We start from the raw sequence: 72,089 nt of genomic DNA on the forward strand, positions 1-72,089 counted from the left end.
GTTGCCAAGCTGAAAATTAATATTTTAATTTTGAACATTATGGAACTGGATATAAATAAGAGATATCAGATTAGACTATGCCAAATTACAATCATAAACAACCCCAACTTTTCAGTTCCTGTGGTTATCACTGTCAATTTGATTAGACTGAGAAGTGCCTACCAGATTAGTAGAGTCTACCTACAAGAAAGTCTCTAAGAAAGAGTTCTGAAATCCTGGGATCATACTGGTAGGACCTAAAGAGTTGATGAACCCCTTGATGAAACCATTCTAAGAGACCTTGTTGGGAAATGGGTGAAGAAAGCATGTACCTGCCGTGTGCACTTTATTGTTACTCCTCACTGAATTCCCCTCCTCTCTGATTGCCGTCTGCCAAATACTAAGGAACAACCTCCATAACACAGGCTCAGGGGCACACCTCTGGTGGCCATGCACCATGTACTGCACCTTCTGAATGCAGAGCTAAAAGAGAGCCTTCCTTCCTCCCGTCTTCCCTCCCCCTTCTCTCTATCCCTCCCTTCCTTCTTTCCTTCTTTCCTCTCTTCCTCCCTTCTTCCCTTCCTTCCTCCCTTTCTCACTATGTTGTTCTGTTGAATATTTTGTCAGAAAACTAACCAATCTGGTCCCTCAATACAACAAAAGTTTATTTTTCATCAAAACCATATGTCTTTTGAAGTTTGATGGGAGTTGGTGAATTGTGGTATGAGGCAGAAATGGAGAAGCATGCAATCTTTGTTACCTAGGTTACTTGGGGACTCAGGTTGGTGGGGTTCCTAAATCTGTAGTGTCTGTCCTTCATTCTTGTGACAGGTAAAGGGGAAACTGCTAGGGTCTCCTAATAAGCTTTTCTCTTTGGTCTAGGGATGCACACTGCATTTTCAGCCACAACTGTATGATCAGCTTGTAAGCAGGGCTGTAAGTTTGTGAGATTTTGAGTGAACACCACTGTTTCTGTCATGGTACTTGGGGGAAATGTGAAGTGTGAGGAAAAGATAATGGTTTGGGAATCACAGTAGATATGATGCATTGAAGTATACTGTGCAGTTTTGAAGGAGAATGCCCCTCCCCCTCCCCCCCCCCCCGCCCCCTGCTCATATATTTGAGTACTTAGTACCTGGTTGTTGGAACTACTTGGGAAGATTAGGAATTGTGGTCTTGATGGATGTGTGTCACTGGAGGAATGGAGTGAGCTTTGAGGTTTCAAAAGACTTATGAGATTTCTAGTGTCCCCCTCCTCCCTGTCTCTGTCTCCTACTCTCAGATCAAGATAAGGAACTTTCATCCTCCTGCCTCCACCCCTTTGCTCCTGCATCGTGAACTTTCACCCTCTAAAACTGTAAACCAAATTAAATGTGTTCATTTATAACCTGGCTTAGTCTTGGTGTTTTATACAGAATAGAAAAGTAACACAGTAAGACAGATACCCTTGGTTTTTTTTGTGCATCTGTGTGGTTTGCATCAATATTTTGTTTTGAGTTAGTAGGAAATTCAGACTGGTGAATATTTCTCAAATCTCCCTGTAGTAGAGTAGCACTCAACCTCCACCGGCTCACAAAACCACTGATGATAGTGTTTAAGTTATCTAAGGCCAGGGGTGTGGTACCTAGAAAAGCAGCTTAAAAGCTGCCTGCTCCTCAGTACAGAGGGTTTGGATTCCCCAAAGTTCAGAAGAGATCCTTGAAACTGCCCGAGAATACAGGATACAGAGGAAAAGCCACTGTGTTCTGATTTCACAAGCACCACTGGGTGTCACTAGTAGACTAAAGTTAGAAACACTGGTGAGTAACAACCACAAAAGAAAAATTATCCCACAAAGATGGGAAAAAATGTAAATCGTGCCCAAGAAGTAGAAAGTGCCTCAAGATGGCCATAGGCAGCACTTGGAGGGGGCAGTAGGAGCTGCGAGTTCGACTCAGCTGGAAAGACTTTTACCCAGACTGAAGGGTGTGCTACTACCTACTGGATATGGTGGTGCACACATGACTTTGTGTGCCCAGACTTAAGGGTGTGCTACTACCTACTGGATATGGTGGTGCACACATGACTTTGTGTGCTCACAGGGACAGTAGAGAGAGGTGATTTATTCTACTACCCATTACAGCTTTCCCAGCATTTAATATTAATACTTTCATAAAGATAAAGTTTCTCTTTATATAGGTGTGTTTACTGGAGTGTGGAGTTGCAAACAGACTGAAGGACAATGGATCTAAAATATATATCCTTTAAAAATGTCGGATTGTGGACTGATGAGATGGCTCGGTGGTTAAGGACACTCACGGATCCTCTAGGGAATCTGGGTTCAATTCCTAACATCCGCATGGAAGCTCCCAACATCTCTAACTATAGCCCCAAGGAATTAAATGTCCTCCTTTGACCTCCTTAGGAATCAGGAACACATATAGTGCACTGACATGCATGTAAACAAAAGACTCATACAGATAAAATGAATTAAAAAATTAAAGATGTCAGATTAGGCTAAGCAAAAAAAAACAAAAACAAAAACAAAACAAAACCATTTCGTTTCTAACTGAAATTCTTGTTTAATCATTTGGTGACACAAGCTATATCCGTGCTGTGCTCCATGTGTCACAAACAGAATTGGAGACAGGGCCTGGAGAGAGGGTGCATCTTCTAGGAGTTTGTGCAGAGGGCTCAGGTTCAATCCTCAGCACACATATGGCAGCTTACAAACACTTTTAATTCTAGTTTCAGAGGCTCTAATGCCCTCTTCTTACCTCTGACGGTGCCTACATGCATATGGGTCACACACACACACACACACACACACACACACACACACACATATATATATGTATATATATATATATATATATATATATATATATATATATATATACCCAGGTACACAAACAGACCTATAAAATAAATATTTTTAGAAATCAAGACTGCTGATAGATACAGCAAATATTATTTCAGTTTTTTATATACTTTTTAAAGTGATACTTACCCTGTGTTTGATCAAAGACGAAAAGGAACATTGTGGTCGTTTGAATATGATTGGCCCAGGGAGTGTCACTATTAGGAGGTGTGGCCTTGTTGGAGGAAGTGTGTTTTTGTAGGTGTGGTCTTTAAGACCCTTGTCATAGCTGGTTGGAAGCCAGTCTTCTCCTGTCTACCTTTAGAAGAACATGTAAAACACTCAGCTCCTCCAGACCCTTGCCTGCCTAGACACTGCCATGTTCCTGCCTTGATGATAATGGACTGAACCTCTGAACCTGTAAGCCAGATGCAGTTAAGTGCTCTTTAAAAGAGTTGTCTTGGTCATAGTGTCTGTTCACAACAGTAAACCCCTAACCAAGACAAACATTGTTCTATAAAATATCACTGGTTATCCTAAAACTATATAGTGAACAGAATAGTATGAAGGAAACTAACACTGCGCTTATTATTCTGGACTTCTCTGTGTTTTACTTGTTGGGGCTCATTTTGTAAATATTTTGATAAGCCAGATATGATGGCACACACCTGTAAGTGCTGTGACTTGAGAAAACTTGGAGGGTGATTTGAGAGAATCATTTGAGCTCACAAGTCTGCGACCAACCTGGATAACACAGCAAAACTTTGTCTTGAAAGAAAAAATATGTATGCAACACACCAGGATAAGTGTACAAGACCCCTGAGTCTCAGGACCCCAGTCCTTTGGGGCACTGAAATCACTGTGTTAGTATGTTAAATACAGATTTCAATGTCCAATTTTGGATTCACAGTGGAGTGATTTTGGAAGTTAGCGATCCTGTGAACGTGATGAACATGCCTAAGACCCACCGGATATTCTGTAAGAAATATGGGAAGGGCCAACCCCACAAGGTGACACAGTACAAGAAGGACAAGGATTTTTTTGTAAGCAGTGTTATGACAGGAAACAAAGTGACTATGGTGGACAGACTAAGCCTATTTTCCGCAAAAAGGCTAAAACTACAAAGAAGATTGTGCTGAGACTGGAGTGTGTTGAGCCCAACACACACAAGATCCTCTTGATCTAAGAGGATGCTGGTTATTAAGAGATGTGAGCATTTTGAATTGGGAGGTGACAAGAAGAGAAAGGGCCAAGTGATCCAGTTCTAAGCTGATTTTGTTATGAATAAAATCTTGACCTTTCACCCCCTTTGATTGCAGTTGGTCTTTATGGGAGGGAAAAATTAAAAGCTTTCAGAAATTAAAAAACAAAAATATATATTGAATCCCTTCTAAGATTTTTGCTTCATTGATCTGGTATACTGGGCAAAGTTGTTTTGTTATTGTTATTGTTTTTTGGGTTTGTTTGTTTTTAATTCCTAGGCAAATCTAAACCCTAGCCAACGTTATGAGCTATTGAATCAAAGGATCATTAATTTTAAAAAATCCTTATTATTCTGTGTGAGCAGGGACATACATGCTACAGCATAGTTTGTTAAGACAGTTCCTTCATCATTACATGAGTTCTGGGCTACAACTCAGGCTGTCAGGTTCACAAGCACCCTTACTCCATGAATCATCTTGCTGGCCTCTTTTTTCGTTTTTTAAAGCAGGGTGTCTGTGCTGCCCAACACTTGGGTTCAAGTGATCAACCTCAGCCCGGGTTGTGGGCTCTACAAGAGCTTGCCACGTGCCAGTTTACAGAGAATGCTTGCAAACCTATAAGACTCATTTAGCTTGCACCTCTGAGCATAAGTATGGGGAATTCTTACTGTGTTGCTCTTAATATAACACCGAAAGAGAAATTGAAAGTGAAAACACACCATCTCCCCTTAAATCTAGTAATTTTTAAAAGCTTTGGTGTACACATATACTTAACCTATTTGTATCTCAAGCAATGAGTTATTTGTGTTAAAGAGAGCATATTACACGTGGGAGCCTGTATGGTGTAGTGTATGGAATTGGACCTTTGGGTATACAGTATATGGCTGTAAAGTTTTCCTATGTTCTAGGTATTATTTCGCTTAGGGATGAGACTGCTGAGTGCATTTAAATTTTGGATAAATTTAGAGTGAGTCCGATTATCGTTCTTTAAAACAAGAAAAGAGAAAGAAAATGATGCACCAACTCATACCCCACCAGAGCTAGAAAAATCCCAGAAACAGGACAGCACCCTGATGTGGGGCGGGAGGGAGCCAGTACTTCCTAGCACGTGACCCTTGCCCCGCCTCCTCACAAACTCGCGTCGCGCAGGCGCAGGACGCAGGGGCTGCGGGAGCTGGGTGTAGAGGGCGGGGCGAGGACCCCAGCACAGTAAGTTAGGTTCTCGCGGGGCGGGAACTGGGTGAGGGGAGCGGGGCGGAGATTTCTGGCACGCTGCTGCTTCCGGTCGGACACCGCCCCGGCCTGCACTTCCTGCGTCGGCTGGCAGCGGTTCCGAGTCCTCGGGTGTCTGAGCGGGGAGCGTTTGGACCGTCGTGGACTGGCATTGGCAAGAGCCTCAGTGAACTCTTCGCCTTGACAGTTGGGCCACAGCCGGGACCTGCAGCCATTTAAATAGGCTTTCCCGCACTTGTGCCATAAGCTATGAAAGCTAATCCTTCTGACGTCCCACGCACCCCAAATATTCTCCTGGGATGGGACGACTGCTGGTTGCCGTGCTGTCCCTAGCGCCGCTCAATCTAGCAGCTGCGGCCTGTCTTCTTAGCAAATAAAACTGGTTTGAGAACTGCTAAAGCCATGGGGGTGGCTACCAGTCTTGCTGCGTTTCCTGCGGCTGCACCCAGCTGTATATAGTAGAGGTGCATTAACGTGGTTGTCCTCTGCACACCCTATGATACAGGCCTCTTAGGAAGCAGTCCGGAATTCAGACCCAGGTGAAACTCCTTGTCATCTTTAATACCAGACATTGGCAGTAATTCGCTCAGCTGCCTGGCTTCATTAAATTGGGCAAGTGTTTTACTTTAGATATTTGTGAATACAATCTTGTACATTAGCATTCCTACATAAAAATTAAGAACCATCTTTTCTGATACATGTATGCACTGCGAATATAAAACTCTATACATTTTTGCGGAACGGTTTTTGTGGCTTTCAAGATCTTTCAGGCCACATTTTTTTTTTTCTTTATAAATCGCTGACTGCTAGTTACACGAAAATTACACCAAGCAACATATGAGTTTACAAATATTTAATTTTGTGAGGAGTAATGAATATTTACATGCAAAGTGTCCAAGCAGTAGTGAAATGTAGCTAGTCAAATGTATTTATTATCATCAAACTGCTACTGACTTAAAGCATTTCCCTTCCCTGAGCCTAAAAGCCAGGGTGTTACCCTGGAGATAAGCACTGTGATAATTTGTGGGCCAGGTCCCCACTCTAAGAGTCCCTGAGTCATTGCTCAAGAGGAGTGACACATGAGTGTGAGTACCTTTAATTTCATGCCTTTTGTCTCCAGTGACTTTATACTTGAATGAATTATCTGCATTAGAAAGGTGTTTAAAACTGTGGGGGGCATCCACTTATCTAAAACAAATAGTTTTATGTGGAATTCTCACTTTAAGAAACCTAATTTTAGGGATCTTTGAACAACAAAACAGTTTTTATTTTTAAAGACAATGGTAGAACAGAACATTTTTTATTTTTATTTTTTTTGTCAAAAACTGTCTTTATTAAAAAATTATGTTCTCCAGCACTATAGCGCTTTAAAAACAGTGATTTTGGAGGGAGAGCCAAGGCATTATTTTTTTTCCTAGTAGGAAGACTACAGCAGCAGGATTCATAACTCAATGTGACAGTAGCTTCCCTGGAAAGTATCAGTGCTGCTGCTGCTTCTCCTTCTCCTTCCTGTTCTTCAAGAGATTTTTTTTATTAGATATTTTCTTTATTTAAATTTCAAATGTTATCCCCTTTTGTGGTTTCCCTTCCGAAAACCCCCTCCCACTGTTCACCAACCCACCTACTCTTGCTTCCCAGCCCCGGCATTCCCCTACACTGGGGCATCGAGCCTGCACAGGACCAAGGGCCTCTCTTCCCATTGATGTCCAACAAGGCCGTCCTCTGCTACATATGCAGCTGGAGCCATGGGTTCCTCCATGTGTACTCTTTGGTTGGTGGTTTAGTCCCTGAGAGCTCTGGGTGTACTGGTTGGTTCATATTGTTGTTCCTCCTATGGGGCTGCAGATCCCTTCAGCTCCTTGGGTCCTTTCTTTAGCTCCTCTATTGAGGACCCTGTGCTCAGTCCAATGGTTGGTTGAGAGCATCCACCTCTGTATTTGTCAGGCACTGGCAGAGCCTCTCAGGAGACAGCTATATCAGGCTCCTGTCAACAAGCTGTTGTTGGCATCCACAATAGTGTCTGGGTTTGGTAACTGTATATGGATGGGATGGATCCCCAGGTGGAGCAGTCTCTGGATGGCCTTTCCTTCAGTCTCTGCTCCACACTTTGTCTCTGTATCTTGTCTCATGGGTATTTTGTTCCCCTTTCTAAGACAGACAGAAGTATCCACATACTGGTTTTCCTTCTCTTTGAACTTAATGTAGTCTGTGAATTGTATCTTGGGTATTCCAAGCTTCTGGGGTAATATCCACTTATCAGTGAGTGCATACCATGTGTGTTCTTTTGTGATTGGGTTACCTCACTCAGGATATTTTCTAATTCCATCCATTTGCCTAAGAATTTCATGAAGTCCTTGTTTTTAATAGCTGAGCAGTACTCCATTGTATAAATGTACCACATTTTCTGTATCCATTCCTATGTTGAGGGACATCTGGGTTCTATCCAGCTTCTGGCTATTAAAAATAGCTATGAATATGGCTGCTATGAACATAGTGGAGTATGTGTCCTTATTAAATGTTGGAGCATCTTCTGGATATATGGCCAAGAGTGGTATAGCTAGGTTCTCAGGTAGTACTTTGTCCAATTTTCTAAGGAACCGCCAGACTGATTTCCAGAGTGGTTGTACCAGCTTGCAATACCACCAGCAATGGAGGAGTGTTCCTCTTTCTCCACATCCTTGTCAGCATCTGCTGTCACCTGAGTTTCTGATCTTAGCCATTCTGACTACTGTGAGATGGAATCTCAGGGTTGTTTTGATTTGCATTTCCCTGATGACTAAGGATGTTGAACATTTCTTTAGGTGCTTCTCAGCCATTCAGTATTGCTCAGTTGAGAATTCTTTGTTTAGCTCTGTACTCCATTTTTAATAGGGTTATTTGGTTCTCTGGAGTCTTAATTTCTTGAATTCTTTGTATATATTGGATAGAAGCCCTCTATCAAATGTAGATTTTATAAAGATCTTTTCTCAATCTGTTGGTTGCTGTTTTGTCTCATTGACAGTGTCCCTTGCCTTACAAAAGCTTTGCAATGTTATGAGGTCCCATTTGTCAATTCTTGATCTTAGAGCATAAGCCATTGGTGTTCTGTTCAGGAAACTTTCCCCTGTGCCCATGTGCTCAAGGCTCTTCCCCACTTTCTTTTCTATTAGTTTCAATGTATCTGGTTCTATGTGGAGGTCCTTGATCCTCTTGGACTTGTGGTTTGTACAAAGACATAAGAATGGATCGATTTGCATTCTTGTACATGTTGATTGCCAGTTAAACTAGCACCATTTGTTGAAAAATGCTGTCTTTTTTCCACTGGATTGTTTTTAAAGAAGGAAATCATCTATTCCTCAAATTGTGTAGTTGTCTAGTTTTACGATTTCTTTTATTTAATTAAATGAATCTGTTTATCTTAGCTTTGTTGTATACATGGTGGTTATGGTTAGCACTAGTTTGTATTCTCTAAAAACTTATGTGCATATAAAATGTTCTTATCATAGTTTATTAATTGTGTACTGCAACTCACTTTCCAATTAGCTAAATTTAGTTATTCCACGGTGTATGTGTATGTCAGGTTGTATGCTATAAATACCTACAAATTTTATGTCAGTGTAAAAAAGCTACACGTTTTAAAAAAGATTTTACTTCTTTAAAAAATAGATGAACTATATGTAGGCATATTAGGCATGTCTGAACAGTTTATCACTGTAACAAAGTTTAAATTTTTAAAGATGAACACATGAACTCACTGTCTGAATGGATTGTAATATTCACAGTATTTAATTAAGAACAATATGGGTGTTAATTTTTAAATAATTATCAATACCATAAATGGTACTATTTATGATACAAAAAGAAAACTATTATTTGACAAGTAATACTTTCCTAAGCATGTACAAGGCTCTAATCATATTTCTCTGAAACTGTTATCAGTAGACAGAGCCCTCTCTGTTCCTTCCTTATCAGCCCCTTCGAAGTTCTCTATAGTTTTCTTGGTTGGAGGCAAACCTTTTAAACGTCCTATGTTCAAACACTACAATTTTGAGGGAAGTTTGTATTTGTTTTTATTTGTTTGCTTGTTGGGAGTGGTTAACTTTGAGAGTTAGTCTATATTTATTGGATTTTTGTTAGTTTTTGGTGTGTGCTGGGGGTGGCTAAGTTCTTATTTAGAACTAAGTTTTGATATAAGATATACAAAATTCTGAAAGAATTGTTTCTTGATTTATGTGCAAGTAAATGCTCTAATACAAGCTCTTATTTTTCTTGAGTTTGCAACCAAGACATAAAGTAGTATTCAACTTAAATACTACAAAGAATAACTTTAAATATAAGAATTAACAGTGCTTTTGAGGCCCTCAAGAATAGTTTTATTATTCTTGCTTTTCTCTTTAGTTGATACTATAAATATGTATTCATAGGGACTGGATAGATGGCTCAGCAGGTAAGAGCACTTGCTGCTCTTCCAGAGGACATGGACTCATTCCCAGCACCCACATAGTGACATAAAACTGTAACTGCAGTTCTGGGGGATCTGATGCCCTCTTCCAGACTAATATAGCACCTGACATGCATACGGTATGCAGACATAAATGCAGGCAAAATATCAAGATTAATAAAATAATAATGAAAATATTTTAAGATCATGTATTCATGAATAACATTATTTGGTTTTATATCTTTTGCACATGATTGAAAAATGAAAGCTTATGTTCACACTTTAAAAATGGGTCGATTTCTACTGCTATACAGCATTCCATTGAATGGATATGCAAATTATTCATCCCACTACTAATGGTCTGTGTTGTTTCCTGTCCTTTGTTGGCATAGTCATTCTTCCAGCATTCCTCAAGTGGGATATTGGGTCAAGACTGTTCAGCTTTCCTGGGTGATGCCATCTTGTATTGGCATTAGGTTATGTCAAGTGGTTATACCATATTCTTGCCAATATTCTTCTAATTTTTTTTTTGCTAGTCAGCTGGATGGAAATATTCTAGCTTGGGATTTACTTGTATCGTCTTTCATTTTTTGATGAGGTTAAACATACTCACATGTGACTATTGGTCAGGAGGAATCCTTCATCTGTGAACTGTTTGGTCATGTCTTCTGTCCATTTTTTTCTTTGCTTATTTGTTATTTCTTACTGTCCATAGGACTTTTTCATATATTCTGCATCTCATTTTGTAAGGTGTATGTGTAGCAAATTAAATATAATTTCTTTCCTTTTATTTCAGCCTATTTCCCTTTTCTCTACTTGTTTATTTCTTCATTTTCTTATCATTTCGTTTTGTGTTCTTTCTATGAAATCCGATAAGGCTGTAGATCCACCTTTGAAGGTGAATGTTCCTATTAGAAATTTGTATACTTGATCAAATCAAGCAAAACCAGATGACCTGAGAAAGTAAGTTCCAGTTTCCTGTCAGCCACAAATACCCTCCCTCCAAATGATGGTAATGTCCCCTTTACCCTTTTCTTTTAACAAAGTCTTACCATATATCCCTGGCTGGTCTGGAACTTACTATGTGGGCCAATAAGTCTAGCCTTTAACTCAGAGATCTGCCTGTCTCAGCCTCTGAGTGCTGGGATTAAAGATGTATGCCACCACAACTGGCCCCTTGGTTTTTTTTGTTAACATTATTTTTGCTGTTCTATTGTGGAATAATTTTTAAAATAGCATATATCTTAGTTTTTCATGTAACAATTGTCTTAGTTTGGGTTTTATTGCTGTGCAGAAATACCATGACCTTAGCAACTATGAAAGAAAATATTTAATTTGGGCTGGTTTACATGTAGTCCAGAAGTTAGTCCATTATCATAGTGGGAAACATGGCAGCATGCAGTCAGACATGGTGCCGGAAAAGGAGCTGAGAGTTCTCCATCTTCATCCACAAGCAACAAGGGAGTCCCACAGTAGGCCTAGCTTAAGCATATATGAGACCTCAAAGCCTACCTCCACAGTGACACACTTACTCTAACAAGGCCACACCTATGCCAACAAGGACACATCTCCTAATTGTACCATTCCCTATGGACCAAGCATTCAAACACATCAGTCTATGGGGCCATTCCTATTCAAACCATCACAACAGTTAAATGCTAAGTTAAGCCCGGCACCCCCAACCCATCTTGTAGGGATAGAACTTGTGGCATGTGCTAGAATTCCCATTCTTTACCACTGAGCTGCATCCCAGCCCAGCTAGGTTAATTAGAGCAAGGGTTGGTTCCACAGTAGTGGAATTCAGAGCCAACAAGTTCTAAAACTTGTGTTAAGTTTATACGTGGAATGAAAGCTCTTGCTTCTCAGACCCATATCAAGGCACATTTCTCCTTCCATTCATGCATGTTTTAGAACCCAAGCTTGTGATGCTATCAGATATCCTATCTTCCACCTGGTTTAGCTGCCCCCATTGTTACAATAACTGGTGAATTCCCTTTTATTAAAACTCCCTTCTAATAAACTCACTAAGGGTTTTATTCCTAAGTAAATATTTTCTGTTTTTATAAACTTGCTCTTAAATTGGTCATAGTTTTTCCTTCCTAACATTGTAAGGTTTATGGTTTGGAGCCATATAATCTAGGTCCAAGTTCTTCTTTAAACAAGTTGGATATTGGGTACATATACACAAAATGTTAACCTCAAGCTGAAATTATCCGATATTATAGCTTCCTGTTTGGTCAAGTAAAAGGTGTGCTAAGTGCTTATGGATGTAGCAGGGTCAGTGTAATTTAGAAGGTAGATTAGGAGTGTCATCTTCATATAATTGGAGTATTTGAAGTTAACATGTGCTTCATAATATTTTCAATTCTAGATAACTATATTTTTAATACTAGGAGCATTTCACAGTATACTTCTTAGTGTGTTTAATAGCAGTTTCTGCTGGTGATGTGGGACATCATTTTTACTTCATTTCCTTTCCATATGTAATGCTTTATCTTGCATAAGACAAAGTTGTAAACCTCATACTGTAATAACAAAGTCACACAATTATAAAATTGCTAAGATCAATTGAAAGGGCCTAAAGCAATGGATCACAGGTTTAAGAGCATTGGCTGTTCTTCCAGAGGACCCAGGTTTGATTTTGATTTTCAGTTCCAACATGGTTCATGCAGTCCTCTGTAACTCCAGCTCCAAGAATCTGATACTGTCCTCTAGCCTCCTTAAGCGGCAGCCAAGTATGAACATGTGGTGCACAAACATACATGCAAGCAAAATACCCATACATATAAAATAACTCTTTAAAAAAGTGAATAGAAAATGGAAATAAAACCTAGGATTGCTTCAAAATTCTAGAATTATTTCATTTTGATTTGGAAGATTTTGTCTGATATAAACATATATTGTGGCCTTTTAAGGTGATCAAAGAATTATTTGGGTATTGAAAGCACACACATAGCATTTGGTGCTAGAGAGAGAGATAGCTTAGTTGTTAGGGTTCTTACCATTGTATGCATAGAGCTCTGGATTTGATCTCAAACACTGCATAAACCTGGTGTGGTAACTAAGACCTGTAATATTAGCGCTAGAGAAATGGAAGCAGAGAGATAAGGAGCACAAGGCCATACAAGACAAATGAGACCTATGTAAAATACAAGCACACCTTGTAAACATCTTTGTAGCTTTGCATCTTGAAGAACATCTGCTGAGTGGACACAGTGGCTATTTTTGAGGGTGGGTCATAGCTATAGCCCTTGAGACTGTCTCTATGAATAATATTGAATAACTTCTTAGCCCTGATTTTTGTCTTTACATTTTAACTTCTACATTTGGCCCAAAAAGTGAAATGCCAGACAAAACTTAGAAATGTAGGCAAAAGAGAGCTAAAATGACTATGTTATGGATATAAACTTTAAGTTAGATTATAACCAATATTTGGTTTGGGGGAGGTATAAAAAATACATCAGTTTACAAAAAGGGGGCAGGATAGCTTGAGCTTTTTGCTAACAACCGGTTTTGGAACAGTGCAGCTTCATTTTTTTTTTTCATGTATCATTTAGAGATTTTTGCCTCATTGACTGCCTTTATTTCTCTTTGCTTATTACCTACCTGCATTTGAGGCAGGTGAAAGTGTAAAGAGTGAATTAGTTGCATGTAGTTATTAGGTGTGGCCTTCCCTCTCTGTGCTGCTCTTGCCTCTCTTGCTGTCTTCTACTTGTGGTCTGATGAGAAGGGCTTTAGGGATTGGTCATTCCTCCCACATCAGAAACCCTCTGGCTCAGATGCTTCACTGTGTGGAGCACCTTTCTCTTCTCTGTGCTTTTATACCAGCCCTGTTATCATCCGTTTTCCAGAGAGCCCAGTGCACTGTTTTTAAAGGGGGACCATGTAAAACTTCCTTGCTGTACATCAGTTAATGACTTCCCAGTGCTAGAAAAGGGAAGACCCTTTGTCTCTACCAGTGCTCTGCAACTAGTTTTTACCTCTAGCCAAGTGTCAGCCAATCTTGTATATTGTTTGCCAGTTTATATTCTGTTCCTCAGGTCCCAAGTTTGCTCTTTGTTCAGTATGGAATTCTCTTCCACCACTGCTTCACACATCTGGCTCATTTTAGTGTAGGGGTTTCAACTTGATTATCTCAGTGACTCTACAGTCCATTCTTTGCAAAATGTCCTCACCTTGTCATTTTCTTTCACAGGTCACTCAGAGTAATTTCATTATGTTTTACTTTAATGTGTCATTCATATTCACATATTCATTATCAACCATGTCATGTAGAACACAGTCCTTGGGAGGCAGAAGGCTTGCATGTCCTAACTCCCAAAGTGGCACCACATAGTCATTGATCAAAAAGCATTCATAAAATATTCATCTCTAGCCAAGAGAAAACTTTGAAGGAGAATCTAAAGATCACTTGTTTGTAATTCTGTGGTAGTTTTTGAAAATAACCACCTTGGTCATTCCTCAAGAAGCCTCCCTGTTGGTATTGTGAATGGTTGTGATTACATGTTACCAAGACACTGTCACTTCCATCATCTGTCGTAAGTTTTGGATTTTCTCACATAATAAAAGAATTGGCTCTGCTTCAAGGAAACAGTCCAGGTACCTATAGGACCCTGCACTTTAGCATTTTCAGTTAGTGGGTGAACTTGCTTTGTGAAGTCACATAAGGGTCCTGAAACCCCAAAGGAGATATGTGAAGATGACTCTTCTCACATGGAGTCAGTAGAGTGTGAATATAGTCTTAAGGTATCCATGAGCCACTGAATCACTTTCTGGTTTAAAAAAAAAAAAAAGGCTGACTACTCTCAGGGAAAAAAATGCATGACCTGTAATCCTCTTATATAAGTTAATCAAAGGGAAAAAAATTAGTGTCTGTCCGTGAATGTGGAATAATCTACTAACACTTCTCTCATACAGAGTAATTACCTAGTTGGATTAAAAAAAAAGAAAAAAAGGCTATGTGTTCACGCACTTCAAGTGAGCCACTTTAGCAGGGCATCCATGGGACTCCTTTAGCAGAATAAGTGCAGAAAACAACTGGCTATTCTTTAGTATTGCGTTTGATAAGGAATGAAAGTACAATGAAGCTGTAGTCTCTTCAAGCTTATGCATCTGCTCTGAAATTCCCTTCTTGAGTATTGAAAGTAACCTATGTTTTCCCTGACAGTGTGGAGTCTTCCTTAGTTTGATGGATGTTTGTTTTTTAAATCAAAGTAAAGATGAACAAATATTTTGTTCTGTACATCTATAGAAAAATACATTCATTAATTTCAAGAAATCCAGACTAGAAAGGAATACTTACAGTGTTTTCCTCCTTCCTTCCTTCCTCCTTTCTCCCCTCTTCTCCTCTCCTCACATCACTAAATAGCATAGACCCTGAAATCTCTCAATGCATTTCTAAATGTCCTCTCCTCACTAAATAGCATGGACCCTGAAAGCTCTGAACAAGATGAGGAAAAGAAGAAATATACTTCTGTCTGTGTTGGCAGAGAAGAGGACATTAGAAAATCAGAAAGAATGACAGCTGTTGTCCATGACAGAGAAGTGGTCATTTTCTACCACAAAGGGGAATATCATGCTATGGACATTCGCTGTTACCGTAAGATTTGTTTTCATATGTTGAATTTGTACTTGTTTATCACAAAACCATCAAAATTCAATTTAGTGACTAGATATATCAATTCCTTTTCAGATTCTGGAGGGCCCTTACACTTGGGAGAAATTGAGGTATGTAAAATTAAATTTACCTTAAACTCAAATGTTTCCTACATTCTTATTATTTTATTTTATTCTTTATTCAGATTGATATTTATCATTATTCTTGCCTATTCATACCTTAAAATGTAAAGAAAATAATTTTCCAGAGAAATAACAAGTATGTCCTTTGAACTAACAAATATACCCTGCTATCTACTCTGTGAATATAATTGCACAAATGTTTGATTATATATAGGAAAAGCTTATTGCAGTATCATTATAATGGAAAATTTAAGTTCATCTCATTAATAAATATATTATGACATAGCTATGCTTTGGAACATTATACACCCATTAAATTAATGAAGCAGGCCTATCTGTGCTGGTATTGAGGGATATTAACAATGTGTTTGTGAAAATCAGAAATGAAAAAGGAGACATAACAACAGAACACAAGGAAATCCAAAACATCATCAGATCCTACTACAAAAGGCTATACTCAACAAAACTGGAAAACCTAGATGAAATGGACAATTTCCTAGACAGATACCAGGTACCAAAGTTAAATCAGGATCAGATAAACGATCTTAACACTCCCATTTCCCCTAAAGAAATAGAAGCAGTCATTAATAGTCTCCCAACCAAAAAAAGCCCAGGACCAGATGGGTTTAGTACAGAGTTCTATCAGACCTTCAAACTATTCCACAAAATAGAAACAGAAAGTACTGTACCCAATTCATTCTATGAAGCCACAATTACTCTGATACCTAAGCCACACAAAGATCCAACAAAGAAAGAGAACTTCAGACCTTATGAATGTTGATGCAAAAATACTCAATAAAATCCTCACAAACCAAATCCAAGAACATATCAAAACCATCATCCATCATGACCAAGTAGGCTTCACACCAGGGATGCAGGGATGGTTTAATACACGGAAATCTATCGACATAATACCCTATATAAACAAACTCAACGACAAAAATCACATGACCATCTCATTAGATGCTGTGAAAGCATTTGACAAAATCCAACACCCGCTGCTGGGCAGTGTTGGCACATGCCTTTAATCCCAGCACTTGGGAGGCAGAGGCAGGCAGATTTCTGAGTTTGCGGCCAGCCTATTGTACAGAGTGAGTTCCAGGACAGTCAGGACTACACAGAGAAACCCTGTCTCGAAAAAAACTAGAAAAAAAAAAAAATCCAACACCCCTTCATGATAAAAGTCATGGAAAGATCAGGAATTCAAGGCCCATATCTAAACATAATAAAAGCAACATCAAACTAAATGGAGAGAAACTCAAAGCAATCCCACTAAAATCAGGGACTAGACAAGGCTGCCCACTTTCTCCCTACCTATTCAATATAGTACTTGAAGTCCTAGCCAGAGCAATTAGAAAACAAAAGGAGATCAAGGAGATACAAATTAGAAAGGAAGAAGTCAAAATATCATTATTTGCAGATGATATGATAGTATATATAAGTGACCCTAAAAATTCCACCAGAGAACTCCTAAACCTGATAAACAACTTCAGTTCAGTAGCTGGATATAAAATTAACTCAAACAAATCAGTGGCCTTTCTCTACACAAAGAATAAACAGGCTGAGAAAGAAATTAGGGAAACAACACCCTTCACAATAGTCACAAAAAATATAAAATACCTTGGTGTGACTCTAACTAAGGAAATGAAAGATTATATGAGAAGAACTTCAAGTCTCTGAAGAAAGAAATTGAAGAAGATCTCAGAAGATGGAAAGATCTCCCATGCTCAGGATTAACATAGTCAAAATGGCTATCTTGCTGAAAGCAATCTACAGATTCGATGCAATCCCCATCAATATTCCAACTCAATTCTTCACAGAGTTCAAAAGGTCAATTTGCAAATTCATCTGGAATAACAAAAAACCTAGGATAGCAAAAACTATTCGCAACAATAAAAGAACCTCTGGTGGAATCACCTTGCCTGACCTCAAGCTGTACTACAGAGCAATTATGATAAAAACTGCATGGTACTGGTACAGAGACAGATAGGTAGACCAATGGAATAGAATTGAAGACCCAGAAATGAACACATACACCTATGGTCACTTGATCTTTGACAAAGGAGCTAAAACCATCCAGTGGAAAATGACAGCATTTTCAACAAATGGTGCTGGCACAACTGGCGGTTATTATGTGGAAGAATGCGAATTGATCCATTCTTACCTACTTGTACAAAGCTCAAGTCTAAGTGGATCAAAGACCTCTACATAAAACCAAAGACACTGAAATTTATAGAGGAGAAAGTGGGGGAAAGCCTCGAAGATATGGGCCCAGGGAAAAATTCCTGAACAGAACACAAATGGCTTGTGCTGTAAGTATGTATTTCCAGTATAATAAAGGGTATTATTCAGTATATTATACTAGAATAATAATATTCAATATAATAAAAGGTTTTCAAAATATTTGAGAAAAACCAACTTTTGAAATATTACCTAAAAAATTTGGGGAAATTGCCTTTGATTTCTTATACTTCAAAACTAGTTATCTAATTTCTGTCTTCCATTTTTTAGTTTTGTTTTGTTCTGTTTTGTCTTATTACTATAAAATACAAGTGTGCATGTTAACCATATATGTTCCTGTTCCAAACACAGGACATATATTTGTTATGAAAATGTCACTATTTGCTGATACCTGTATGGGAACTATATCAGCAATCCTTGGTTTCTGGTACAGTGGGCTGTAAGCACATGTTGATGAGAATACTAGTACTGCAGGCTACAAAGAACTTGCTACTTGGCATGTAAGCTGCAGCCTGAACTCTTGGCATGTTGGAGCCTCTTAGACATGCAGAACCCTAGTCTCCCAGTGCTTACTGAATTTAAACAGACAGCTGTGTTTAAAGCAGATTCAGGTGTTCCTTAAGGCTTGGCAGCATTTCATTAAGACATTAAAAGTGGGGATCACAAATTGATTGTCTATTGGCCTTGCACGCATGCCTTTAGTAATGCCTACGCATTACAACTCTTCTGGGAGCTAATGAAAATTCCTCTAGAGGCACTAGAAGCCCTGACCCCTTTCTGCCAAGCAGGTGACTTTAGTGTAGATATCTACTGGCTATGAGGCAGTGAGGTCTTCTGCCAGCCAGATCTCCCCTGCTGGAGCTCCAGCTCACCAAGTTCTAGCTACAGAAGGAGCTTGATTGTCCTCAGATTAGGTTTGTTTTGTGATGATTAACTTGTGGGTAGGAGGAGAAGACAAGGCCTTCTGTCTATTTGTTATGTTTATCTACTTTCTGTGTGTGGGGACAGCCTTGTGGAGGCCGCTGCCCTCATCTGTCTATCTGGGTTTCTGGGGCTGAAAACACAGTGTGCCTTCACCTACAGAACTCTCCCACGGGCAGACTCCTCTTTGTTTATGAGACAGTCTCACTGTGTAATCCAGGCTGACCTCAAGCTCAAGAGCTTCTTGCCTCAGTTCCCAAGTGAACTCTGGGTTACTAGTGTGTGCTGTTCCTCTTAGTGCTGTTCTTTAGCCCAGTTCTCCTGCATTAGATTAAATCTGAGATCTATCACAAACACTTTAAGGTCAAGACTATTAAATCTGTTATTTTTTTCTCCTCCAGGATTTCAATGGACAATCATGTATAGTTTGCCCCTGGCATAAATATAAAATCACTTTGGCAACAGGAGAAGGATTATACCAGTCTATAAATCCTAAAGACCCATCAGCAAAACCCAAGTGGTGCTCCAAAGGCGTAAAGCAAAGGATTCACACCGTGAAGGTGGATAACGGCAATATTTATGTGACACTTTCTAAGGAACCATTTAAATGTGACTCTGACTATTATGCCACTGGAGAATTCAAAGTGATTCAGAGTTCTTCCTGATAAAAAATGCACAGCAACAAAAATAAAATAAAGTAAGATGTGTGTATGTTTGAAAATATTTTAAAGTAATTTTGTTTCAGGACCGAAGATGGATTTTTTTTTCCAACATAGGTACATGTGTCTTGTCAGGCAGGGGCTGGAGAGATGGGCCAGTGGCTAAGGGCTCATGCTGTTCTTTCAGAGCACCTGAATTCCAGTTCCTAGCACTTATATAAAGTGGCTCAAAGTTCCCTATGATCTGATTCCCCCCTCCAAGGGATGATGCCCTCTTCTGGTCTCTGTGGGCACCTGCACACACAAGTCATTTACACATAAGTAAAAATAAAAGCAGATATTTTTTAAAGTCTTAAATTTGAAAAGTTTAAAAACACATTTACTTTAGTATGATTTCAGGGCCCCCATCCAGGTCAACAGAATACATTCCATATTTTTCAGGACTGATTGGAATCTGTACATTATAGGCTTGAGATGATCAGTTTAAGAAGCATAAAGATAACTTAGAGTAAACACAATTGACAACAGAGAAAGCAGAAAACTTAAGAGGAAAAATGTAAATGAGGCAAAGACTTGTTTTCCCAATCACAGCGTGTTTTGGAAAGTTTTCCTAATTCAAACTCAGTCGCTTCAACAGTTCCCAGCAGTCCTCTGTTCCTCTTGCATCGATGTGTCCACAGGTTGCTGACTTCCTGTATTTCATTACAGTTTTTACAATTTTAAAGGTAAAATTTAAACACACTGAGATCCTCAAATTTTAGTTGTATATTATACATTTGCTTACAAATGTTTAGCACATGTTTTACATGTTAAAACTGTCACCAAAAATTGAGGCCAATGTATATGTTATACTTAAAAATGAGAAACTTAAAGCTTATTCCAGCATTCTGAGGCAGAGGTAGAAGGATCTCTGTGAATTAGAGGCTAACCTGGGCTACATAGTGAGTTCTAGACAGCCAGCACTACATAGTGAGAGCCTATCAAAGAAGGGGGCTGGGAAGTTATAGATAGGAAGACCCAGGAAAACATAGCTTGGTCTTATTCTCTTATCAAGGCTGATTCTTGATGTAAAAAGCCACACACAGTGACACCCTAACCAAGATATATGTAAAGTCTCCTATTCAACAAACCAAAGAACTTGACTTACATGAACCTTTCAATTAAAAGTTTAAAAGAATTTTAGAAAACAATGTATATGTATATAAATTTCCCATAAATGTGTAGACAGCAGAGACGTAGTATTTTGTTCCTCAGAGTTTACAAGCAGGGTTGATGCTCTCTTGGTATACACTGTTTTAGTACATCAATTAGTTGTGGCCAGTGCTGTTCTAGCTGCCTGGGACCCATATCATTCTTGTTATTCAGGATTTAGAGCAATACCCTGGGTGTCTGTCATGCAGAACCTAGGACTCTGTAAAATGTAAGCGTAAATGGGGCCAGAAAGGATATGTCGGTTATAAATTCAGCATGAAGACTTAAAAACACAACCAAATCTCAAAGCATAGGAATTTTCAAGATAGGGGGTGAATTAAGTATTTAACATTTCAAAGGACTGTACCTGGGCTCTGATTCATTGTTGTGAAGATCAGTGAGAGGCCTGGAGAGATGGTTCAGGGATGCAGTGCACCTTGCTCCTTCTGAGAGTACTGTGCTTTAGTTCCCAGCACCCACAGTCGTGGCTCACATGTGCTTGCACCTTTTGCTGTATAGTAGTAATACATTTCCTTTTCTTTGGGGATATGGGTTACATGACAGAAGATATTTGTTTCTTATTTCTAAATATGCTAGTAAACCAGGCTTATTCAAGTGTTTACACCAGCAGTTAGTTACTCATGCGGTTGAGAAAATGTGTCATCTCTGAGGGGAATTCATACCAGTCTAGTATTTCTTGAATGGCCACAAAATCTTATCATGAATCAGAATGTAAAGTGCCTCAAAGAAACTAAAATCATTCCTTTAGGCAAAAACTAGGACCTTGGTTTATAGAGCCAAGTATAGCAGCATTTCTGTCAGGAGCCAGTGGCAGTAATGACTAATATGGACTGGATTTCCTGTTCTTAATCTGTGACTTTAAATTTGAAAAATGAAAGTGTTCACTTTGCCAGGTTCTGTGGTATAAGCCCTGTAGCTCTGGCTTCTCAGGGGGCTGAGGAAGAAGGATCATTTGACCCAGGAATTGAGAGTTAGGATGAAGATATATAGCCACGCTTCATGATTACAGCACAATTCACACTTTATTACATCCTGTCCTAACATACAGAAATCGTCTCATCAGAATTGCAAGTAACATTTTGTTTTTACAAATGTATGGTATCTATAAATGTCAAGTCCTTCATAATTTCCCAAGTCAGTTATAAAGTCATCAGCAGGGAGACTCAGCTCTACAGCCTGCAAAAAGAAATATATTCTTACTACCTCTGAGAAAGATGTGTAGCATTTTTTTTAAAGTTTTTTTGTCTGCCTGTATATATGTGCACCACACTCACCTGGTACCAGGAGAAGCCAGAAGAGAGTATTAGATCCCCAGTGACTGCAGTTACAGAGTTGTGAACTACCACGAGGATGCTAAGATCCAAATCTAGGTTCTCTGTAAGAACAGCAAGTGTTCATAACTGTTGGGCCATCTCTCCAGCCCCAAAATGCATAATGTTTTGTTACAAAAATTTCCTTTCCAGATGAACATTCAGAACACTTCTTAAGTAAAAATGTAAATGAAGTATGAGCACATCCACATTATAAACACAGTGTAAGTTCTAACACAACAAAATATGAATTCTCTTATTAAAGTAACTGTACAGTTAGGGCTGGGAAGATAGCTCAGTAGTTAAGAGATGTTCTGCTCTTCCAGAGGACTTGGTTCAATTGCCAGCATCCCTAGAGTTCTGACTCTCTGTTCTGGCCTGTGCAGGTACTTGCATATATACATATGAAAAGTAAAAATTAAAGAATACTGGATAGTGTTGGGGTTTGGCGACTGTATGTGCAATGGATCAGGGAAGTGCTTGCTGGTGGGAGTCTGATATGGTCTCTTGAGAGGCTCTGCCAGAGCCTGACAAATACAGAGGTGGATGCTCCCAGCCGACCATTGGACTGAGCGCAGGGTCTTCTATGGAGGAGTTAAAGAAGAGACTGAAGGAGCTGAGGGGGGTTGCAGCCCCTGGCAGGGGGAGCAACAGTGTCAAAGGGCCAGACCCCACCCCACCCCAGTTCCCAGGGACTGAATCACCAACCAAAGAGTACACATAGAGGGATCCATGGCTCCAGCAGCATAAGTGGCAGAGGATGACTTTGTTGGACATCAGTGGGAGAAGCGGGTTCAATGAGGGGTTCAATGCCAAAGTGTAGGGAACTGCCAGAATAAGAAGGCAGGAACTAGTGGGTGGGTGGGTGGGAGATATTTGAAATGTAAGTAAATATCCAAAAAGGGGAAAACAACAACAACAACAACAAAATACTGGATAGTCATATTGTACATCAAGATTCATTATATTTTCTATGCCATATAGAGAATACAATGATACAAGAGGATGATGTCATAGTTTTCCCTACCCTATCCCTTCTTAAAAGAACATTCAGCTTATATAAATTGATCCTCTGGTATGTCTGATGAAATTTACCTGTGGATAGATAACTATTGAGCACTCTAAAGTGGTATTTGTGTTTGTATTTCTCATTCATTCAATTCAGCCAATTGGTCAAACACGGAATGTAAAACCTGGATCTTGTTACTCTGCTTGTTGGCAGGAGGCTTGGGAAGATTGTCTGGCTTCTCTGGCAACGACCTGTAAGGTTTTGCTTTGATTTCACTTTCAGAAAACATGGGCTCTCGGAGCGCGGGCTCAGAGAAGGCTTTCCTAAAATTCTCGCTCTCTCTATTTTGCCTAATGGATTCTTCTTCTTGGAAAATCTTCTTTATCTTTGCCAGCACAGCATTAACACAGACTGCCTGTAGCAAAATCCAAAACAAAATAAAACAAAAATGTTGAAAAATGTTTCCTTTAAAGTTACTAACAACCACAGACAAAAAAAAAGTATCCTATCTAACATAGTCAATCTACATGTTCTAATTTAAAAAGCCTTTCCTTTGAGGAAACCCTGACTCATGGCAAGTGATAGATTGATTCCTTATTCTAAATATGGAAAGGTGCTTAAATAAAACATGCATAAAAATAACTTCAGAAGTGAGAAATGCAACAAGTTTTATTATTCAACTAATTCTGTATCACTACTGATGCCAAAGACAGAGACAAGGAGTGAAGGATAGCAACTATTCCATGAAGCTATACAGAACTAGTTTGCCTTGCAGAACTGCCTCAAGATGACATGAGGACAGTAAACACTCAGGGCTTCCTTCCTCTTCTTCCAATTTCAGAGAACCTTACTTTTCTCCTAGAACTTTTATTGTAACAGTACATTGCTTATGTGCCCTTATATGGAGCTATCACAATGACACTCCATACATGGATATTGCATTGCACCTTAATCTTGCCCTCTTTCCATCCTCACACCAGTCCCTTGCCCTTCCCTAGTAGTCTTTCCACTAGCTTATGTCTTTTAAAAATCATTCTAGTTTCCACACAATGAGATAAAACATACTATACTTTTCTTTGTCTTTTGTATTCTAAATGACCTCATGATCCATTATTTTAATTTTTCCCAAATGTTATAATTTCATTTCAAAGGTTTCCTTTGCATTGACATAGATGATCATGACATTTTTGTCTTAATTCTATTTAATACTATATTAAATGTATTGGTTTACAAATGTAGATCCATCTAGCATCCCTGAGATGAAGCTCACAGCTGTGGTGATGTTTTTAATATATATTTCAATTTGCAAGTATCTTATTAAGGATTTATTCACCTAATTAATTTCAAAGATAATCAAGTATTATCAAAGATTATATTGGCCTATAGTTTTCTCTTCCCTCCCTTTTCTTCCTTTCTCAGTTTTTTAGATTTGAAAACCTTGTATTAATGACTTAAAATATGTTTAGAAAAATAGTGTTTTGTGTGTTGATTAAAAGAATGTGTGTTTTGCTACTGTTGTATGGAATATTGTGTAGAATATTTAATAAATATTAAATCATTGACCCTTACTGTATTTCACTCTAATGTTTGTTGATATTTTTTGTCCCAATGGTCTGTGTGCTGGTGTGAGCAGGGATACTGAAGTCACCCACTAGGATTGACACAGTGGTATTGTAGTCTTAGCTCTCCCTGTATGCTGTGCAGTATTTGTTTAATAAGATTGAGTGATCCAACCTTTACTGTATATGAATTTATAACCATTACATTTCAATGGATTGTTTCTCTTATAGTTTGGATGTGAAATGTTCTCCACAGGCTCATGGGCTGAAGGCTCAGATAATGGACCTATTTTGGGAGGTGCTGGTAATTTTAGGTGATGGGTACTTCCTATAGTAAGTATTTAACTGGAGGCATATTCTAAGAGGTTCTACCTTGCCTTGTTCACATCTCCTCTCCCTGCATCTTCTCTGACATTAAATGATCAGCTTCTGCCACCTGCCTCCACTGCCATCCTTTGGCTCCAATGTGAAAGCTGTGGAGAAAACTAGCCTTCACTGAAAGATCTGACACCATGAGCCAAAAATCAACCTTTCCTTCTTTAAATTTGTTTCTTTCAGTTATTTGTTTCAGTGATGAAAAGCTGCCTAGTACAGTTCCTTTTGCTGATATATAGTGATCTTATTTTTTTTTTTTATCTTTTCTGAACATTTTGGCTTGATGTATGTTTTTTTATGTGAATATAGATTCTTTTGCTTGGCTTTTGATTTAATTTTATAGAATATAAATTTCTGGTATTTCATTTTTAGTTTTTGTATGACTTTGTTAGGGATGTGAGTTTCTTGCAGGCAGCATTTCTTGGATCTTGTTTTATAATCCAATAAATCACTTTGAAATTTTATGTGCGTATGTACACTTGTTATGTGTACATGTGGTATGTATATGTGTAGGCTTGTGCACATGTGCATAGAGTTGAGAATATTTTGGTTATCTTCCTCAATCACTATCTACCTTGTCTTTTGAGATGGCTTAGCTTACTGAACCTAGACTTAACAATTCACCTTTGCTGGCTTGCAGTAAACTCCAGAAATTCACTTGTCCCTCCTCACCTACCAACAACCAATGTTCAGGTTCTTTCTGTATGATATACCCAGCTTTTTTGTATATATAAGGGATCCAAACTTTTCATTTCTGTCAATTCTACTTGGTTCTAAATCCTTCTTGCACTAGGAACATATGGAAAGTTTTCTGCTGTTATTTCATTTATAATATGTTTCTCTTTGTCTTCTATAACTTGGCTTATTCGTCAGTGCTAGTTATTCATAAATGTATCCTTCTCACAATGTCACTCTTTTTAATCATTTATATTGTTCATAACTTATCTTTTGCTCAGTCTTTCATATCAGATACTATGCCTTCCAGTTGACCTTGCTTATTGGTGAGGCTTGAATGAATTTTCCTTTTTCTAGTTTGTTCCGTTCTTTTTCTGAGTTTCATCTTATTGCTTTTATTGGTTTGCTCATTTTATTCAGCTGTTAGTTTGTATTCTATTCAAACTCATCATTTTGAAAAGCAGTCTTTTGAATTCTTTGGCACTCATATGCTTCAGCATCTTTGGGTTCATTTATAAACTGTCAGAGGAGTGGTGCTGCCTTACTTTCTTCATAGTTCTTGTATTTCTACATTCAAATTTGTACATCTACTAGAATGGATATCTTTTCTACTTTATGCAAGGGTCTTCTTAATGAGAAGCCTCCTTCTAAGAGTTTTGTATGAACTATCACTCAAAGATGAAAGTAATCCCAGTAACAACAGGAAAACAAGCCTCTGGACATAGAAACACAAGAAGCAAATAAGAAACAAAACAGCAATACCACCACCAATAACAATAGAAAAGAAAGAGTCAGAAATAATAGAGAATAAACTAAGAGCAGTGAAACAGACATTTAAAAATCCAATTAAAAGAAAAACTAAAGAAAAAATAATGTAAGAAAATAAGAACACACTAAAAACTTCCTCCTAGCTGAGGTTCATGAATTGAGAAAGTTAACTTCTTTGTCCTCCATTCTGCCAACTGTGATTGGTGAGGAAGGAGGATAGTCGGACATATAGATAAGGCCTGTGGTCATTAAATTTCACCCAGGCAGAGCTATATCCTGGCTGAGCCTTGTTCTGCAATGCCTTGCATTTTCTACTTGGCTTGGTCAAGGATAGGCTTGCGGCAGAGCTGTATTCATAGCAAAGGCTTTCGGTATGCATGCTAAGAAGCCATCATGCCCCAGCGGTGGTAATGGGGCTGGATGGGCACTCCTCCTCTCCTGAAGTTTGGTTCTGCATGAACCCCAATAATCTTTGATAGGTGATTGCTCTCTTACTCCAGATGCCCCCTGTCTCTATCTCCCAGGGCACTGGCAAATGTCCAAGCCAAAGTGTATCTTTAGAGGTCCAACAGAGTGTGGGAAACAGAATGCTGCCCTCTGACTGGTGTCAGGATGGTGTGTGTTGGGGGAAGTGTTCTTCTACTGTCCCTTCTCTGAGCACTTCCAACCCAGTTCCTTCAACAAAGCACTTGCACTTCTCCTTCCCACAGAGGAAGGTGCCACTGACCACTGTGCCCTGCAGTTCGCAGTTTCCAGTGTCTCTGAATTTTGACCATTCTGTGTAGTCTGAAATCCAGAGTAGTTTAGTCTTTTTTTTTTTTTTTTAAATGTCTTTTCGAGACAGGGTTTCTCTGTGTAGCCCTGGCTGTCCTGGAACTCATTTTGTAGACCAGGCTGGCCTAGAACTCAGAAATCTGCCTGCCTTTGCTTCCCAAGTGCTGGGATTAAAGGCATGCACCACCACCCCCTGGCTAAGTAATTTAGTCTTTAAAGTGCCCTTCTCACAGCGAATCCTGGCTCCAAACTCTAAGAAAAGTGTGAACAATGAGTCCCCTTCAAAACAAATCAAAATACTGGACATGTAAGGCTTGCATGGACAATGGGTTTCTCCACTGATAAGACAGTCTGATGGTATCACTGTGATTGTCGGCACTCTGCCTTACTGGGTATTCTGGCATGGAGACATAAGCTCAGCCCTGTTGGGGCCAAAGTTGAACTTTCCAACTGTTTTGTGCTTTTCTCCGAGTTGCCTTGCTGTTTCTTTGTGTCTTTTAACCTTGATTCCTATAGCTTTTTTCTTTTTCTTTCCTCAGAATATAAATTGTTATACTGACTCTTCCTACTTGCATACTCATGCAAAGAATGTTTCTGTTCTACCATCTTATTACAGAAGGCATCAATGCAGTGCTTTGAAGGTAGATTCAGTTCTGGTTTTCTTGAAAGGATAACAGCAAAAGGTTGAGGCCTCCGGCTGCTCTCCTGCCTTCTGTCCCTCCTGCTCCTCACTGTTAAACACAGCAACACACATGCTCCCTTTGTTCCCTTCAGTTTTGATTCTGACTTCTCTACCTCTTGCTTGCTGGGATTACAGGCTTGCACAACCATGCCTGATTCATATATTCATATATCCACAGCTTGAAACCAAACCTAAGGCTTTTGTGCATACTAAGCAAGAACACTACTGAGCTGCATCATATTCCCAGCCCTCCCTGACCAGTCTAGAAGCAGCTAGTCAACTTATACACACACACACACACACACACACACACACACACACACACACACACAGAGAGAGAGAGAGAGAGAGAGAGAGAGAGAGAGAGAGAGAGAGAGAGAGAGAGAGAGAGAGAAACCAGCTGTTTGGATTTTAATTTGGATTGCATCAAATTTATAGGTTGTAGGAAAAAATTAGTACCAGAATATGTTGTAATATGATAAAAGTTTAAAAAATGTATAAGCCGGGCGTGGTGGCGCACGCCTTTAATCCCAGCACTCGGGAGGCAGAGGCAGGTGGATTTCTGAGTTCGAGGCCAGCCTGGTCTACGAAGTGAGTGCCAGGACAGCCAGGACTACACAGAGAAACCCTGTCTTGAAAAACCAAAAAAATAAATAAATAAATAAAAAATGTATAACAACTATGATGAAATCATAAAACTTGTTAAGAGAAATTTCAAAAGGTCAAAGTAAACATCGGATATCTCATGACCATATATTAGAAGATTATTAGAAGATTACCAGTTATAAAGACGTTTTTATGAAGGTCCAGTGATTCACAGTAAAACTGAATAGACAAAGTAGCTAGACATAGAGAATTTATAAACAACCCTACATACAAAGAAACAGTAAAGATCCTGATAAGTGCTGTCTTCAACAAGGCATGAAATGCATTTATTTCTACAATCTAGCAGTTAACTTACCAAATAAATTAGTGCTGCATAAGAAGCATACATTATGCTAGTTAAAGCAGTTTTTGCTGGAAAAGAAATGATTTCAAACAAAGAACCTCTTTTCACCTGCAAAAACAAAGAGAAAGTTCATTAAAATGTAAATTTCAAGGTTTCAATGTTCTATTTCACAATATTATTCTGAGAATTTAAAATTTTTTACCTGATGAAAGTTGGCTGTATTTTAGCTATTTGTGCTTTCCCACACTATGAAGATATATTAGTTCCTGTTTCTCCTCTTAACAAGACGCGTCCTTTTACTAATAAAAATGTGTGGCAAATCTACACAAATCTGAAGTCTCTATTTCTGAAACCGGAACTATTTCATTGTTTAGCTGTGAAGTGTGCTTGCTAGGAGGTGCTCCCTAAATATTAGAAACGTTCGTTGTCTTTTTCTAATACTCATGTAATCATTCTTTACTAAATTATTCACAACCTCAATTAAGCCAACAGCAATCAAAATACTAAGCATTTCCTGGAGATTAATGACCCGCTTGGAAATGTTAATCATGGGTCTGCTGCAGGCAGTCCTGACCTTAGATGATCATTAAGCTGCAGGCAAGTCTCTGCTCATACCCAGCCTGCTGCCCTGAAGGGTTTATGCTAATAATGAATTTGCCTCTCTGGTTTCTGGTAGCAGATGTTACCTTAAACATGTTGGTATAACATATTCAGTTTAAGGGGCTCATTCCTATGGGCCACTTCTGTTGCTTTGAACAGGCTATGAACTGAGGGCCTTCAAATAATTATTTCCTTCCCTCTAGCAGCGAAGTGGCAGTTAGCCATGCTCCTCTGAAGTAAAAGCCAAGCCACACAGCAGCTTCAGTGACTGTCCAATGACAGGGCTGAACTGATAAAGTCATAAAAATGCACAGTGGAGAGTGCACACATGCTAAGATCAGTGTGTGCATTGCCCTTAAAATGACTAATAATGCTGAGATTGGAGCTTCAGCTCAATGGGAGAGTGCTTGCCTGGTATACACCAGTTTTGAGTTATTCCCAGCATCACAAAAAAAAAAAAAAAAAAAAAGGCAAAATTATCCACACATAGGAGCATGTGTTCCAGCTATTTGAGGGCTGAGGCAGGAGGATTTCTTCAGCATAGCAATTTGATGTCAGCCTAAGCAGTATAGGAAGAGCTCATTTTGCAAAGTTTATTGACTTCCTCTCCCCTCTCCTAAAAAAAAAAAAAGCCAAAATAATTACTGATAGCGGAAAGGTTAGCAAATAAATCTAACCAATAATATATTCTGAAACCTTTACAAACATGCTTCTGAAGTATATAACATTTTACTGAATAAACACTTCATTCTGTTACAGGTGTCATGCTGCTTGCTTTGTAAGCTGATGTGGCAGTACAGGCTGATTGTCATAGCTACTCAGACCAGCCAGGAAGGAACAGAACAACCCTAGCTCAAATAAAACATCAAGAAAGCCACATTTATGCTTTATAAACACTCAGTTTTATCCTTAAAACCACCTCCTAAAGGTGGCATTTTGTTTTTTCCATTCCACCGAGAGCCAGGGGAAAGGAGACAGCATAGCTGCTAAAAGTAAAGTTAGGCTCCAGCAAGAAATCACATCCCAGGGCTAACCTCTAATCAGACCAGTGGGCTCTGCTGCTGGAAGGCTCTGCTCATCCGAGTGGAAAGTGGGAGATGGAGTTAGCATTGTTTATGTCAAGGGTTTGCTAGGAAGACAAGAACATGCTTACAGGATTCAGTGGAACGCCTGTACACAGTATAATTAATAATTACTAATATTATTAATTATAATATTTAATAAGTAAGTGACATGACAGGCATGGCATATAAGAAAGAATGAGGTTGAAGCTATAGGCCTAGCAAATGGGGTAAACACTAAAGAAAAGCGAGCCACACTAATCTCTACTGGGGAGTCAAGCAAGTGGACTCCTTCCTTCCAGGCAAGAGCAGTGCTGAAGGAGGGATGAGATTTTCAGGACGTGACTACCATAAATAGTGTTCAATTTATGAAAATCCATTGAGTTATACATTCAGTGGTTTGCCTACTTTTTGATTATATAACTCTGTATGTTTTGATTTAGAATTTAAGAATTCTATCCATCTTTTATGTATGAAAATACAACTAGCTTTTTAGAGGAAAATATTGACAGAAATACACCAAATTAGAATAGCTTTTGTTTGAATAGTACAACTTTGCATCATTTTTTTAATAGAACACTTCTTGTATGCCAGCTTTTCTTTTAATAGTGTTGCTTTTATTGTTTTAATCTCTATGAAATCTGTGAGGTAGGAACCCAGGTTCAGAACGATTAGCTGCTTCGGTACTGTCCCGGTTAGGTTGGAAAAGCACAGGGTATTTATTGTGCTGGTGAAATGTCTAAACTATAAGTGTACTCAGTATACTGAATGTTTCATTTTGGCTGACTGCTACCACTTCTGAACAAAACCGGCCAGTAGTATTTCCTTGGCTCTTAGTAAGGGATTTATGGAATGCCGGAACAAATAATAGGCCAAGAGGCCTCTCGGCTAAAAGAAAGGGAGTGTAACGTGAACTGTTCTCTTCTTTCCTTTCTCAGGAAAGAAAGGAAACACCCAGATAGAGGAATCAGTGTATTCTTACTGCTTACAATTAATGCTTTCTACTTCTGTAATAAATCATCCTTATAGGAAATAAATTTTCTCCAATTTTGGCTACTCTCTCCACAAGTCGAAGTGGAAAATGTGTTAGAGTCCATGACTAAGGAGTCTTTGGGAAACGAATCAAAGGCTGTATTTTCTTTTTTCCCAGAAACATGAGAATGGCTGCATGCTTTTGAACCTGACTGTTTGGCTACAGGACATAAGCACGCAGGTAAAGAGCAGGAAAAATAAAAGCAGATATACTCCACCAAGATACCTTTTTGTAGAGGAAAGACTCATTTGCGTGCATGGGGGAAGGTCTATGTGGAGTCAGTAAAAAAGTCTCAAATAATTAAAGAGGTATCTATGTAAGAAATCATACTTGGTTCCACAACGCACTTCCCCCAGATGCATTCTCTCATCAAAAGGTAATTAAAATGATTAGTTTCGAAATGTATTGTGTTGATGATGCCTGTTACACCTGTGAGTAATTAATGTTGTATATTGCCTAAGGATTACTAGTTTCAGTATCTTATTGCTTTCAAATTCTTTAACATTTCCATAAGAAATATATTTCCTCCAAAATTTATGTGGCTACCAGCAAAAAGCATTTTCCAGTTTTGTGGCTAACATGCTTTGGTGGTTTGAATAAGGTTGGCTCCATAGACTCATATATTTGCATACTTAGCCATCAGGGAGTGGTCCTCTTTGAGAAGGAATAGAAGCTGTGGCCTTATTGGAGGAAGTGTGTCCCTGGGATGAGCTTGGAGGTATCAAGAGTGCATACCAGGCTCTTTCTCTCTCTTGGTCTGAAGATCAGGATGTAGCTCTCAGCTACTTCTCTAGCACCACACCTGCTAGCTGCCATGCTCCCCAACATGACAATAGCCTAAGCCCCTGAAACTGTAAGCAAGTACCCAATGAAGTGCTTTCCTTTATAAGACCAAATCCTTGATCATGATGTCACTTCACAGCAATAGATCACTGATGAAGAAACATGCACTGCATGTTTTTTACATGGTAAACCACCTTGCTTCATTTCTGCCTCTTAGCAGGAACAATATATAGAAAAAATAATAAACAGGAGATGGAAAAAAAATAATAGTCTTTATTTACATCTTGGTCTGTCTGAAATATTTTATCTTAAATTTGTTTTACTAATATCATTTATATATTTTAAAAAGTATAGTATCTATGTCATGTCAATATTTTTAGCTTGTTTACATTAATATGCACAGTACATAATTTTGAGACAAGGAACATTTTCCATCTTTAAACTCCATTCACATATTTGACTGTCCCATAAAGAAGCACCTGTCTTCATTTTATTTTCATTAATAGTGACATAAATTACAAGAAAGCCTTGTTTGAGCAGCTGAGAAAATAAAGATTTAATTATGCATAACCGACAAGGTAAAGAATTACCAGGTCTGACTTCTTTCATGTTGTTCAGAATCACCTTGCTGAGGGATAGGAGAAGAGTCAGGGACAGCTCTCACTGGGTGACGAACAAACAACTATAAGACATGCTGATGCTGTGAACAGGCAGGCCCAGGAAGATGGGGCTTCATACAAGTTAGCAAGAGCTACACGGCCATGCCTTTGCATAACTCACCACAGTTCTAAGTATTAGACTCCTAGCAGTACACAGTACAGAAAGCTTTGGTTAGCATCTTGTCGAACATTATTCCTGAGAAAGCTTTTATTCAAATGGTCCAGCAGAGGTCAGATGCCCTGACTTTTTGACCAACTAGGAGTAGTACATGTTTGAGAATTTCTCTTTTGGGGAAAATGTCCTCTTTCTTCGGGTCTGAATCATACCTCCTAGGTTAGTGTTGGGGTAGGCCCATGAAGAACCCACAGAAGTCCTGGTATTTATACTTTAAACTCTTAACTGGCGTGCATGTGAAGGATGCAGGGAAGGTGGTGGTGAGGGAGGGGGGAGGGTTGTTTTTAGAAAGCTCACCGCAACCTGCAAAAAGGCATGAGTTCAGTTGCCTTGAATAAAATATCTTGGAAGTATAGATCTTCAGGTTCACTCAGGTTTTTCCCCCATTTTACCTTGTGCCTCCCCCCTCCATGATGACAATACAAACAGTCATCTTATCTCAACCCAAAAAGAGCTCTTAATTCTGGGACCCACATTGACTGGCCTTCCAAAATCAACAGCTATGTCTGGAGCTGACGTGTCTTGGCTCAAGCCAGCATCTAAGCTGATTATCTAGGTCACTGCAGCAAGAGCAGCTGCAGGCTTTGCTCAGCCAGGCAGCTTACAGGCTGGGTGGACACACCACTCTAAAGTACTGGTGCTAGGGATGTTGGAAACCTCCAGAGAATTCTCCACTCAGAGTTTTCCATTTCTGAGGCTTAACATCATTAGCTACTCTCCTATCACTGCATTCTTAGCTCTGCAGAACCTGGAAGAACTAGAGAAGAAACATGACCCAGCATCCATCTCTCTGTAGAGTCAGATGCAAAGGAAATTTCTAACAAGATATCAATGGAGAGGCCAAACCCTAACTTCTGTACTCAACTCATGAGTGGCCATTGCAATTCTTTAAATAATGAGTGTGCATTGAGTCTTTGGGCAGCTCATGTATGTATTTTAAAGGCTAAGAAATACTCACATGCTCCATATCCATTCAAAGGACCCAAGAGTCTGTCTTAGGGGCTCTGGGCCAGTATCCTCTCTCTCATCTTAAGGAAACTGTTACTGTAAGTTTAATCTTAGCTCTCCCTGTACTGCAACAAATGGCTCAAACATCACTCTAGTTATTGTCAATGCCCTAATGAAAATGCTTCTCTATTTCCATGTTTTACAGGGAAATAATCTGCTTCATTGGTATTTCATATTAATAAAAGAATTTAGGTAGAACTAATTTAATTGTTCCAGGTTAAAAAAAATGCTTCTTTCTATCATTTACCACTCTCAGATCAGAGACCCAACAGGGAGGGCACTTGAAGACAATCTTTAGACCATGAAACATAGCTTCAAACCAGTAATAGGCCATCTACTTTTCCCACAGCCATTTTTACGTAAAGTGGTATCCTCCAGGTGGTCACACAACTTATTCCTTTGAACATTAATTCCAGCTATCACTGCCTTGAAATTCCCCACCATAAAGCTTCACCTGGAAGCAGCTGGGAAAATTGACTGTTGGTTGTTAAGAATGAACATAACTTCTGCATGCTATGACTAAGAGGTATCCAGTGTGTTGAGACACACTCAGCACACTAGCACCGTGGAGACACTCTGTCCACAGAGCAATCCCTCCCATGCTTCACATCTCATGCATCCCTTCATCGTGCTTTTGACTCTCTGGCCTAATGTTCACATTCATGCTTCTATATATGCCTTCACTAATCTTCAAGTTCTGAAATTGCATGCCTCTTCTGGATCTTTCCACAGTCTACTTTATGCCCTTTGGTCATGGCACTTGCTACATTCAACTGACAGTATCTACATATGTCCCTATTATCCCCATGAGGCAAAGATGAAGTACCTCTGAATGCCTGGTACCTAAACTAGTCATTTCATATGTCAGGTTTCAATAAATATTTGCTTAATTAATTGAAAGGTTAACTTATACTTGACTTACTTCCCAAAAGAAATGTAGGAATTTTATATTAAATTGTAAAAGAACATGGTAAATAGGGCTGAGAGAAAGATGGGTCCAGTAACATGTCAGGCTGAGGTAGTGTGGAAACATTCACACAAAACCACTGAGAAATTCCATTTAAAATTAAAACCCCATTTCTTTAGGTGCTTCTCAGCCATTTGAGATTCCTCAGTTGTGAATTCTCAGTTTAGTTCTATATCCCATTTTTTTGATTGGGTTGTTTGGTTTTTTTTTGGTTATTAACTTCTATTAGCCCTCTATCAGATGTGGGGTTAGGGAAGATTTTTTTCACAATCTGTAGGTTGCTGATTTGTCTTTTTGACTATGTCCTTTGCCTTACAGTAGCTTTCCAGTTTCATGAGGTCCCGTTTATCAATTCTTGATCTTACAGCATGAGCCATTAGAGTTCTGTTTAGGAAATTTCCCTCTGTGCCACTGAGTTCAAGGCACTTTCTCTTCTATTAGATTCAGTGTATCTGGTTTTATGTTGAGGTCCTTGATCCACTTGGACTTGAACTTTGTACAAGGTGACAAATATGGGTCTATTTTCATTCTTCTACATACAGACAACAAGTTAGAGAAACACCATTTATTGAAGATGCTTTCTTTTTTCCATTGTATATTTTTGGTGTCTTTGTCAAAGATCAAGTGACTGTAAGTGTGTGGTTTTATTTCTGGGTCTTCAATTCTATTCCATTGATCAACATGTCTGTCTCTGTAAGCACCTAAAGAAATGTTCAAAGTCCTTAGTGATCAGAGAAATGCAAATCAAAATGAACCTGCGATTTCACCTTACATCAATCAGAATGGCTAAGATCAAAACCTCAGGTGACAGGACATGTTGGAGAGAATATGGAGAAAAGGGAACACTCCTCCATTGCTGGTGGGATTGCAAACTGGTACAACCACCCTGAAAAATCAACCTGGAGGTTCCTCAGAAAATTGGAAATAGATCTACCTTAAGACCCAGGTATACAACTCTTGGCAATATACTCAAAAGATGCCCCACCATGCCACAGGGGCATGTGTTCCACTATGTTCATAGTGGTCTTATTTGTGATAACCAGAAGCTGGAAACAACCTAGATGTCCCACGACAGAAGAATGGATACAGAAAATGTGGTTCATTTACACAATGGAATGTTACTCAGCTATTAAGAATGAGGACATCCCTATTTTTGCAGGCAAATGAATGGAACTAGAAAATATCATCCTGAGTGAGGTAACTCAGACCCAAAAGGACATGCATGAATTACAGGGATAAAAATGGAGAGGAGCCTGAGGAAAAGAAGGTCCAGGGACAGACCCAAAGTGGGATCCAGCTCACAGGTCCAGGTCCCAAGGCCTGACATTATTACTGAGGCTATGGAGAGCTCACAAAAAGGGATCTATCATGACTGCTCTCTAAATGACCCAACAAGCAGCTGAAAGAGTCAGATGCAGATATTTGCATCCAACCAATGGACAGAAGCAGCTGACCCCTGTTGGTGAACTAGGAAAGGCTGAAAGAAGCTGAGGAGAAAGGCAATCCTGCAGGAGGACCAGCAGTCTCAATTAATCTGGACCCCCGAGATCTCTCAAACACTGGACCACCAAACAAACAGCATACACCAACTGATATGAGGCCCCCAACACATATACAGTAGAAGACTTCTGGGTCTGTGTTCATTCAGAGATGATACACCTAATCCTCAAGAGCCTGGAGCCCCCAGGGAGTTTAGAGGTCAGGTGGGGTGGGAGTGGGGGCATTCTCGTGGAGACAGTCTGGGGTGGGGAGGAGGTGGAGCAGTCGGAGAGTAGATCGGGGTAGGGGACAGAGAATGGAATATGGAATGTAAAAAACAAATTAAAAATAAAATAAAATTTAAAAAATGTAAAACCCCAAAACTTCATGTAAGGCCAAGTCTATAAAAAAGAAAGATAAATTCCTGTGCCAAGAACAAAGAAGAAATAGCCAGAGTAGCTTGTGAGCTTGTATCTTGGGCACTCTGGGTCCTTACTGGACCACCAGATGAATTTTAATACCCAGCAGCATTTGAGGCATGGATGTGCCACATGGTGGATGGAAGAATTTGCTGAGCTGCAGTTTCAGGGAGATTGAGACTCAAACTGTAAACAGCACAACAGGAGTGGGGAAGCTGCTCCTGCCTGGTACTGGCATTTTCTCTTTGGGATAATACCTTAGAGTGCTGTCTGAGATTCTCAGGATGGTGCAGAAAATCCTGGACTGGAAATGCTTTAAGTCTAGTCCCAGGTTGTCCAAATGTCCCTAGGGCACTAGCAAAATTCCTCCAGGAGAACTCTGCCACCAAGTGCAGAAGGTTTTACTAATATGAACTCAGCTGGGAAAATTCCAGTTATATAATCATAAAACATAAAGAAAGTCACTCCTAATATTTCAAAGAATAATTATTTGAAAGATAACACACACACACACACACACACACACACACCAAATATGTTCAGGATTCTTGGAAAATTTTAAAGGTAGAAAGCTCTCTAAGACTTGAAAGGGGATGAAAACCAAAACCAAAAACAGAATCCTCAGAGAAAGAACCCACAATTCTTTTCAAAGTCCTTAATGTGGGGCAAAAAGGAGACAGTACATTCAATAACATGTTTGCCATACAAGCATGAAGACTTGGGTTTAAAAATGTAAGGCTTGGTGGTAACACACTTGTAATCCCAGTGCTGGAAACTGAGAGAGGAGGATACTGGCCTCTCTGCAGGCTTAGTGACAGACTCTGCCTCAAACAATTCAGTGGAGAAAAATTGAGGAAGATTCTTGATGTCAACCTTTGGCCTCTATACATAAACTACCTTTACATGCATACATACATACATATATACATACACACACAATAGAAAATAATATGTTTTAAGTTTAAGATACACTGACTAGGTAGAAGGACATACATACATACATACATACTCACACAATAGAAAATAATATGTTTTAAGTTTAAGATACACTGACTAGGTAGAAGGACATTTTGGACATAGCTATTTACTCAAGTTGATCTAAATAAAAGAAAAAGCCAAGCACCATGGTGCACACCTTTAAATCCAGAATTTGGGAGGCTGAGGCAGGCGGATCTCTGTGAGACTGAGGGCATCCTGGTCTACAGAGCAAGCCCCAGGCCAGCCAGAGCTGCATACTGAGACCCTGTATGGAAAGACTTTATTCTGTGGGGGTGCACAAAAATAATGCTGTGTAGAGTAAATCGAGAGAGCTCAGTGAGGAGGCGCTTGCTGACATGCGTGTGGTCTTGGTTTCTATTCTCAATGCTACTCTTAAGGAAAAAATACAATAAAATTAAAATATATTTAATAGGCATGTCAGGAAAAGAGTTTATAGAAACTGACAAAGACATAATATTTGAACAAGTTGTTGCTGAGGCTTTTCAAGAATTGAATTAGTTATTATCAGATGGAAAACTCAGAATTTTCTCAAGAAAGCTCACGCCAGTACAGTTTGAGTTAGTTAGAGTTGAAAATTCCTCTTGGAGATATACACAGACAAAGTCTCACACGTATGGACAGGGAAGACATCTATAAGCATGTTCACCAATGTACTGTTTGTAAAAGAAAGGAATTGGAAATTAAATTGTTCATACTCCCAGTAACAAACTCTAGATTATCTCTCCTTGTCTTGGAAGACCAAAGAGAAGCTAAAATAAACTCTAGCTACATTTATTAATAATGTTAGACAAAACCAAGAATTTTCAAGATAAGTAACAGCATAATGTAATCTATGTGAATGTTAAGCATACACAATAATACTATATAAATAAATATATCCAAATGTTCTAAAAAATAAAATTACATTTTCATTTCACCTTTATGGTAATCAGCTCTGTGAGAAGGAAAAAGGGCTAGGATATGTTTCTTTTTATAATGGGCCATTCTGAGGGACAATGATCATGCATTAGGTCTTGGTTATAGTTACGTGGGACTTCTGATAAACCATTTTTGTGTTTTTAAGTATTTCACTGGTAAAATTTGTATAACGCTACATCATTAGATGGCCCCCAAAAGGAAAAATGTTATATGTTATAAATTGGTGTCAAAGAAGACAACGACCCCACATTATTTCTGGTTCATTCACTCAGCCTCAAAACAAGCTTCTAGAGTGAGCTAATATAGACAAGCTATACATGTATCTCAGACTCCTCTTGTCAGTCAAATACATTGTGGTTTTTAGGTTTTAGTGGGTAAAAAAGAACACACAGTTTAGCTTGAATGCAAAGACAGTATTTTCTGCCACTAAATTTCTATGACTACAGAGAGATTATTTTCTACAGATCTCTTATCTTCCTATACAAACTGTCTTCTGAGCAAGGGATATGTTTGAATATCAAGTAGCTTTAAAAGCTACAGCAAATGCATTTCTGTGGAGAGATCTATAGATGAACCCCCCTAGATATGTCAGAGGACACCCAAGATAATGCCCTCCTCTCCCTTTTGCTGTGCAGACACATTCCAGAGTAATGGATACACCACCCCCTTAGAGGAGAAGCTGAGTAGGCATTTCAGTGTCTCTGAAAAAGCCTCTGTTTATTCATTTCAAAGTTCTTCTCTCCTGATACAATATTAAATATGTACAATTAACAAAGAACCCTTATTGTATCAGCTCGTAGAAAGAATCAAAAGTAGGAACATTTGATTAGCTAGACATTGCTCAGAATACAATCTGTCCTGGATTGGCCCTAATGCTATTTATGTTAATTTGGTTCCCAAAATCACATGGGAACCTGCTTGTCTGCCTGTAAGATGCTCAGGGTCCCTGCCCCTGGTTGGCTTTGATTGGTGAAATAAAGTTTCCAGTGGCCAATGGCTGGGCAGAAAGAGAGACAGTAGCAGAGATGAAATACAGATTTTAGTTTGAAATAATTCAGGAATATCAGAGGAGAGAGTGTGTTGACCATGGGGAGGTTTGGAAGTGGTCCAGCCATTGAATTGCTTAGGAGATCTTAAAAATAAGGCTGTGTATGTGTGTGTGTGTGTGTGTGTGTGTGTGTCTACAAAAGGAAAATGTGATGGCTTAAAAGTAATGTAATATTTCAGATCCATTGCAGCTTTGATTCTGTAGAAAAATGACAAAAGAAATGGCAACCTAATTTGTAAGAAATACTTGAGAAATATCTCAAAAGACATTTTACAACTCTATAAAAACTATGCTTTGGGGACTGGAGTGCTTAGCTGTTAAATGCACTTGTTGCTCTTCCAAAGGACCTGGGTTCTATTCCCAGAACCTATATGGAGACTTACAGTTGTCTGTATAACTCCAGTTCCAGAGTATCTGATGCCCTCTTCTGGCCTTCATGGGCGCTGGGCATTCATGTGACACACAGACATTACATACAGGCAAAACATCCTTAGATAACATAAAAATAATTTTTAAGCCTATGGATTTGACAAAAGTCAGAGAAAGAATGGCAAGGCAAAGCATTAGCTTTCAAAGGACATTTCAGAAGGAACTAATATTCAAATATTCTTTCAATGTTATAACGATAAGGAACAAGGCTTGGAGTTAAAAAAAATTCATTGTTTAGCAAATGTAAATATTTTCTAAAATATTCTTACATATCAAGTATTGCAAAGAAATCTTTTATAAATTCTGTTCTTGGGTGATGAATAATTGAAGTATTTGATTTTTTTCAAAAGTAAATCTTTAATTAATTAAAGATAGACTCCAACGTAATGAAACGTTTGTTGATTCTGGCATCCATTCTGTCTGAGGACCTGCTCTTCTCACTATACTTTCAGGCCATATGGTCTCCATAGGCCTCTGACTCCAGCTCTGAAGAGAAAGCAGGGAACCTGTCTTAGGCCATCTGATGTAGTCCACTTCCCTGGTTTAAAGGCAAGCACTGAGATGTATGCCAGCCTCTACCAGTGAACCTGAGGAACACTGGCTCCAGGATTTGATTTTCTGGCATAATTACTTGAGCCTAGAAGGATGAAGACCCCCTTCCCAAAGCAGTTACAGGTCATGTTGGATAATCTAGGAGTGCAATGAATGTAGAGGAAAGAATGAAGATATGCAAAGGAAGAGAGGTAGGCATTGCTTTAGTATCTATGCAGCTATGTCTGGGTGGTTTGTATAAGCTAACTGTCTTAGTCAGGATTTCTATTCCTGCACAAACATCATGACCAAGAAGCAAGTCGGGGAGGAAAGGGTTTATTCAGCTTACACTTCCATATTGCTGTTCATCACCAAAGGAAGTCAGGACTGGAACTCGAGCAGGTCAGAAAGCAGGAGCTGATGCAGAAGGCCATGGAGGGATGTTCTTTACTGGCTTGCCTCCTCTGGCTTGCTCAGCCTACTCTCTTATACAACCCAAGACTATCAGCCCAGGGATGGTCCCACCCACAAGGGGCCTTTCCCCCTTGATCACTAATTGAGAAAATGCCTTACAGTTGGATCTCATGGAGGCATTTCCTCAACTGAAGCTCCTTTCTCTGTGATAACTCCAGCTGTGTCAAGTTGACACAAAAATAGCCAGTACACTAACACTTTCTCTTTTTGTTTAACCCATTTTGAGCATGATTTTCTCTCCTTTCAGCCAAAGTGTTCAAACTGATACAACCAGGGTTGAGATGCTGGCTCTTTAAGACACTGAGTCTTCCTACAGAACAAGTCCAGATGCTTTGAATAACATCCAGATTGAAGTATCCAAAGTACTGTGTCATAAAATTTTTAAAATATTCAGGCCTGAAAACATTTTAACAAAAAAATCACAGAAGCTACATGAAGCCATGAAGGAAAAATATAATTAGAAATAAACATAAATTATAGTGGGTACACCTGAGAAAGTTTATAGCTGAATATACTCAACTGCCATACCAAAGGCTATTTTGAAAACGTAACAATATTCTGTGAGTAAGGTGCAAAATACAACCAAATTGAAAATTCACTACAGCTTCCAGTTTCCATCTCTGCTTGTAGCAGATCCTCTGCCACAGGGCTCTATACCCAAATAGCACCAGGAGGGAGCAAGACTCCCAGAAGGTGGACAGGACTGTGAGTGCAGGTTGGACCACCACTGCTGCTCAGAGGAACCCAAACAGAGCCCTCAGGATAAAGGAACTGAGGGCCAGCCTAAAACGGGAATCTTCTGGTCTCCATCAGCACCTAAAGCTGATCCTGTGCCACAGATCTACATATACAAATACCACCAGGAGAGGGATGGTCTCCTACGGGTGCCTACACACCTGCAAGCACAGGTAAGTCCACCACTTCTCTTCACATTTCTGGCCCAAGAGTGACACTTAAAGGGCCATCAGGAAACAGAAACCCTACAGAGACAAAGTTTGGAGCTGAGACAAAAGGATGGACCATCTAAAGATTGCCATACCCAGGGATCAATCCCATAATTAGCCTCCAAACGATGACACCATTGCATACACTAGCAAGCGTTTGCTGAAACGACCCTGATATAGCTGTCTCTTGTGAGACTAGGCCGGGGCCTAGCAAACACATAAGTGGAAGCTCACAGTCAGCTATTCGATGGATCACAGGGCCCCCAATGGAGGAGCTAGAGAAAGTATCCAAGGAGCTAAAGAGAACTGCAACCCTGCAGGTGCAACAACATTATGAACTAGCCAGTACCCCAGAGCTCTTGACTCTAGCTGCATAGTATCAAAAGATGGCCTAGTCGGCCATCACTGGAAAGAGAGGCCCATTGGACACGCAAACTTTATATGCCCCAGTACAGGGGAATGCCAGGGCCAAAAAGTGGGAATGGGTGGGTAGGGGAGTGGGGGGAGGGTATGGGGGACTTTTGGGCTAGCATTAGAACAACAAAAAAAAAGGAAACAGAAACCCTAAGAGAACAGAGATACCACCCCAGGCTACTATACCCAGCAAAACTCTCACTTAGAATAGATGGAGAAACCAACATATTCCATGACAAAACCAAATTTACACAATATCTTTCTACAAATCCAGTCCTACAAAGTATAATAGATGGAAAGCACCAACACAAGGAGGGAAACTACATCCTAGGAAAAGCAAGAAATCTTTCAACAAACCCAATAGAGGATAATCACACAAACATAAAAATAACATCAATAATAACAGGGAGCAACAATCACTATTCCTTAATATCTCTTAACATCAATGGACTCAATTCCCCAATAAAAAGGCATAGACTAACATACTGGATACGTAAACATGACCTAGCATTTTGCTGCATACAGGAAATGCACCTCAGTGTCAAAGACAGACACTACCTCAGAGTAAAGGTCTGGAAAACAATTTTCCAAGCAAATGGTCCCAAGAAAGGAGCTGAAGTAGCCATTCTAATATTGGATAAAATCGACTTTAACCAAAAGTCATCAAAAAAGATAAGGAAGGACACTTCATACTCATCAACGGAAAAATCTACCAAGAAGGACTCTCAATTCTGAACATCTATGCTTCAAATGCAAGGGTATCCAGAATTCTCAGTTGAGGAATACTGAATGGCTGAGAAGCACCTAAAGAAATGTTCAACATCCTTAGTCATCAGGGAAATGCAAATCAAAACAACCCTGAGATTTTACCTCACACCAGTCAGAATGGCTAAGATCAAAAATTCAGGTGACAGCAGATGCTGGCAAGGATGTGGAGAAAGAAAACATACCTTCACTGCTGGTGGGACTGAAAGCTGGTACAACCACTCTAGAAATCAGTTTGGCGGTTCCAGAAAATTCGAAATAGCTATACCACTCTTGGGCATATACCCAGAAGATGCTCCAACATGTAATAAGAACATATACCCCACTATGTTCATAGCAGCCTTATTTATAATATCCAGAAGCTGGAAAGAACCCAGATGTCCCTCAACAGAGAAATGGATACAGAAAATGTGGTACATTTTAAACAATGGGGTACGGCCCAGCTATTAAAAACAATGAATTTATGAAATTCTTGGACAAGTTGATGGATCTGGAGGATATCATCCTGAGTGAGGTAACCCAATCACAAAAGAACACACATGGTATGCACTCACTGATATTGGATATTAGCCCAGAAGCTAAGAATACCCAAGATACAATTCACAAAGCACATGAAACTCAAGAAGAAGGAAGACCAAAGTGTGGATACTTCAGTCCTTCTCAGAAGGGGGAACAAATATCTCATGGTAAGAGTTACAGAGACAAAGTATGGAGCAGAGACTGAAGGAATGACCATCTAGAGACTGCCCCACCTGGGGATCCATCCCATATACAACCACCAAACCCAGACACTATTGTGGATGCCAACAAGTGCTTGCTGACAGGAGCCTGATATAGCTGTCTCCTGAGAGGCTATGCCAGTGCCTGACAAATACAGAGGTGGATGCTCACAGTCATCCATTGGACAGAGCACAGGGTCCCCAATGGAGGAGTCAGAAAAAGGACCCAAGGAGTTGAAGGGATTTGCAGCCCCATAGGAGGAATACAATATGAACCAACCGGTACACCCAGTGCCCCCAGTTGGCACCACCAACCAAAGAGTACACATGGAGGAACCCATGACTCCAGCTGCATATGTAGCAGAGGATGGCCTTGTCAGTCATCAACGGGAGGAGAGACCCCTGGTCTTGTGCAGGCTCTATGCCCCAGTGTGAGGAAATGCCATGGCCAGGAAGCAGGAGTGGGTGGGTTAGTGAGCAGGGGGAGGGGGATGGGACAGGGCGCTTTTGGAGGGAACAGGAAACAGAATAACATTTGAAATGTCAACGAAGAAAATATCTAATAAAAAAACCAAGAAAAATGTAAAAAACAAAATTCACTATAGAATCTCTTAGGTTTGACACCAGTAGTCAGTGCTTATACTTACTTTGAACTGTTTGAAAGGGACAGGTTTATATGACTCAAGTAAATTATAAGGTATAAAAAGTCCACATCATTTTCCCCTTCGGATTCCAACAAGAAACTGTCCTATATTCTGTTCACTTATCCCACTTTATCCTTTTCAAATGAAGGAACCCCAATCCAGCACAGTTTTATTTTTAAATTAAAGTTTTAATATGCTATTTATTCTTTCACAATTCTGTCCAAAATCATGCACTTTGATCATAATCCCCTATTTTTCTGTCTTATCCCTTCCCCTTGATCATTGACACCTTTCTCCCAACAAATCCCCTCCCACATTCATACCTTTCATGGGGAAGAGTGGCCCATTACCTTCAACTGGGGTACTCGAATGAGCATAGGTTTGGGGCAATTTACCTGTGTGTTTCCTACTCATGAAAAAGCCCTCGCCCTTCTCTAGGAGCTATTCATTGTCTATAGCCTTATGAGCCCTTCCCAGTGGGTGAGGGAGTATCCGTGGGCTTAGCCCTGTAGAAGCAGCACTGCTGCTGTGAGTGCGTGTCTTGTCCAGAAGATGGGGTTTCACTGCATTTCTTCCGGTCTTCTGTCCTGACCCCATGATGTTTCCTGAGCCTTGAAATGGGTGATATAGATATTTAGGACTGAGCCTCCTATGGTCACTTATTTCCAACACTCGGGTCAGTTATGAGTCCTTGGCACGGTTCCTCTGCGCGTGCAGATGTAGCCCGGGCTTACCTGTACGCTGTGCAGGGGTTGACTTGCCACATTCACTTCTCTCAGCAGCCGGTGAGAGATGCTCCTCAGTTCTAGGAGTCTGTATGCCAGCCGCGGCTGCAGAAGCTTGGCCACTGACTTGGAGGAGCTGGATATGTGGTTTAACCCTTGAATGAGCGTCCCACGGTTGATCTTGGCTAAGGCGAGGGCCATTCTGACCTTGGATGTTTTCTGCACTGGATCTGTTTTCTGAAAAAAAAAAAGAAAATCTTTGAAAAGAATATGATATATGATTCTTTGACACATTATTAGAATCTGCATGTAAGAGAAACTGAGTATACAATTACATTGTACATCTACAGCCTCACATCCACTCAGTCCAACAACTACACATCATTACCCATAATTAAAGCTATGTATAAACACATTCATTTTTCCTTACAATAAAAATATTAAGAATTGAATAAACCAAAAGATGGAACATTTTCATTTTCTTTTTTGGATTTATGTTGTTGTTGTTTGTTTTTTGAAACAGGGTCTCAGTATGTCGTCCTTGATGACATTAAATTTCCTATGTAGACCAGGTTGGCCTCAAACTCATAGAGATATGCCCGTCACTGCCTGCCTTGGGTGCTGGGATTAAAGGAATGTGCTACCACTGTGCCTGCGTGGTGGGGGTGTGTGCATGGTGTTTTTACACTGATGTTAGAAGCTGCTGTAAAAATTTCTCACACCTTCTTTGCCTCCTTTCTTCCCAGTACTTGGGGTTGAACCTAGGGTCTTGTACACGATAAGCAGATATTTTACCCCTGAGCTGTGTCTTAGCTCTCTCTCTCTCTCTCTCTCTGTTTACTCTTACTTTGACACAAGATCTCATAAGTTGTGCAAGTTGCATGTGAACTCATGCTGTGACCCATTCAGACCTTGGACTTTGCAATCCTCCTGCCTTAGCCTCCTGTTTACCTGGGACTATAGTCCTACGCTTCCGGGCTCCACTGTAAACAATAATTCTTATCCAAGGATTACTCAATATCCTAAATATTCAAGCAATAGTACTTATTGTAAATGCTACAAATGTTTTTACAAGTTTACTTTAAAGTGTTTTAGTTATAAACTAGAACATATATAATATGTAGAAAGGATTTAAAGGAAATGAAAATGCCTTACAGACAGATCTATTTTGTGGGTCTAAGAAAATCCTATATGTCAAAACTTCAGAAATTCTAGTAATTTCTAACAAACCTGTAGTAGCATTATCAAAGCATATAACATGTTGTTTCTTCTGTGTTCTACCCAGTAGTTAACTACAAAGAAACTGCACAGAGTGTGGTTAGGCTGCATCCAGGCAACAGACAAGCAGTTGTATCATTAATCCAAGCAAATTGGTGTCATCTGGCCATAAGTTAGGAAATACCAGTTAAGCATTGGCTACAAAGTCTGCAATATTTTGATAAACCTAAATATACACAAACAAAATATCTGATAAATTGAATTGTTGTGTCATGTCTGCCTAAGAGCTAACATGTTGCATATTTACTTTAAAAAGAAATATACATCATGTGATTTCAGTATTTTTCTTACTGTTCAGAATTTCTGGCCCATTCCTGAGGATGTATTTTTGCCCTGTTTTTGGTGGTCTGATGTGGTTTGTTTTGTTAACTTTTTTGAAAAGTCCCATAGACGGATGGTCTTAGTCTCCAAGGCAACAGCTAAAGAAACTAGTGCCATTTAGACACTAGTGGGCTTGGTCCGTGGGCTGACCAAACTGCTAACCTCCCAAGCCTTGTAGAGAAAGCAACCACAAAGCAGAGTGAGCAAACCAGCACAAAGGCACAGTCACATGACACCATTTTCTTCCTGGCTGTGGTGGAAGGCCAGCCAGGAAAGCCTCACAGCCTGTCTTGTTGACGCTCTGATGTCTGCTGGTTCATTTCCCTTGTGCAGTGCTGTACCCACCCTTCTCTACTTTTCCTCTGCAGGGACTTGGCACTAACTTTGTCTTACTTGTGATTACAGTTTACCTATGGTCTCTCTCACTGTGATTATTATTAAGAGTAGTCAGCCACATTGACAGGACAAACAGGCATGGGGCATGAAGTTTCACCTTACAAACTTGGTCTCCTTTTCAAGTGATGAGTGTTTAGAGACTCTACCATGTTGGCAGTTGTGAAATGGTTATCGTCTACAGATCCCTCTTCTAGTGTTTTAAGTGTCTCTATGGGATCTTTTATTTTCTTCTGATTCTTCTGAGACACAGTCTTGCTTTCTAAGAAAATCTGGTCTCATACGCATTATATGGCCCTGACCAGATCCTCTTTCCCTGCCCCTGTGTACTAGCATGCATTATCACACCTCCACTTCTTCACTAGACCATGGCTTGCAGCCAATGATTGTCCCCATCTGTTTCTTTTAAGCAAATTGATTTATTCTACCAGACAAATCAATCAGTCTAACTCCCCTTCTACATTTTCTTTCTTGCTTTTTGTCTTTATATAAAAGCAAGGTTAATTATCATTGATAATTTGGTCATGTCAAAGTTCATGTAGGGCTCACACAATTAACGTTGATCAAAACATGACATTTGTTGAAAACAGTATTATTTCATGCTAGCCTGCATTGCAATAATGGCATATTTAGCTGCTGTGGGTTGAATATGCTTGGTCTAGGGAATGGCACTCCCAGAATGTATGGCCTTATTGGAATCGGTGTGGCCTTGTTGGAGGAAGTTTATCATTTTGGTGGTGGGCTTTGAACCTCTCCTCCTAGCCATGTGGGAGCCAGTTTTTCTCCTGCCTGCTGTCTTATAAATGACAACATTTAATTGGGGCTGGCTTACACGTTCAGAGGTTCAGTCTATTATCATCAAGGTAGGAGCATGGCAGCATCCAGGCATCATGGTGCAGGAGGAGCTGAGAGTTCTCCATCCTCATCTGATGGCTTCCAGACAGCCAGGATGAGGTTCTTAAAGCCCACATGTACAAAGCCACGCATAATCAAAAAAGGCCACACCTACTTGACAGGGCCACACCTAATAGTGCCACTCCTGGGCTGAGCAAATACAAACCATCACATTCCACGCCTTTGCCCCCATAGGCTTGTTCAAACACATGAGTCTATGGGGGCCATATCTACCGTAGCATAATAAGAAAAGTACATTTAGTCCAACTTCCAAAGTCCCCATAGTCTATATCAGTATCAACATTGTTAAAAGTCCAAAGTTCAAAGTATCTTCTGAGATTCATTCAATCACTTAACTGTAATCCCCGAATCAAGACAGGAAACCAGCTGGATAAACTCCAAACTCTGCATCTCCATGTCTGGTGTCAAAGCAGTTTTCAGATCTCCAACTCCTTTTTCATCTTTGTTAACTGTCACAAACTTCTTTTCCTGGGCTGGTTCCACTCACTGTTAGCAGCCTTCCTCAGTAGATAGCCTATGACTTTGGCATCTTGAACATCTTGATGTCTCCAAGGCAGCTTCAAGGTTACAGCTTCTTGTTCCAAAGTCTGGGATCCACACAGGCTCTCCTGGGCTTCTCCAATGGGCTGACCTCATTTCTCCAGCTCTGCCCTCTATAGTACTCTAAGCTCAGGTTGGTCCACTCCACTATTGCTGCTGTTCTTGGTGATCAGCTCATGGTACTGGCATCTCCAATAAACTTCTGCTGTAACTAGGCTTCACCAATAGCCTCTCATAGGCTCTCTTTATGGTGCCAAGCCTCAAATCCTTTGCATGACCCCTTCCATTCTGGCTGTAAACTACAACTGAGGCTGTACCTTTACCAGTGGCCTTCCATGGCCTCTCACAGTGCCAAGTCTAAGCTGATCTTCATGACCCCTTCAATGCCTTCAAAACCAGTACCAACTGGGTGACTCTTACACATTACCAAGTACAGCTGCAGCACGAGTTACAACCTTGGCTATCTCTGGAACACAGCTTCTTTGTGCTCTCAGAAAACACTTCCCAGAAGATTTCACCTCAGTGATGCTGGTCTCTTCTTAATCACCACTAATTTCTTAGCTCCAGCTAACAAGTATTGTCCCAGTGTTCCCTTTTATTTTTCACTCTAAAGCCAGAGCCACATTTTCAAAGCTACCCAGTTCTTCTGCTTCCTGTCCTAGAACATGATCTCCTTTATTATCTTTCCAGCTTTCTGTTTTCCAAGTCCCTCACTGCCTAAATTTGGCAGTCCTGGAACTTGATCTGTAGATTGACCTTGAACTCAGAGGTCTTCATGTCTGTCTCATGGGATTAAAGGTATGTACCACCACACCTGGATTTAAGATTTTCTTCACCTTGAACTTGCTCTGTCCTAGGCTGGCCTGTAACTCAGAGATCTGCTTGGCTTTATCTCCTAAAATTAAAGGTGTGTACCACCATGCCTGGATCTAAATTTAGCTGGGTAGGATCTTGCTCCAAAATCCCATTCCCTTAATCTGCTATCTCCTAGAACACAAGATTAGGCTCCATTTCACTTCCTGGTACCCCTTTAATACTCGAACCATATATTTTATATTTTTTTTCTTTCTCAGCTTGCCATGCTTCTTTAAAATGATCTTCATTAGACTTAACCAGAGAACAAAGTCTATGATGGGTTTTTCTGAGACTTCTTCTGTCAATGCAATTGATCTGAGTCTCTTCACCTTAGCCTCAGGCAGATTCTTCATACAGGGCATAAAGGAGCTACATACAGTCTTCACCAAATTACCACAAAGACAGTCTCTAGGCCACATATTGAAATCACTTTCAGTAACAATGTCTTCCATATTCCTAATAGGATAGCCATTAAGCCCAATTTAAAGCACTCCACTGCTTTCCAAATCCAAAGTCCCCAAATCCACATTCTTCCAAACAAAAGCATTGTCAGGGCTATCAAAGCAATACCATGGTACCAACTTCTGTTTTAGTTAGGATTTTACTGCTCTAAACAGACACCATTACCAAAGCAAGTCTTATAAATGACAACATTTAATTGGGGCCGTCTTACACGTTCAGTCCATTATCATCAAGATGGGAGCGTGGCAGCATCCAAGCAGGCATGGTGAGGAGGAGCTGAGTTCAACATCTTCGTCTGAAGGCTGCTAGCACAATACTGGCTTCCAGAGAGCTAGGGGAGTTTCTTAAAGCCCACACCCACAATGCCACACGTACTCCAAAAAGGCCACACTTACACAAACAGGGCCACACCATCTAATAGTACCACTCTCTGGGCTGAGCAAGTACAAACCATCACAGTCAGAATCACATCTTACTTTGGCGCAATTGCTATTGAGCTCTGTGGGAAAGCAAAGTGGGCACATGCCCTGTGGAGATGGCACCTTTCATGCTCTGGCTTGACCGTCTTCCCTCCCTTTCCCTTTTCATCATCTGTTAAACTTAGTCAAGACTGTTTTGTGAAAGTTGAACTTGTTCTTGTCAAATCCAGACAAAAGCTGAGCTAGGAGATCAGGAAGGGTTACTACTGAAGTATGTGCTTTCAAAAGGAAAGCACACCTAAAGGCTCAGGGGAGGTCTCTTTTTGTTCTACACACAGCCTGTGCTTTGTACATATCACACGTATGAGTGGGTTTGTGTCACTAAGTTAGCAAAGAAAATGGTGAAAAAAGAACCATAGATTTCAAGATGGGCAAAAGCTGTCATTTTGTTCTCCCATAAATGGCCTTAGTCTCATAAGTCAATAAATTAGGTGCTAGAAACAGGACATAGAGCTGCCTTTAGGGAGTTGGCAGCTATATATCTGAATGGAAATCACTGTGACAATAATGCCATCAGAAGACAAAGATGAAAGGGGATATAAAGAAATGGAATCCTGTTCCCCTATCTGGGCTATCTTGTCTGGCCTCTGTATGAGAGTATGCTCCTAGTCCTGTGGTGACGTAATGTGCCAGGGTAGGCTGATACCCAGGGGAGAGATCCTCATCTTAGAGGAAAAGGGCTATTGGAGGAGGGATATCTGAGCAGGGCATTGGAAGGATTGGGGGCTGTGATCAGGATCTAAAGTGAATTAAGAAACTAATAAAAAAATGCAAATTTTTTGGTTGAACAAAGTCTCAGTGCCTCTAGTTTTAGCAAGAGAGGAAGCACATTTTGGGAAAGTAGCAGGGCACTTTTAGCATGTCTCTAGCTCAGAGGACTCCCCTTGAGGCTTTTTCAATAATTATTGCAACTACTATCCACATTAAAGCATTTACATCCTAGGTCTACAGTGGACACCTGTCCATCTCTTCTCTTACAACTTCAGAGTATGGCCAAGAAAAGTTTCCAGTGTGTCAAAATACTTTATACCAAATCCAGGGGAATGCAAAGAGGGGAGGTAACTAGACGGAACTCACACAATATGTACTCACTGATAAGTGGATATTAGCCCAGAAACTTAGGATACCCAAGATATAAGATACAATTTGCTAAACACATGAAACTCAAGAAGAATGAAAACCAAAGTGTGGACACTTTGCCCCTTCTTAGAATTGGGAACAAAACACCCAGGGAAGGAGTTACAGAGACAAAGTTTGGAGCTGTGACGAAAGGATGGACCATCTAGAGCCTGCCATATCTGGGGATCCATCCCATAATCAGCTTTCAAACGCTGACACCATTGCATACACTAGCAAGATTTTGCTGAAAGGACCCAGATATAGCTGTTTCTTGTGAGACTATGCTGGGGCCTAGCAAACACAGAAGTGGATGCTCACAGTCAGCTATTGGATGGATCACAGGGCCCCCAATGGAGGAGCTAGAGAAAGTACCCAAGGAGCTAAAGGGATCTGCAACCCTATAGGTGGAACAACATTATGAACTAACCAGTACCCCAGAGCTCTTGACTCTAGCTGCATATGTATCAAAAGATGGCCTAGTCGGCCATCACTGGAAAGAGAGGCCCATTGGACTTGCAAACTTTATATGCCTCAGTACAGGGGAATGCCAGGGCCAAAAAGTGGGAGTGGGTGGATAGGGGAGTCGGGGGAAGGGTATGGGGGACTTTTGGGATAGCATTGGAAATGTAAATGAGGAAAATACCTAGATTCTAAACTAAAGATCTGGAACTACTAAATTTGGTTTGCCCCCTGAGTCTTCAAGCCTTAGTTTGTCCTGGTCAGCTACCCAACACCAGTATACTGCCCAACTACAGCTTACTTGGGAACCCACACTTCATCATAATCTTTTTCTCCCAAATGAAGAAGGCTTATTTTCTTTGTTAGTCTACATTCAGATCAACAAGCTAAGTAGCTCCAATTGACAGCTCAACTGCATGAATTAAACACAACATTTTATATCCCTTGAACCAAATTCAACTTAAATAATTTTATTATATTCTATCTCTCTGTTCTTCACATAGTTACCTATCCTACTTAATAGAATGACTATTCCTCCTGACAGTCAAGAAATCCAGACTCTTCCTTGACTCCTGCATAGCCTGTCATCATACAATGTCAACTTTATGATATATTGAATATACAACCAGTCTTATATTCCCAATATTCTTGGCAACAATTTATAACAGAATCTTACTAGAAACTTTGCCACTATTAAGAAAAAAATATCACTAGAAATATAACTTGTTTCTTTTGTGTGTGTTTGTGTATGTGTGTGACAAATGCACATATCTGTGTTCGTGTATGCATGGAGAGGCCAAAGGATGGTTTCCTGTGTCTTCTATCATTCTCTTTTGAGGCAGGTCTGTCACTGAACCTTATTCTTTCAGCTAGGCTGACTAGCTAGTGAGATCCCAGGATCCACCCGTCTTTACTCGCAATGCTGGGTTTACAGGCACGCACAGACATACTTGGATTTTATGTGAGTGCTGGAGATTCAAACTCTTGCTGGCACAGCAAGTGATCTGACCCATTAAACTCTCTCTCTCTAGCCCTAAGAATTATTTTCCCTGTAAAACTTGTATGTCATTTCCATCCTCAAAATCATCTGACATGTTTGTGTTATAATTAAGAGAAAGATTAGCCTCTTTTGTTGCATGACATCCAAGATCTTTATATTCTGGGTCCAGGTTAAATTATCTTATTTACCATTACAACTTTACCATTACAACTCCGTCTTCATTACATTAAATTCACTGACAAGGAACTATGTTCTTTTTTACTGTCTCTATATCCTTTTCTTCCAGTCCCAAGTGATATAGAGGGGGTAATTTAGTAAATATTCAACATTTTATCTCCAGAAATGGCTAAGACAGATCCAACACCTTTCCTAATGAAATGCACAGACTTTGTGATTACCATGTTGTTCAGAGTGCTTTTGGTATGTTTGTTTAAACTTTGTGGTTTGGACTAAACACTTGACATTGATTGTCACAAGTCTGGCTTTTACAGTGCTATATAAAGCTTATTTTACTTCAAAGGAGATACTTAGAATAATTAGGTTAGAAAAGATACTGCTGTTTCTTTTTTTATAAGCATCTTCAAAATTCTCTCTGCTCCCAATTTCTGTAGTTTATCTTTTTCAAATCCTTTTTGGAACAGAGACTTTAAAATTACAGGGTATGTATAGTTTGTGTAAATTGGTAGATATTTGTACTTTCTTTTCACATTAGCACACACACTGTTACTTTTCAGTATTAATCTGTTATATGTTTGTATTCAGTTAATTACATTAGATTTTTACATTAGATTTTAGTATTTCTATTTTACAATTTTGCATTAAGTAAATATTAAGTAAGCTACATTGTCAGTTTCTGATTGAAAGACCTCCAGAATTTTAATCTAATGACAAAATGATCAAATTTAATTGTAATTAATATATCTCACTCACTTCCTGGTCTATCACTAGGACTTTTCCCAGGAAATAAAATTTGAAATTGGTTTTTCTGTGGACAAATTAGTATTTTTTTAACTTTACTTACTTATCTCCATATTAATGATTTGTATTATACAAATAATAACGTATTTTTTTCTTTTTCTTAAGCTCATAAATCATATTACCTGGTTAGACTGTGATAATCTTAAAATGGTAGGGAGATCATCTTTAAACTCATCAATAAGGTCCATGATTGCCTTCTGGAGCCCCTCAACTAAGAAAAGAAGAAATTAGAAAAAACATCCTGTGACAGTTGCAGGAATATGGAACACTGGCCCTCCTCCCAGGGAACAGGGAACACAGAGAAACCAGTGGGATTTCTTTCCAGTTGTGCCCATGCCCATAGTCCCAGTTACAGTAGGATCAGCCATACGTCTTCCAGAGAAGTTCTTCACCACCTGTCCACAGATCCACCCAATAGGTCTGACTTCCATGATGAGCTGTAAGTTGGTTCCACACGTTTAGTGAGTTGTAGGCCTGGGATAGATGTCCTCCACTCAGACCAGCAAGAACAGAACCTGTTGGTTCACTGGTTCACTGCTGGGGTTCTTTATTACTACACAATGGAACCTCTGAGAACTTGGTACAGAACCTTCTGAAATAACTGTATTGGTGGGAGGAAAAATGTGCTTGGAGGCAAGAGCAGATGAGTGAGGAACCTGAAAACTAGATCACATTAGGAAGCTCTATATTACAGATTGGGTTTTGTCCTAAACTTTGTCCTAAAGGAGCTCCAGGCCCCTTCCCTAGGTTTCTCACTGTCAAACTGGGGTTCTAGCCTCTGAAACTATCACAAAGGTCAGCTCCAACCCCTCAATATGACCCTTCCCAGATTAGGCTAATATTAGGTGAAAAGCCTGAACAGGAAAAACCACCTGCTCAGGAATTGAAATTCCACCAATCCCCACTCTGAAAAAAAAAAAAAAAATCTCTGCTCTAGAAAGCTCTGCCCCTTAAGATTCCCTATATAAAGGTTGTGTCTCCTCAGTTCCCTGCTGTCTGCTCCAAGTGTAAGGGTCCAAAATTCACTGAAGAAAGACCCCAGATTCAGATAATATATAAAAACAAAGAACACTTATTCTGCAGAAACAACTAGCATCATTTCAGAATGGTGATGCAGACAAAGATATTTAAGCCTCTTTCTAACAGAACTGCTTAGCTGCTTCTAAGATAACAGACTTCTAAAATCTAGAGCACATCCCAAGAGGTTATAAAAAACATTAATCAAAGGTCATAATGAAGATATACACCAAAGGTGAAAAGTCAGAAAATGAAATATTGACTGAGTTATCTAAATAAAACTTCAAGGACAGCTTAGTTATGGCTTTTAACTTTCCATGAACCTGTAAGCTAGTAACAAATGATGAATGTTCAGTCAGATAATTACTCCTAGTGTATATGCATGTAGACATTCTCTGTTATAAACCTCTTATTCAATCAATGGCCTGAATTTGTATGCAAACTTGTAGTGAACTTTTTACCATGTGATCACACACTTGGAAAGTCATACAATTGCTGAGAACAAAGGGCAGAGACAGGCCTCACTTCCCTAGAGCCTGCTGCTGTTTTACTATAAGATGCTAAACTGGAGACTTGCAGCTTCTTGCCTCAGAGCAACCCAGACAGGCAGATCAGCTGTGGAAGCAAAGCACCTTACACTCAGGATGGACAGCAAATGGTTTATGGCCTAGTTTCTGAGTGGAGACAAAATGGGATAAAAAGGACTCTTCACCAGGAGTAAAGACAGCCACCCCTGGATTTATCCCTCTATATCCTAGACTCTTCTAATATTTAACCCTCCTAATACTTAATATTTATGAGTTTTGCTGCCTGAGGTGACTCTCATGGGAAGCCAAGGAACAATGAAGAAGTGAAGTGGTAGACTGGTGCGGAAGGTCCTCAGCTCCTCAGCTTCTCAGCTTAGGTGGGGATACCCTCCCCTGGGAGCAGCACCGCCTATGCAGAGGAGGCTTCTTCTCAGAGCTGTGTAGCTCTGGTGTCTCAGGATCCCTTCCTATCTCAGATCTGTGTGAGCCTTCCCATCTCAGCAGGAGAGCCAACGCATACTGAGCCACTCACTTACATACTCACAAACTCTCTCATAACACTCATACACACACTCACATACTCACCCATACACACTCATACTCGCACTCACAGACTCTCTCTCTCTCTCTCTCTCACACACACACACACACACACACACACACACTACACAGTGTTGAAAGAGAGAAATCCTTGTGCCTTGGAAACTTTACATTCAGTTAGTAATAGAAACAAGTCATATTCTATTTCCTGAGAACCTAGAAAAATGATTCCTTTCATTAACAACTTGCTCATATTTTGAGATGAATGCTTCATTTCTATATTCTCCAGTACCTGGAAAGGTAAACTACATATAATATAACATATTTATCTAATTTAAAAGTAGACTTATGACCTGGAATGATGTCTTAGCAGTTCAAAGTGCTGGCTGCTTTCCAAGGGACATTGGTTTGAATCCTAGCACCCACAGAGTGGTTCTCAATGTTTGGTACCAATATGTTGAATTATTTTTTTAAAGATTTATTTATTTATTTTATGTATATGAGTATACTGTAAAGGTCTTCAAACACACCAGAAAAGGGTATTGGATCCCATGACAGATGTTTGTGAGCCACCATGTGGTTGCTGGGAATTGAACCCTGAACTTCTAGAAGAGTACTCAGTGCTCTTAACTGCCAAACCATCTTTCCAGCCCCCGTTGTATTAATATTTAATCTCAGTTAGGGGTTTCTACTAGGCCTTGATCATCCAGTTCCTAGATAAAAGACACACAACCTTTATATTTATAATATGTCTTTAAAGCAATAGAGCTGGGAAGATACCTAGTCTCTAAGATATTAGTGACTATTTCCTTAAACAATAATCCCAAGTTATAAATTGTTATGTTCCATCTGGGCTGTTCTTAGCTCTAAGTGGCTGGCCCTCATGGTCATGTTTTCATGACTCACCTACCCCATGGTGTCTTCTCCTCTCTCTACCTTCTCCTCTTCTCCTCATGGTCCTCCTCAGACTTACAGCCAAAGAATCCAAAGAATCAAAATTTCACCTACCTCTCTTCTGCTACTGTAGGGATCTTTATTTAACCAATAGTTTAAAAATAAGGAGCAAGGACACATAGCATTATGTTGGGGATTGGTTCTAATGCTTTGATTTATACAGAAATCTGCATGTTCAAACACTAAAGGTCCTTGTCCCCAACTGGATTTGATTGATCTATGAAGATGCCAGTGGCTAATGGCTGGGCAAAGGGAGACAGAGCAGGACCTTTAGATTTGTGAGAGCTGGGAACTGGGGAAAAGGAGAGGGAGAATTGCCATGACTTGAGGAGAAAAGATGGGATGTAGGAGCTGCAGGAGAGAAAGACAACCAGCCATGTGAGGATTTGAGTAGGTGGCCATTGGCCACTTCCCCGATTGGGCCTGGAGTAGCAGGGAAAGGTTTAGGAGTGCCCAAGACATTTTAAAATTAAGTGATCCACTCTCTTTCAAAATTCATAGCCCTCCTTTTCACTAATTGTTACTGCATGCATATGTACACACACACACACACACACACACACACTCAGTCTGTATAGTGTTACTTGTATGTATGTTTTCAGGGCTGACAATTTGGCACTGGACAACTAATTGGTGTGCTCTTCCCTGGAGAAAACTAGCTCTCCCATGTCCAGCATTCTTCAGTTAACATTGTTCTTTGTGTAGGGTTACGGTTTTATTGGGTTTTCCTTGTCGACACTCTCATGTCCACTGGTGTCCTCCTCATTCAATTCAAGTTTGGGCAGTCATGTTGGTGAGACTTTATGGGTGTAGCATCTGACATTTCTAGGAGACATACTCCATAAACTCCCTGATCCATTGGCTCTTACAATCTTTCTCTCTACTCCTCTACAATGTTCCCTAGGCCATAGTTGTAGGAATTTTTGTAACTGTATTCAGTGGGACAACACTCCACAACTCTGAACTTTGATTTTTTTACGGTTTTCTATAGTCCTTTCCATCTGTTGGAGAAATTTCCATGAAGAGGAATAAGACTCCACTTATCTGTGGGTATAACAAATGTTTATAGATTGTTTCTAGGGATTGTGCTAGATTAGTAAAGTGACAGTTATAGACTCTCTTTCAATAACTATGACTTCACTAGCCCTGAGTAGTTGGCTAGATTTCCAGTAATAGGCATGGTTTCCTTCTTGTTGGTGGGTCTTAAATTTAATTACAGAGCTGTTGGCTATCCTCAAAGTATGTACTATTTCTGCATCCTTAAGGTTTTTATGCCATGCTGGTTATTAATGTGATCATAGGTGTCATAGCTGTGTGAGACTGTTGGTTGCCTCCTTACTGTGAAAGCTGCATAGTGCCTTCTGGTACCACGAAAACTAGTCTCCAGAGAGGAGGCATCCATGCCAATTGACAACTTTGTTTTCTTTTAAGTAAAGAAAATTACATGCCCCTAGAGATGTTAAGGGGTGGCTGCTGTTTCACAGGTGTGTCTGTAGGTAGCAGAGAAGAGAGAGATATGTCTATGCTCAATGTTCTGACCTATAAACAGTTGAACGATTAGTGGCCTAACATTCCCTGTAAAAGAGAGCTGGAGACAATCACCAGTTTGGTGCTGTGCAGGCCCAGATGGGCTCCCAGGACGGAAAGCAAGCTGGAGACTACAAGAACCTGACCTGGGACTATGACTCCCAGGTGGGAGTGAGCACAAAATAGCCACCATGCCATGAGGCAAGGTCAGGGAGCTAGCCTGGGATGACCACCAGTCCAGCACTGCAAAAGTCTGGAGAGGCAGACCATGCCCAAGATGACCCCTACCAAGTGGCATAATGCAGAAGTGGGGCACTCTTTAGACCATTCCTATGATGACCCCAGACAGTCAGAGATCCCAGGCTCCACTCACAGGAAGAAGTAAGTGGTGGAAAAATGGAAGAAAAAGAGAAACAGAAGGATGTGAGCACAATGAAGAAGGCAGATCTGGAGATTTGAGGATAGGGAGAAAAGCCTATTGTGCAAAGCTGATCATGTCACTTGGGACCATGTTGGCATCCTGGCCTATGCTGTCACTGAGGGCTATGTCTGGGTCCATACCCCTGCATCATCAGGAATCTGTTACCCCCAAAAGCCAGGGAGATGTCCCTGGTCTGGGCCCAGGGATATGTTGATGTCTGAGGGCTGTGCAGATCTGGCTTCACTCTTCACCTGGGCATCAATGAAGAGCTGGCCCTGGAATGTGAGAGCAGAAGTGCTGACCCCACCCCTAGCAAGCTGCATTACCAGAGAGAGGTGGTGTACAAAGCCCAGGAGCTGGCCCAGGTATGGGAGTTGCAGGTGAGCCTGCCCTGAGGGTATGAGTATGGGCAAGCTGGCCCTGCCACTCCTTTCCCATGGGGTAGCATGGCTGAGGGAGAGATGCCCTCATCCCTCCTGGCCTCTTGCCACCTGCAGCAGGTGGCCGATCTGGTCCTGGAGTCATGAAAGCAGAAGAACTGTCCCTGCCCTTTACCTGCTACAACACTTGGGAGAGTGGGCCCTACACCTTGCCTTGGCAGAACTCTAAATCTGGTCCTGGACATGAGGTGGTGCAGGTGAGCAGGTGAGCCACCACAGGGTCATGAGAGTGGGAGAGGCTTCCCAGCCTCTCACCTGCTGTAGCCCTCTGGAGAGTGGGTTCTGTTCCTCACCTGGGCAACACAGTAGAGCTGTACCTGACTCTGTCGGTGCAGATGAGCCAGTCCCATGGGTATGAGAGCAGGAGAGTGGTTCTGCCCCTTGCTGGTAGTGGGTCAGCCAGAGCAGGGCTTTGAATGGCCCACCCCAACATCTACCCCATCTATGAGCTGTTAGAGTACATGAAGGGGCAAGTCCTGTAGTCCAAAGCTACAGGATCTCCATGAAACAAAGCAACAACAGGATATCCCAGACGAGTTCCAATAAGGTTCCAGTATTGATAGTGTAGCAGAAGCCAGAGACCTTGTACCAGACCAACAACTCAAAGAACATTTGCAAGCAAAGAAGTGCAGACAAAGGGTATACTGTGGGACACACTGTGACACACTACAGTTTCCACAATGAGATTTATTTTTCTCTCTGTTGGGGGGTTGTTATGAGTGGATCTCAGGTATGGGGATGGGGATATGAGTGGGATTGGGGTGCATGATGTGAAATTCATAAAGAAAAAGTAAAAAGGTATATTTATATTAGACTTAGAAAACTTAAAGCCGAGCATGGTCTCACACACCTTTAATCCCAGCACTCGGGAGGCAGAGGCAGGTGGATTTCTGAGTTCGAGGCCAGCCTGGTCTACAAAGTGAGTTCCAGGACAGCCAGAGCTATACAGAGAAACACTGTCTTGGAAAAAAACAAATACAAAAACAAAAACAAAAAACAAGAAAACTTAATGCTACAAATCTGCTTTAAACTCAGACTTTTAAAAAGACTTTATATTCAAGTATTTGTCTTTACTAGTCAGTAAAGTTGTGATGGTTTGTATATGCTTGGCCCAGGGAGTGGCACTATTAGAAGGTATGGCCCTGTTGGAGTAGGTGTGACCCTTTTGGAGTAGGCATGGTACTGTGGGTGTGGGCTTTCAGACCCTCATCCTAGCTGCCTAGAAGCCGGTATTCTGCTAGCAGCCTTCAGATGAAGATGTAGAACTCTCAGCTCCTACTGCACCATGCCTGCTTGGATGCTGCCATGTTCTGGCCTTGATGATAATGGACTGAACCTCTGAACCTGTAAGCTGGCTCCAATTACATGTTTTCATTTATAAGACTTGCCTTAGTCATGATGTCTCTTTACAGCAGTAAAATCCTAACTAAGACAAAAGTTTCGTTACTTTTTTTTTAATGTGTATGATTGTTTGACCGCATATTTGTATGTATATTACAAGTGTTCCTGATGTAGAAGAGATCAGAATTCCTGGAACTACACTTACAGATGGTTGTGAGCTGCCATGTGTATTCTGAGAACTGAACCTCGGTTCTCTTGAAGAACAGCAAGTGGCCTTAACTGCGGATCCATCTCTTTAGCCCCTCAGTAAGGATATTTGAGCAGCTAAATACCTCTTGAAAGGACCCCACCACCTTGAGACAGGCAAGCAGTACCATGTCATGAGTAGCAAATAAATGCCAATTAGGTAAATTTTGGAATCTTAGTTTGTTAGGGATTTGTTCTAATGCTTTATCTTAATACGGCTCTCAAAATCACAAGGGAATCTACATGTCCAGACACTGAGGGTTCCTGTCCCCAATTGACTTTTGATTGATCAATAAAGAGCCATCAACCAACAGCTGGGCAGGGGGACAGAGGTGGGACTTTTTGGATTCCCAGGCAAGAAACAGTGAGGAGACAAGGAGCAGAATCACCACGATGGGGAAGCTGAGGGAAAGTGGCTCTAGGGGCCACTCCCCCAATTGGATCTGAGGTAGCAGAGATAAAACATAGATTTAGCAAGTATTAATTTCAAAATACTGGAGGAGAGTGTGTGATAGTTGTAGGGAAGTTTGGAAGTGCCCAATCATTGAACTAGCTGAGATTATTAAGAATAAAGTTTGCATGTGAGTGTCTTTTACTTGTGAATCTAGAGCTCTTGGTGGGTGCAGAGCTCAAAGAGGGTTAACTATTTCACCACTACATATATCAAGAGTGCCTGATATTAAGTGTGTACTCAATAAATGCTAGCAATGATCACAACCACTATGATCTTAGTAAAGTGAAAAGCACAGTATTTTAAAAAATGTTTTCCAAAAATTAGTATTCAAAACAAGCTGAATCAAGACACACTGAGTAACAAAATAAAAATAAACTAGCATTTATACAAATGAGTTAGAAGAGACGGATATAAGGGATATGAGAAGAAAATGAACCATAATGAGGTGCATGCGAGAGAAGTAAAGAAATTAAATAACGAAAAGCAGTTCAAAGCTCTGAAGCTTCATTAGGGGAACAATAGAAATGGAGATATGGTATGAATGAGAAGAGTAAGTGGGTGGGAAGAGATAGTTTCTGGCACTGAAAATCCTTTAGATATTTGAGAGCACATTCATTCATTTACTCTTTATTCACCAATATTTCTCAAAACCCTGCTTGGGGTCAGATATCTTGTAGGGTTCTAGTGGAAACAACGTTTTGAAGTCTGAATGGGATGTCAGAGAGTAATGGGTAGATTGGGGTTTTCAGCATAGAATTGTCCCCTGATACTACTTACTTTTATCAATTTTGTTGTTGTTGTTGTTGTGGTTTGTTTGTTTGTTTTTTGTCTTGTTTTGTGGAGAATACTTGGAAGGCAAAATGTATGGATTTCCAAGACTTGGTAAAAAGGATGAGAATCAGGGACATGTTTATAAAAAAAATAATTTCATTTCGTTCTAACTGTAGCTCAGAAATATTGAATTCGCACAATGATGCTCCACAGCAGCCATTCACATTTTCACTCTTTGTCTTAATCACAGACCCACAAGAAATTGAAGAAAATATCCAAGATCTTAATTACCCTACCCTAGCTTTTATCAATAATGACATCTTATAAACCACAGTACAAGAGCAAATCCTGATCCATGATGTTGGTAGGAACACTAAGTTCATTGAGATTCCAAGTAGACTTATGTGCATTTGTTTGTGGAACGTGTGTGTCATTCAATACCATGCTCTCACACATCTAGAATTATGTAACTTTTTAATCCTTATTCATTAAAATTATCTTTTCATTCTAGTTACTTATGTTTCATAGAGAAGCCATATATCACAGGAGCTTTTTAAAAAATCATGAAAAAATTTATTGAAAAAATTATTGAAAGGATAAATAGTATTGCAATTCTTAGAAACTTCATGTCTTAAACATTACGAATTGTTTGTCATTTGCATGTTTACATTTGTATTTACAAATTACTGTTACATTAGCTACTACAACCTTATAAAATGCTTCTTGGCTTCTTGTTTGCATGTTCTTAGAAGCTCAACAAATAGAAAATCATTGATTTGCCTTTCAGAGAACTAAAGTCAACTGACAAAATTATATTTTTTTCAATGGATTTTTTTTTATATTTTGTTCACTTAGATGCCCTATTGAAATAACCTTCAAAATGCAACTTATTAAAATTTTGTATTTTACTGATATTATTTCATACTACAATAGTCAATTGTAGCAAAAGCCATTCTTTGGCTGAATGTATTGATCCATACTTTTCTGAAACTTTGATCCTGTGTTGACTACTCCCAACGTTATCAGCGCAATGAAACGTGCAAAGTTTATAGTTCTTTCTAACCCTGATATTCAGTGATTCTCAAGTGGTAACTCCCAGGTCCCTCAATGCCTTGAGAGAAAGGAGAAACATGTGACAACTGTAACAGTATTTTGAGTTAGGGTCATTCTTTTGCCTTAACAGACCAGTGACCTGGGAAGCACATGAAACCCTTGTTTGGTTGTAGTAAATGATATTCTGCAAGCTTGGACGTCTTAACATCATACCACTGGTGGCTGCTTCCTCAAAGGTCTTGCAAACTTTAGGCTATAGGAAAAGAAAACAATTACTAACTGCCCTACCAAAAATAAGTTCTGTGTTTTAATGAAAATTTTACCCCATTATTTTTAATAACTAAACAAAACGTTACTGTTTTGGCAGCATTCATCATTTAGCTATGAGCTTCATTCCAAATTAATTAAGTCAAGATGTATAATGCTTCCTCGTGAGCCAGGCCAAGAAGCATCTTCTGTGTAGAGAGAAAATAATACTGAGCCAGCTGCCAAGCATTTGTAAACTAGTTTCTCTCCCCAAAATCTGTAATTAATTAAAATAGGAAGAGGTTTTGTTTTTGTTTGTTTGGTTGGTTGGTTTTTTTGTTTTGTTTTGTTTTGTTCTTGCTTGAAATTATGTTAGAAGACTCCCGTGATTCAGATAAATGGAGTAAATACTTTGGGACTGAGAAAGTGCTTCTTTGTGAAGCTTTCCTGAACTACATACTTTGAACAATAGTAACATTCGTGTCTTGACAGATTGCATGCTTTTACACAACGATAAAAACACACAGCCAGCCTAAAGCTAGAGTTCTAATTCAGAAATGTTCAAGGAGAAGACCAAAGCAGATGGAAGCACTCATGAAATTACTTTTTATAGTTGTGTGTGTGTGTGTGTGTGTGTGTGGCAACATGCATGCCACACTGAGTGTGTGTGTAGGTCAGAAGGTTTTTCCTTCCACATTGTTGGTCCCAGAGACAGAACTCAGGCTATCTTTATCCACTAAGTCATCTTGATAGTCCCATGAGGTAAATTTACCTATCAAAGTTAGTGAAGTATCTTAGTTAATATTCTGTTGTTTGAAGGGACATTATGCCTAAGGCAACGCTTATAAAAGAAAGCATTTAATTGGGGCCTTGCTTACAAATTAGAGGATTAGTCCATAATCATCATGGCAGGAAGCAGAGAGGCATGGGGCCGGAGCAGTAGCTGAGAGCTTTAACTCTTTATGCAACTGGCAGAAAGATGAGGGGATGGCTTGTTTAGGATTTTGAAACCTCAAAGCCCACTTTCAGTAACACATCTTCTCCAACAAGGCCACACCCCCTAATCCTTCCTAAACAGTTCATCAACTGGTGACCAAACATGTAAATATATGGGCCTCTGGGTTGGGAGGAAGAATTCTCATTCAAACCACCTCATGAAATATATTTAAATCCTTAAAGATTTTTTGTACCATTTTAAATTATGCTAATAATTCTATATCATGATAGCATGATTCTCTTAAGGGAAAACTTAGAAACACATAGTATTTGCTTTGAATCAGTAGATTTAGTAGGCAGAAGAAAAAAGAGGCCCACAACTTTCTAAGAGATAAAATTAGCATATTTAAAAACATAATGGTAAAGAAAAAATACTTACATTTTATGGTATTGTCAACATTTTAACAGAGAACCTGATTTCTTCTGAAGATCTAGAGTGGGTTTGTTCTCATTTGTCAGAATAAGGATCCCATCTCAGAGCATCCAAATACTGGAACACATCCTGGACGCTGCTTGCTGATCAGTTCCAGGATTCCTCTTGGAGGCAAGCAAGCCTTTTACTGATGTGCACAGATGTTAGACTTCTACCTGTCTTCCAAAGCTACAGGGGTAGAAAGAAAATAAAAACCATGGCTGTCGGACTAAAAATATAGACCTTTTGAACATCTTCAACCCTGTTTCTCAATAGAGAGTCCTCTCTGTGGAACACTAATTACTGGGCTCTATTATATTACATACTTAATTTATTTCCTCAACATTTGTTATAAAGCACCACCTGTATTAAATTAACCCTTCACCAGCAATTAGTTCTGTTGTTTAAAAAATGTTTGTTGGCTGCAGGGGAGAGGTAGGACATGGTTTTCTCCCCCCCCCCCCCCACTGGTGAGGCCCTGGGTTCTACTCCTAGCATAGCAAAATAAAATGAAACATAAAACTCCTAATTTTTATTTATCATTTTAAAAAATATGATGTCTTTGGATCAAGTGTACTCCCCCATTTCCTCCCCTCCAACTCTTTACCTACTACCTACACTTTTCCCTCCCCAATTCATATTCTCTGTCTTTCTCTCTTTCCCTCCCTCCCTTTTCCTTTTCTTCCCTCAAATCTACTGAGTCCAATTAATGTTGCCTGTATATGCACAGGTATGGAATCTACTGGAACATGAGCAGCCTCTCAGGAACTATACTTCTGAAGAAAACTGACTTTCCCTTCCCTAGCAACCATTAGTCGCCTATATCTCCTCATAAGCGTGGAACTTTATGATTCCCTCCGTGCTGAGATTTTTAACTGGCTTGATCTTGTAGGTTCATATGTACCCCTACAGTGTCCTAGCTCAAGAATATCATTTGCTGCCAACATCTACTTCCTGTGGCTCTTACAATCTTTCCATACCATCTTCCAAAATGCTCTCCAAATCTTTGCAGGAAGGGGTGTGATACAGATTTAGAGATGAGCACCTTACAGTCTCTTTTTATCCTCTACTGTAAAAAGATGGAAGCTTCTCTGATGAGGGCTAAATAGATGACGGCTGATAGATATACTGATCTATGAGTTTAAGATAGAAATTTATAGGGCCATTTATTACTATGCTCCCTTCTAGGGCATATGACCTAGCTTTTGGTGCAGTTAACTGTATAAGGCATGTGGTCCATCTTTTGTAGCAGGGCTTCAATATAATCTGAAAATAGCTAGTTACTCCTGTAACATTTGCAACACTATTTCACCCCATGAACATGTCTTGCCAGATCAGTCACTATTTAGCTCACCAGGTTCACAACTGGGTAGACTAGTTATGACTTTTCTGCCCTGATAGTATCTATAGAACTTTATAGCATTGTGAAAGCTAGTCAGTAGAGATGATGTTCCCAGGTCATTACAGATTTGTTTCTCCATGTCCTATGACTCAGATATTTGTTATATTCCACCATAGCATCTTATTGTCAAGTTCTGGAAGGTAAATAAACAAGAGTGTTGGCAATAGCCTGAAATGTTTGGGAAGGTGACCTATAGGATTCCATTGACCAACAACTTGAAAAGAAGTAACTCATCTCTGAGGAGCATATGCATTCCAACCCATAGCACCAGGAGCTGTTAGCATGCTGAGCGGAGAGTTGAGAGGTAAATGTTAACTATACAGGAACTTTGTGAACAAAACAAGGCATGCAGTTCTTCCAACCACAAAAGGGAAAGCGCACAGAACTCTCAGATCAAGTGATATATCGGAAGATAAGAAATTTGCACTAGTCAGCTTAAAATAAAATCAGAGACAGGATGCTTGGGAAATACAAGTGGTGGTGGTGATGGTGTATACAGTTAACTCAGTTTGTGGGCCCCTAAAATCCCAAGACAGTAGACATTACTTATTTAGCCCCTGGTAAGAATGGCAAGTGAGCCCAGTGGGAGAGTATGCCAAAGCATAGAGTCAGATCATAAGCCTAAAACAGAGATAGTCCGAAAGACTGGGTTTCAACAATGGCCTTTGAGAGTATCTAAGACTGTCACATAGAGAGGTTTCCCTCTTTTCTTTCCTACTTATTATTGAAGACAAAATATTTTCTGATCATACTTTTCCCCTATATCAGTTTCCCTCAGATCTTACCACCTTTCCACCAATCCAACTCTACACCTCTTCTCTCTTTAAAAAGCAAATGAATGAAAACAAAATGAAAAAAATAAGAAACAACAGAGAGAGAGAGAAAGAGAGAGAGAGAGAGAGAGAGAGAGAGAGAGAGAGAGAGAGAGAGAGAGAGAGAGAGAAGAAACCAAACTATACAAGCAAAAGACCAATAGGACAAAAAAAAAAAAAAAAAAAACCCAAGCAAAGCAAAATGAGACAGGAAAATTCAAAATATCATTGGGTTAGGTTTGTGTTGGCCAACTCTTCTTGAGTGTGGGGCCTGACTTAAGATGTAAGGTATGATTAATACAGCAGGTGAGACCTGAGTGGAGAAAGATAATATTCTTTTGCCAACAGGTATCAATTGCAGATAGCTTCTTGGTTAGGACTGGGAGTGGGTGTCTACTTCTCCCTCTCAGCACTGGAACCCTGTTGTGGACCCTATCTGGCTTACACCTGTGTGGGTCTTGTGCCTGGTGCCACAGTCTCTGTAAGTTCACCTGTGAACCAGTCCTGTTGTTTCTAGAGGAAAACTGTTTCCTTAAGATTCCCACCTCAAAGATCCATAGTACTCCTAATATTATCTGTATAGTACTAATATGACCATGGGGCCAACCTTTTTCATATAGACATTCAAAGAACTTTCGCATAACCTACAGGAGGATTCATATTGCATTGTGACTGGAGGAGGAGGAACAGGGTGGAGGTAGCTCCATGTAAATTTGCTGGCTTGGTGATGGAGAGGTATAGGGCAATACTCAGCTAATGCTTCCTTCTGCTCCACTGCATGGAATATGCAAGTGAATAAGGAAATGTCAAAGTTCGAGATGGGAAAAGGAGAAGTCTGTTCTACAGCTAAGAGCAATGCTTACCTTTGATTGCCAAGTCACTACACATGACACTGAAGTTAAGGACCATTTTTTTTTTTTTTGCACTATGGTGTTTGAATGAGAATGCTCCCCCCCCCCCCGACTCAAATGTTTGAATACATGGTCCCCAGTTGTTGTATATGTTTGGGAAAGATTAGGAGGTGTGGACTTGTCGGAAGAGGTGTGTCACTGGAGCTGAGCTTTGAATTTTCAAAAGCATAGGCCATTTCCTAGCATTCCATTTATGTTTGTGAATCAGATATGAGCTCTCAGCTACTGTGCCAGTGATATGCCTGCTGCCATGCTCTCTGCCATGCTGATCATGGACTCCAACCCTTGGGAACTGTAACAACCACCCAGTAAACTTTTCTTTATAAGCTGTTTTGGTCCATGGGGCTTTATCATAGCAACAAAATGTAGCTAAGATACACAGTGATGCTTTATAACCCACATGTGAAAAGTCAGACACCTGCATGGATCCAGGTTTAGATTAGGATGGGAAGGAGAGAAGGAAATAAAGAGAGACTATGAGGATGTGATAAATGGGACATAGCAAAGGAGATAAGAACAAAGGCTAGCAAATAGAGGGAGAAAAGTAAGGTCCAGAGTTCAGACATCTTGAGAGATTGTGAGCAAGTGGTACGTGAATGATGAATACAGTCTTAGATGTCCTTACAGATTCCTCCAGACTGTGCTTTTGATTTTGAACAAGCACATTTATCAAGGAGTCCATCTTGTCTAATGCTGTCAGGTGGAGAGTTCGTAGTCTCTCCAAAATGGTTTAACATGACATCAGAAGAGACAACTGCAGAAAATTGGTCAAGGCAAACATTGGCCCAAGGCAATTTGCTCTGAGTAAACTGTTTTTGTACAGCTCAGGGATGCTACAAATACAGTTAAGATGTTGTAATGTACAACTTATCCTGAGTATCAAACTAACATGTACCCTGGTCACTTAATGATGTTTGCTGAACTGAAGACAGTAATAGGGGAGGAGAAATGCTGGGTGCACAGAACTTGTTAATCTTTCTGACTGTTATGATCGGGATTACAGTTCACACAGAGTCCTCTTGTGCCGTCCTCTCTGCCTCCCACTATGATCAATTTGGAGCTTCTTTATGAAAATAGTTTATGGACTTGCAACACAAAAAATGGCCTTTTGGAAAAGTGAGTTAACTGAGGCAACAGCATCCCATCACCCTGTCATCCTGTCACACTGTCAGCCTGACACACTGTCAGCCTGCCATACTATCATTCTGTCACCCTGTCATCTTGTCACCCTTTATCCTGTCATCCTGTCACCTTGTCAGCTTGACACATTATCAGCCTGTCACCCTGTCAGCCTGTCACCCGGTAAGCCTGACACACTGTCAGGCTGTCATACTCTCATCGTGTTACCATGTCACCCTGTCATACTCTCATCCTTCCATCCTGTCACTCTCTCATCCTGTCACCCTGTCAGCCTGTCATACTCTCATCCTGTTACCATGTCACCCTGTCATACTCTCATCCTTCCATCCTGTCACTCTGGCATCCTGTCACCCTGTCAGCCTGTCATACTCTCATCCTGTTACCATGTCACCCTGTCATACTCTCATCCTTTCATCCTGTCACTCTGACATCCTGTCACCCTGTCATCCTGGCATATTCTCATTCTGTCATATTGTCATCTTGTCAGCCCATCAACCCAGCTGGCTTCTCCCCATGACATTTCTACCCTGATTGCTTAGAACAGCAACTTCATTTAAATCAATTTGACTTTCTCCAGTAAAAATCCTGGAGGCCATGAAAGGTATCATTAGCAAAATATTGTTGTAATCAGGGATAATATAAAAGAACTGAGTAATCTATTAGAGCATCACACAGTTAAAAACAAAAAAACAAAACACTGGCCTTGAAATGCCTCCTAAGCCCAGAGTCCAGCATGCAGTCAGTTACTCTTGAGCAGTGTTTTCCCAACCTATGGGTTGCTACCCATTGGTAGTCATATATCAAATACTTTGCATATGAAAATCATAACAGTAGAAAAATTAAAGCTATGAAGTAGCAATGAAAGTAATTTTATGGTTGGAGATCACCACAACATGAGGGAATGTATTCAAAGGTCACAGTAGTAGGAAGGTAGAGAACCAGTACTTATACCATCTCTAGCTGTTATGAGGAGAGGGGGCAGACTAAGGCAACAGCTAGTGAACACTGAAATGCTTACTGACACCGCAGAAGGCAAAGTAAACTCTGCTTTTTTAAAAATCCTGTTTTATTTGCATCTTATTGTGTTTTATTGCTCTCTTGCGTTGTACCAGGGTTCTGTGTTTCTGCATGCCTTACTGCTCAGCATAGACTTCTTTGTAACTCTAAAGTTAGGTAACCTCTGTGAAAATGCACTTATCAAATATGCTGACAGCAATTAATGATGATTCTTTTGATATAGTTTACCCACAAAAAAATAGTTCCTTATTAGCCAGTTCAACAAAAATACCATTTCTTGCTAGATTTCACCTGATGCAAAACGGTTTCTGGCTCCTCAGAATTCAACAGATCTCCTTACAATTTGCCAGATTCCATAGTAGCAAACCATACATGAAACAAAATACATGACACACACAATTTAAATGCATCTGCCAGCGATCTGGTGCTCATTTTACTCAGTTATTTGTTTGAGATAAGATCGTAACGTGTAACTCTGGTTGTCCTGTAACTACCCTCTATGTAGTTATGACTGGCCTTGAACCCTTCTGCTGTGGCCTAGGTTCAGGAGTGGAATGTTGGAGAATTTACGCAGGGCTCCAGTGCAGGATACTTCTAAGGAAAAGTTTCAAAATCTCTGCTCACTAGTGGGACCAGAAGCATTTTCCTTGGCTGCCCATACTTACCACTTTACAGAAAAAGGTCAGTTATCTTTCAACACAGATCAAAACATGGCCCTAAAAGAGGCAGGTGCTTATGTAACACAGAATGCCTTGAAGGAGAACCTCTAACAAGCTCTGCCTTAGCAGGAGCAGCAGAGGCCTTGTGTGACCTGGAGTGTTTCCTGTTGAGAAGGGATCTGCATCTAGCTACCCTAGGGAAAGAAAGTAATATGGGGAAAATGACTATATAAATATAAATGTTCTAATTTAATGAAAGACTTACAGTAAAAGATAATAGGAAAATTCAAGCTTAATGCTTAAAATTTGTATTTATTTATTCAGTTTTTAAAAACATTTTTTTAAATTTTATGTGTGTGTTTTGCCTGTATATCCATGTCTATATTTCATGTGAATGCAATACCCCTGGAGACTAGAAGAAGTAATCAGATTCCCTCAATCCACCCCCAAAATTAGAGCCAGAGACAGCTGTCGGATGCCATGGGGGTAGTGGATATTGAGCCTAGTCATCTGGTACAGCAACCAGTGCACTTAACCACTGGGCCATCTCTCCAGTGTTGGCAACGGGTTCTAATGCTTTGTCTTAATTCGGCTCCCAAAAGCAGTGCTTCTGCTTCCAAACCTGATGGTCCCTGCCCTAGCTGGCTTCAATCAATAATAAAGAATTGCTGTACAGCCAATGGCTGAGCAGGAAGACAGATGTGGGACTCTTACATTGTGTGGACAAGGGACCCAGGGAAAGAGGAAGAAGAGGAGAATCACCATGATGAGGAAGAAAAGAGAGCAGACTTAAAGCTACGCTGTCATGTAAGACTCTAGGAGAGTGGCCCTAGGGGCCACTACCCCAATTTGGTCTGGGGTAGCAGAGATGAAATACAGAATTTAAAAGATGTTAACTCAGGAATACCGGAGGGGAGGATTTGCTAGCTGTGGAGAACTTTAGAAGTGCTCAACCATTGAGCTAGTCAGGGTATATCAAAATTAGCTAGTGTTGTACTTTTCATTCCAGAATCAAGAGATCTAAACATTTTAAGAGAGCTTTAAAGAGGACAAAAGGCCAATAT

At 40.0% G+C, this 72,089-nt stretch overlaps 2 protein-coding genes and 1 non-coding gene across 8 annotated transcripts; 2 read left to right on the top strand and 1 right to left on the bottom strand.

The window, feature by feature from the left end:
• The first annotated feature begins 5,168 nt into the window (after window positions 1-5,168).
• On the top strand, window positions 5,169-19,281 carry Rfesd (Rieske Fe-S domain containing). Of its 5 annotated transcripts, none has more exons than XM_021180678.3 (4): window positions 5,169-5,229; window positions 15,097-15,272; window positions 15,366-15,400; window positions 18,976-19,281. In XM_021180678.3, the coding sequence occupies exons 2-4, from the start codon at window positions 15,098-15,100 to the stop codon at window positions 19,237-19,239; spliced, it is 474 nt and encodes a 157-aa protein (XP_021036337.1). In that variant the 5' UTR covers window positions 5,169-5,229; window position 15,097; the 3' UTR covers window positions 19,240-19,281. The 5 variants fall into 5 exon arrangements, with proteins under 5 accessions (XP_021036337.1, XP_085687072.1, XP_021036340.1 ...); XM_085830946.1 differs by having other exon boundaries at window positions 5,214-5,229; window positions 15,042-15,272; XM_021180681.3 differs by lacking the exon at window positions 5,169-5,229 and adding an exon at window positions 5,271-5,865.
• Window positions 19,282-22,799: 3,518 nt separating this feature from the next.
• Spata9 (spermatogenesis associated 9) lies at window positions 22,800-54,637 on the bottom strand. 2 transcript variants are annotated; one of them, XM_021180746.2, is made up of 5 exons: window positions 54,510-54,637; window positions 54,262-54,350; window positions 45,350-45,577; window positions 28,559-28,654; window positions 22,800-23,179 (listed from the first exon to the last, which is right to left on the bottom strand). In XM_021180746.2, exons 1-5 carry the CDS (start codon window positions 54,568-54,570, stop codon window positions 22,904-22,906), a joined length of 750 nt encoding a protein of 249 aa, XP_021036405.1. In that variant the 5' UTR covers window positions 54,571-54,637; the 3' UTR covers window positions 22,800-22,903. The 2 variants fall into 2 exon arrangements, with proteins under 2 accessions (XP_021036405.1, XP_021036406.1); XM_021180747.2 differs by having other exon boundaries at window positions 54,535-54,585.
• Window positions 54,638-58,620: 3,983 nt separating this feature from the next.
• LOC115029153 (small nucleolar RNA SNORA17) lies at window positions 58,621-58,750 on the top strand. The gene has a single exon (XR_003834719.1). It is a non-coding gene; the product is annotated as a small nucleolar RNA SNORA17 (small nucleolar RNA).
• The last annotated feature ends 13,339 nt before the right edge of the window (window positions 58,751-72,089 follow it).

Source organism: Mus caroli, unplaced genomic scaffold (genome assembly GCF_978045245.1).
Source record: "Mus caroli unplaced genomic scaffold, Mus_caroli_1 scaffold_15, whole genome shotgun sequence".
In the NCBI taxonomy this organism is placed as follows: Eukaryota; Metazoa; Chordata; class Mammalia; order Rodentia; family Muridae; genus Mus; species Mus caroli.

Bases quoted from the DNA above. Each gene is read 5' to 3' on its own strand.
- Rfesd (XM_021180678.3), top strand. From the start codon at position 15,098: ATGGACCCTGAAAGCTCTGAACAAGATGAGGAAAAGAAGAAATATACT. The intron at 15,273-15,365 runs GTAAGATTTGTT...ATTCCTTTTCAG, and splicing joins TATGGACATTCGCTGTTACC to ATTCTGGAGGGCCCTTACAC. The intron at 15,401-18,975 runs GTATGTAAAATT...TTTCTCCTCCAG, and splicing joins TACACTTGGGAGAAATTGAG to GATTTCAATGGACAATCATG.
- Spata9 (XM_021180746.2), bottom strand. From the start codon at position 54,570: ATGGAAGTCAGACCTATTGGGTGGATCTGTGGACAGGTGGTGAAGAAC. The intron at 54,351-54,509 runs GTATGGCTGATC...TTCTTTTCTTAG, and splicing joins GAAGAACTTCTCTGGAAGAC to TTGAGGGGCTCCAGAAGGCA. The intron at 45,578-54,261 runs GTAATATGATTT...TTTTTTTTTCAG, and splicing joins GATTATCACAGTCTAACCAG to AAAACAGATCCAGTGCAGAA.